Source organism: Prinia subflava, chromosome 4 (assembly GCF_021018805.1).
Source record: "Prinia subflava isolate CZ2003 ecotype Zambia chromosome 4, Cam_Psub_1.2, whole genome shotgun sequence".
NCBI classification, from domain to species: Eukaryota; Metazoa; Chordata; class Aves; order Passeriformes; family Cisticolidae; genus Prinia; species Prinia subflava.
This window is the reverse complement of record NC_086250.1, coordinates 42,002,229-42,074,317: the sequence shown is the minus strand read 5'-3', so window position 1 is coordinate 42,074,317 and position 72,089 is coordinate 42,002,229.

The window sequence follows — 72,089 nt, the reverse complement described above, 5'->3', positions numbered from 1 at the left end:
AGCAGTGGGTCATGCTGAGCCCACGCCAAGCCCGAAAACTCGGAGGCAAAGAAAAAGACGAAGACGTCAGGGGGACGAAACAGTTTCCCAAGCTCTAGAACAAGAGTAAAAGTCTCTGGCTGGTTTACAGCCATCATCTCAAGTGTAGGAAGTGTTGATGTTGCCACATAGCTATGGTCAGTTTTCCTTGGACCTTGCAGTGGGTTTCTACGTCCACATCCTATGTTGCATGCATTCTTTGAGAAAAAGTCAATTGCTCAATTTGTGTTTTCTAAGTTCTCTATCCTCAGGTTCTAGGATCCATGCTAAGAAGGCGGCCACTGAAAGTCTGCTGAGCTGCCTCAGGTGCATTGGACTGATCCTGAAACCTTGTGCATCCTGTGCCACCCTAGTGCCACCCATCAGAGAAGCCTCTTCAAGATCTGATTGACATGGACACGGACTGGCATCCTCTCCTTTCCTGTATGGCCTCTATAGAGACTTTGGATCCTGTGGAGCTGCTAGACAAGGACTGATTGGAGCAGTGTGATGCTGAGAGCCAGCGGACTGTTAATCATGGACTCAGACGAATTGTTTGCTATGGTTCAGTTTTATGTATGGTAGCCATTGTGACCTCTGTGGGGAAAGGGCACATTGTTTGGGGGTTGTGGTTTTGGGACAGAACTTTTGGGGTTCAGAATTTTCAATTGAGTGGTTAAATTTTTCTTGGAATGCTCCTGCCTTTTGCACCGTATATTCCCTTGTATCTTATAAAAATTTAAAAATATGAGGGTGTTGGTTGAATTATGTTAGACTATGCTCGAGATATTTTGAGCAGGTTATTGCAAGGGGTTCAGGGTGAAACCCTGGGTAGCAAAGGCAGAATCAGACCAACATGTAGCCCTCACACCGTTACCTAAATGAAGGTCGGTGAACTTTATACAGGTTTTTTTTCTTTCTTTTTTCCTGTCATAGAATTGTTCATTTTTCTTTTTTTGTTTTCTTTTTTAATATACTTAAAAGGGTGAGATGTTGCCATGAGTTTTTCCCGGTTTTGCTGAGCGTTCATATTAAAGGAGAAGTTCGTACCTTCTCACACTCTTTTAATGTAAACATCAGCTATGTTCTATAAACATAGCCATTGTTTTTACATTCCTTGCTGGGACAAACAAGACTGTGTGACAGTCCCCTCCACCAATGTGGTGTTGAGGTGGGAATTCCTTCCTCCAATCCACAGGCCTCATGGTAAAAGTATAAAAGTAGGTTTTTGTAAATAAACCGGGGCTTCTGCCCTGCTGCTGTTGTTGCACCCAGATCTGTGTCTCCAGCCTGTTTTCCTGGTTAGGCCTCCACGGTGATAATTATGCATGTACTTCTTTTATCTATAAAACAATGAAATTATAATTTTAGCATGTCAAGGTTCCAACATTACAGATACTAACAGCACTTTGCCATATCACAGAATCACAGAATACACTGAGTTGGAAAAAACCCACAAGAATCATCAAGTCCAACCCCTGGTCCTGCACAGGGCCATCTCCTAGTCACACCATGTACCCAAGGCTGTTGTCCAAATGCTTTTTGAACTGTATCAGGGTTGGTGTCGTGACCACATCCCTAGGGAGTCTGTGCTCAACCCCCGTATGTATATGAGAATATGATACTGCTGAAAATAATTTCTAATATTTAAAATTCAACAAACATCCACAATTCTTGGAAGGACCTCATTGCAATTCTTTTCTTTGAATCAGTTCTAGCTTCCATCTTAGCACTTCTTTGTTCAGTATCAGTTAGTGGAAGAAATAACTGTATTGTCTCCTTTCCCAAAAACTCTGGGGGAAGTGGCTCAGAAACTTCCAACTGTGTGTTGCATTCTTCCAAACTAACCCTTTCAGCAATGCAATGTTGCTCATAATTGAGTACTATTTAGTGCAATAATTCCATTGGGGATTGCTGATAATTATACCCCAGTATGATTTCCTCAAAGATACAAACCCTTGATAAATAGCTGAGGAGAAAAAATCAAGGGATTAAGTGTAATTATAGCAAAGTGGTTTGCTATTAAAATAATTGAATAAAAAGTAATTGGATTATGTGTGATCCTCAGCAGCTCCTAAAATTTAAACATTAATTAAATTATCATACTTCTAATTCAAAAATGGAGGGGTTGTGTATAAACTATTTTGACACTATCAGAGCAGTAGAAAGAAAATACAAAATATTTGTGCTGTGTGCAATGCTCACGGTTACTATTGACAGAAACAAAGGCCCATTTTGGTAATGCTGCACATCTTATTTTTCATTTACATTCTATTTAACTATTGCTCCCTGATGGAAAAATTCATGATAACTGACAAAATAATTTTTCTTAAAAAGTAAAAAATATAACATCCAATAAAATAATCTGATTACCTAATTTTGTCTGGAAGTTTTTCAAATGGAAATATATGTTATTTCATAGTAGGAATTACATTAATGTAATTTTCTACATTAATTATTTTATTGTAGAAAAATATTGTAGGAAAAAAAATAAAGTCTGGTTGCTTTCCTACATTATTAGACCTTGAATATACGATGTATAAAATAGTATTATTTTTAAATGTACCATTAATAAAATGTCTATATTTGTGATTCACTTTCCCCAATGAAATATTTCTTGGAGGAAAGAATAAACACTTTTTTAATGTTAAATTGACATGGAGGCTAGAAGATAAATACTTCATTTAAAAATTATCCCTTTAAACATAATTAAAAATATTTGTAATTTGAGATAAGATCAATTTTAAGCAAAAATCTATTTTCCCCTGTATGTATGGAAATAGATTAATAATGATAATAATAATAACATTATTGTATGATTAGTTAAAATAATCCAGCACAGTTGAAAAAAAATCTTAAAGAAAGATTTAACTTGACCATTCAGAGGAGCAAATATTTTGCGTCTATATCAAGTTGTCTGTATGTGTATGAGTACTGAGGGTTGCACACATCACAGTCATTCTTTAGGTGTTCATTATACCTTTGTGCCATTCTTTATGGCTACCCCTAAACGCCAAAGTGTGCATGCAGTGGGTCATTCTAAAAGGATCATAACTTCAGAAAATACTGTCTGCCTTTCATAAAGACTCAGGGTTTTTTACATTATGGATGCTGTATATTCTGATGTATAATCAATAAAGGCAAGGGTAAAAGGTGATATTGTAGATGACATTGTCTAGCACAATGAGACAGGGCCACTGAGGTAGTGTTGGGAAAAAGTAATAAAAGACACATTCAAAGAATTGTTCAAAATGACCTCTGTATCTGTGAAAGTCTCTAATGATACAATGAACTGTCTTGGCTGAAACAGTAAATAAAAATTGATGGAAGGTAAGACATAACTGGGAGTGGAGGCAATCAAGATTTTTGGATTAAATATTTTTTCAATGTCTCTGCCTTGTTCTGAGCAGAAAATGCTCTGTGAAGTGGACTCCTGGGGTTTCAACTGGAAGTGAGGCCGCTGAACCCAGTGGCTTTCAACAGGAGTCAGCTGCCTACCACTGAAAATAATTTTTATTAATCCAAAAGAAAACCTACTATATGCAAGACACTCAGGCTCACATTCCAAGTTCTTGTGAAGAGATAGCCAGTCCAACACACATCTATCAATCTATCATTTGCATCACATCTATTAGGTGAAATTAAAAAAATAATTAAATGTAAAATGTCATTTTAGGTCATGTAATGAATGCAAATGTTAAATGATAAACTGACCTTACTTGACCCATATTTCTTCTTTAAATGTCTCTTTGGCAATTTCAGCACTGTAAGTCCAGTATTCAGAACTCATCAGCAGGCTCAAAGAATCATCCACAGCAGTTGTCCTAAACAAGGGGGTTAGGGCACACCAAGCATGTATGCATGATGTGGTGTTCTAACAAGGTTAATTATACTGCCTTAACTGTTAGCCTGAATTATTCAGGCTAATTTAAATTCATCGCAAAAAATATTTTACAGATTAAAATCTGTATGATCACTGTTGAGATACTTCAGTGTCATCTTCACATGTCACCCCAAGTCCACCTGCCTCCTTCCAACACTTTGTTATAGGCTCTTGGTATCTGAGTGTTACTGGCAGGTAACACTGAAAGTGTGGAAGTGGAGATTGAGAACTATCAAAACCTTCATAAAAAACAGGTCATATAAAATATAGTTGAGATAACAAACAGTGATTAAAATCAAGAGAGACCCTAATAATAATAAACTGTGATGACCACATGCAATCAGTTCTGAGAAATGGAGCAGTTAAACTGATTTAAGAATCAATCAGGTTTACTACATAAGACATTAGATTTCTTATTGCATGATACATAGAAAGCTCATTTTATAGGAGTAGATGTTCCAAATTGAAGTAAAAAAAAAAAGGTTAATTTTCCTACATTATTTACCTGTTGTCTTTGGTCACATAATTGAGGGGAATCAATTTGGTCATTTTCTCTAGAGCCAAAGTTGTCTAACATTTCTAACACGGTCAATAAGATTTCAAAGTTTATGCCATACTCATATGGAAGTGCATATAATGAGACCCCCAAACTATCAAAAGCCCATTAAATCAACTTGTCAAGTGGACCTTCTGAGAATGTCACAAGAGTCCAACCGAGATATTATTAAAGAAATGCTTTACCTTTTCAGAAGCATATTTGAAATATAAGGTAAAACCCACTCAGGGTGTCTCAGAAACCAGAAGTTAGAATTAAGTATTAAGAATTAAGTATTACTTTGAAAATCAATTCAGGGATGAACCAAGAATAAAATCAACACACCTGGATAATTTTAAATTCTTACAGGTGTCAAACATCATTCATCAAAGTAATTTCCAAAAGTAGGTACTCCTGCAAGCTTTTTAGACACTCATCAAAGTACTTCAGGTTTAACTGTGTTGAACCCTTGGAAACTTTTTTGTCAGCTGTGTTTTGATGTTTATTAAACAATCTTCAAATACTATCCCATTCTATTAAAATTGTCATTAGAATCTGATGGAGGACATTTGATATCTAACCAATACTGATGATCATATTTGCCTCTAAAAATATTTCTTCCCTATCCTCTACAGTATTCTGTCTGTATGCTTGGGAGAAAGATTACACACACAGAAAACACACAGAAAAATTATATATTTAACCAGTGTCATATAGTGATGGTTAACTACATGAAATATTGTATCGAAGTACGAACACCAGTTGCCAGCTTCCATTTGGAAGTGTATTTTGTTTGGAAGAGAGTAAGTGGGCTTACGAAGAATAATGAATAAACTTTTCTGCGTTGTTTTGGAATTAAAATATGTAACAATACCACAGTTATAAAAGACATCTGAAAATGGGTTAGATTAGAAAATGAACAAGCAACTACAATAGATAATTCTGAATTCCCAAGTATATATTCTTCATGATAAACTATAAATATTTATATAATTTGCAGTACTTTATTTAGTTTATCAAATATTTTGATAATTTAGATAAGCTGACTTTAAGAACTGTGACCTTGCTGAGCTTATTCCCACCTTTACAGTTGAGTTATCACCTCTTGAAAAATGGCATTATAATGAAACTGCTGACACAACCTTTACTATAGCAATGCTACTGCAAGGAAATTTATAACAGGTAATCAAGCCTCTGGGATACCTCAGGTACTGTCATCTCTTGAAGCATTTCTTGGTACCAAAATGATCAAAAGAGTAACACTTAAGATGTTTATATTATTGTAATACCTTATCAAAGCAATGCTGGGAAGAACAATGAAGCAATTTAACTTGTAATATCTCGTTGTTGTTTCTTTTGGAAATACAAAATTATATAATCCTTCTTGAAAAGAAAAGGTAAGAATGGAACTAAGAAATCCTTGAAGACTACAATTATTATTATATTATTTTTTTATTTTATTATTTTATCATTTTATCATTTTATCATTTTATCATTTTATCATTTTATCATTTTATCATTTTATCATTTTATCATTTTATCATTTTATTATTTTATTCCCACCAAATGTGTCATGGCCTAACATACCAAACCACCAATAGGATCTTAAAAAAAAAAATCAGACATATATAATACTAAATTTTGGCTTAAAAGGAAATAAGTACCAGTGCAAAAAGGAGGAAAATGTTAACCACATGGTGATAGCCAAATATCTCAATTACTTCACAGACCAATATTTGGCATTGCAGGATCAGCACTTATGCAAGGTTCACGTTGTACTTGTTGATGAATTCTGAAGACATATCCTTACAGGCACATCCTTGTCACAGACACTCAGGTTGAATAATCTGAAGACACTGCTGAACTTCATGTAATATCCTGAAAGGTCCACAAAATTCAGCCTTGTGGTATGCTTCTTTGATTTTATAACAGATCTCTACAAACTACAATCAAGAAATACTATTGCATTTTCTGAAATGCTTTGTCTGTCACATATTCTGGGGTTTTGTATAAGGATGCAGCTTTTAAACTAGTTATGTTGTGTGTTTTGAGTGTGATGTGACAGTGTCTGCCTCATGAAGCTGCCAAGTATCAAGTAACTGTCATATAATTTATGAACTAAAACAGCACATTTCCATTTCTCATTACACAAACCTTATCAAATTCCTAACCCTGAAGTAGATCCTGAGGGAAAAACAAAACAAGAACTGCATAAAAGATAATTGTATGTAACTAGCATGGTTTTTTTTTTCTTAGATAAATCAATTTATAAAAAGTTGAAAGCCATCATATTAGCAAATAATAAACATTCACCATGGCTAGAAGGTAAGAAAACAATAAGAATGTCAATTGCAGAGAAATACAAATTGAAAACATTTTCTGAAAAATTTTCAACACAAGACACATGTGAAATCAGGGAACTGGCAAATATAGAGGTAAAAAATCTAAAGCTTTGCCCATTGGTATTCTGCCTGTTTAAAGATGAGATGAAGTGACTTTTTCAACTAATGTATTTCAAGATGTAGCTGAGAGATCACTTCAAAGTTAAAAGTTCAATAAGCAAAAGCAAGTTTTGTAACTGAAGAAACAAAAATGAGACTTCCTCTCATTTGTCACCATGATGAATGCTTCAGTTTGCATTTGGGAGAAACACTGCAGTAGATAAGTGTTATATTTGGGCTTTTGCAGTCCCTAGGGACATGTCGATATTCCCAGCCATTAAGAAAGAAAAGACAGAAGCCATCTCTGATCCAGAAATAATTTACAAAATGCTAGTTCACTAGAAACTCTCGTGCACTAATAGTTTCTAGAATGGTCATGTGGGGACCCATTCTGTTTCAGCTCAGAGCATGAATAACTCTAGCTAGCAACCTTCACACCCTATAGACATCCAGGGAGAGGGTGATTGACCTTGCACGATTTGCTGTTCACAGCCTTTTCTACAAGACTGGAAGAACAGATGACATTCTCTGTCCACAGAAGAGCTAAATGTGTGATGGTGAGAACAGCTTCAAGAGCATGGACTCTCCTTCTCGCAGAAAGAGATGATAGGGGGCCTCTGTAGACTGAAACACAGTTTGTGAAAGCAGCTCAGTTCTACGACCTGTTTCAGGAAAAGGTAATTCACAGAGGGTTCTTTGTTGTTTGGTTGTGGCTTGTTTTTTTGGGTTGTTCTTTTTTTTTTTTTTTTTGGGGGGGGGTGGTATTTTTACTTGGTTTATGTATTTATTTGTTTTTAATGTTCTCTCCTGCTCTATGTAAAGTAAAAAGCATCGTGAATACAAATAATGAGAACAGGTAAGTAAGCCACTACTGATGGTGGGTTTAGATAAGCAGCTACCCATTTGAAATTATGCTGCTGACAACTGGTTGAAGGATTACCTAAGAGTTTGCAAGGAGAATTCTTTTATGTCTAGGATTCTTGGTCTATACCACTACAAACAGAAGCACAACTGCAATCTTATTTCTGAGTCTTTGTCATTAATACAAACTTGTCAGTCCTGCTTCACCGTCCTTTCAAAGATTTGAGAATGTAGACAGAACAGTAGCCTACTGAGGAACATTTCTGACCTTCTGGATTGGGTAGAAGCTTGAAGCAATTTGACTTTTTTTCCTCATTTAGCAAACACCCTTGTGCAACAAAACATCAGCTTTATGAAAGAGGCCCTGAAATTTTAAGTGGATTTAGTCATTATTGCATGCATATTAAAATCTCTTTCTAGTTTTTGTTCAGTAACCCCAAGTTTTCATGGACCCTGACACAGGCAAGCAGAGAGGAAAGTTCCTGTCAAGTGAGAGGTAATGCAAGACCTTTCTGTCTGTCCACGCTTACTTTTTCTCTCTACCTCCTCAGACAAATTGACCTCAGGCATTAGAACCAGCAACTATTTTGTTTGCAGAGATGAGTCAGAGGAATTCTGTACAGACTGCCTGAAAGCAAGACTTGGCTCTTCTTCGTATAGTGAAGATGAATAAAAGGGAATAGTTCAGTGCCATTGTGGAGTTTCTAGTGCCTTTGTAAGAGTCTGAGAGTTTCCATGCCCTGAAAATGCTCAGGGGCTGAGAACTTCATGGATGACTCTGACCATCACACAGGGCACTAGCAGTCTCCATTTGAGTTACACTGAAAAGAATGAAAAAGAGTCATATTCATAACTTTTGTGAGCAAACTGGACTTGTTATTCACAATACAGTGATTTGACAGAATACATATAGCTTCCATATAGAAAAGGAGACCTAGTAATTATTCCTTCTGAATGGCTGCAGTCTTCTCTATAAAAAGGGAATGGAATGATGCAGATATAAACTGAGATATTTATGTGGTAACTATATGTGTCAAATGAACAAAATGTTAGGTACAAATGAAGAAAATTAATGTATGTGTATGTACAGATCAGTATTTTTTTCTCACTACACAGCAAAAATTTAATGATAATTTTATAATAGAAAAATATATACCTAATATATGAGTCCAAAGAGAACTAAGCAGAGCAAAGACTAAATATAAATAATAAAATGCTTTGCAGCAATAGCAGTAGGACAATAACCATAGATATGAATAGAAATATTTAAAATATAGAAGGTAAATATGAGGTTAGCTGAAAAAAATCAATCTTCATTATGTTATTCTGGACTCTGTGTCAAGAGTTTGACTACCTGTCTGTCTGTCACTCTCCTTCTTCAATAACTTCTGTTAACCCATTGAAAACAAATCCAAGAAAGGCATTTATATCCTGAAAGATATTAAAATCTCATACTTGTGTTTCACAGCACAGTCAATGAAATTAAGAGGGGTTTTTTTAAGCCTCCTGGTTGGTATAGCTAGTCAATAGAACAAGTCTTTTATTTGTTACTAGAGACTGAAGATTGTGTTCTTTTTAAATAGTCAACTGGGCAGGAAAAGAAAAGGTGTCTTCTCTGAAGGTTATGTGGTTCAACTGGAGAAGATCCCTCCTGGAAGAGATGGTTTTTTCCCTGTAAGCAGTGAAAACTGAGAACACACAAGCCAGAATTCTCCAGCACAGCCTGGACTAAAAGACTCCAAGGGCAGAGAGAAGACATATTATCTAACTAACACTAACAGAAAATTGATTTTTCAAAAATCCAAATGTGATTGCAAAATGGTTGCAATCATTTTCATGATCTTTTCAAGGATGTGGTAGGACAAGGAATGATTTTTTTTCCCAAAGCCTTACTACCTTATCTCAGCCTTTAAATTATGCTCATTCATAAGATTTTTCTCATATGGAATGTGTTAAATAAAATGATGTTAAATTAAATGTATTCTAACCTCTAACTCCTTTCAGTGTTCTCAGTATGTTCTAAAAAGGTAACTATGGTAGCAGTCAAATTAAAAACCCACAGAAAAATTGTCTGGAAGCTTTACAAACAATATATTTCACATTATTAGACCTAATGTTGCAGAAAGATTTGTCAACTAATTCCTGGCAGAACTGGCGTAACATCTGGAAAATTGTAAAAAGTCAGTTGGTTGCACACACACAGGTTGTAAATAATTATGATAGTAATCTTTCCTTCTAGAGATGTGTTCATTTCTGCCTCGGGATTATTAGAACTATCAACAAACAGGGAGAAAAACACCTCCACAAAATATGAAGGGAAATCACTCTGCCTGAAGTAGGTTTAACTAATAGCTCAGGTAGAAGAGTGTGGTTAGCTGTACATGCACTAGTTTGTTTGTACTTCAGAAACAAATTTCATTCCAAGTGTTTCAGTAAAATAATAACCAGCACGACTCTGTAGGGTCTTTTCAGTGCCTTTGACAAGGTGGCAAGACTGATAACAATTCACTTCACCCTGAAGAAAGTTCCCTGCCTGCAATTCCCTTCAGGCATCTCAGGGGAACTATAGGGCTTCCATTTGAAGGTTATCCAAAAGAACTGCCTCTGGATACAAGATATAAGGTTTTCACCAGCAGACACAATGGCAATATTTGAGTACATTTTGAATCTTTTTTTTTTTTTCAGATAAGGCAAAATATTGTTATGATAAGATCTGTAGCCATTTGTCTCAAGTTTTGAGTGCAATTTGTTGATCATCTAATAGCACATTCCATTCTTCTAGAACCCAACAGAATCTTTGTCACATTTTGCTTCAGAAATATTTTTACATGAGCCAGAGATAGACACTTTGAGTTATGTTTTGACCCAATCAACACAATCAATTTACAAGACTTTTACAACTCAAATTCTGCTTCTAATTCTCCTTTAATTGTGAATCAATTCTTCCTTCCAAGACACAGGATTTCACATAAGCTTTATTTCCAACAACATGCCCCTTGTTCATTCAGTCTCATGACCTGACATTGCCATTAGGCTGTCACCCTTTTTCTGCAGTTCCCTTTTTAACTCATGCCATTCAATGTATTGACATCACCCTTCACCCTTGGAATCACTTGCAAATTTCAGGGCTTGAACTTCTGAGCAAGTTACTACAGCTTAATTTTGTCTTATATTCAATAACTATTCATTTGTGCATCTTTTGCATGCAGCCCTGCAAGTTAAAGCATTTAAGAAGCTGTACTAGCAGTGTTGTTTTATCCATTTGCATTGTTAAATTGAGACACTTTACTCCCCGTTGTTAGGGATCTAAAACTGTATATATACATGTTCATTTTATGTACAATGCATTTTTAGCATAAAAAATGGATCAAGACTTTATCCTTTATTAATTTATTTGAATTAAGTACATAATGACCTTACGCATCTCATTTGAATGGTATCCTGTATCTCTCCTCCAGACTCCAGTTCAGGTTTTGAATCTTCAAGAACTCATTGCCATTTTCATTTTGAGAACCACAACTGCAATCTAACATTTCTGATTGCGGCATCTGTCTGTTGATTGTCTGAACCAGATCTAAAGAAGTAACCATAAATTTGACATCAGGACTTCTAGAAACATGAGATCAAGGATCGCTGTGTTAAGGATAGTATCATGATAATTCATGGTTGATCTGGCTTCTGTCCTACTATTGTCCATTCCTGTCTGTTCCATACAGTTTCCCAATAATACAGACTTATTTGTCAACCTCCCATATCTTTCTGCCAAATTTTAACTTGTAGAAAAACAAAGCCATTCCTTTTAACTCTTCCCACTCCTCAACTCTCACTAGCATTGTTATCCCTTTTCCTGTGTTATGCTAAAGAGGTTCCCTGCTGTGTCTCTGACAAGAAATAGGGCTTGATTAAATTTTAGATTAAATCATTTAGTGCATGGTTTCAATGTGCAACTTTGATTACATGCATCAGTGGTTAAAATACAAAAGAAAAAGACAACATACACTGTACTAGATAACTTAAAAGATTTTGCTTTCCATCTGACTGTGCATGCAACCATGATTTATAGGCAAGAACTCTATGCAAGGTAAATAATATCCATTTGAGAAGGGTCAGTCTTAAGTAGAAAACCACAGTTTCAAATCCTAAAATATGAGTTGAGCATCTTTATTTATGAGGCGTACTAAAATAACAATTCCATACTTTTTCATTGCTAAAACAATTGCACTGTTATGACAATGGAGAATTGCTATATAAATCCCACTTAAATCTCACATGATCCTTCTTGCAAGAGTACAAAAAAATCCTCTTTTCCTTTTAGGCCGAAGAAAAGTTCCCAAATCTACTTACACCTAAGAAATTTCAGCCCTATGACATAGCATGGAATGCAGGGTAAGTAATTTTTTTCTCTTGTCTCTGAATTTCTGGAAAGCAGATTACATTCTGCTTTGTCTCATGTTACCACTGAATTCATTCATGAAAATTACATTTTAAAACATTGATAATTAAGTCTAACTTTCAATATAGTATGCCTCTTAATTCCATGTCCATTTGAAGATTATTTAATAGGCCACTGTTTTGCAAGGTGCACAATAATTCTTCGCTTTGCTCTTGGGTTATGCATGCATTTTTTATATTCATGTCACTAACTACAGAACTCCATTCACATAACTGTATTTACAGGGGAACAAAGTCCTTAACGTTAATTAAATTTGCCACTTCTTGAGACTATTAATTAACTTGTGACCCACTTTGTGAATATCTGATGGCATTCATTGGTTTCCAAAAATAATAGACACATTATGCTTTGTGAGATTGGAATGAGGCATAAAATGTCATTACACAAGTTGTCCACTGTCATCTTATAATCAGAAGTATTTATGTGAAATATATTGTCTGAAAAATCAACACAAACCTTTTATTACCTCAAAAAGGTCATTAGGTGTCATTACCACTGTTATCTGGAAACAGGGTCATCATTAGCTTTCCATGTCTGGCAGCAGCTCTTTAGTTTAAATTTTTTCAAATGCTATGATTAGGACACTGTTCTAGGCAAAATTTATGTATTTCACACATTTCCCAAGTTCTGTCTGAGCAGATATTCCTTATTTTGGATTCAAAAAGGGTTTTTTGGTTAACAGGAATGAAGCACAAATGGAAGAGAAGAAAAAAAGAGGAAAAAAAGAGAAGGAAATTTTCATGCCATCCTATAATTATTATCTTGATTTGTATAGACTGTGGCTAGATCTGAATATAAAAAGATATTAAAAAAATTATATCTCCCAGTGTTGGTCATAAAATAATTCAATTTTTTCAGTATCTTAAAGCACCTCAACAGTTTATAGTTGTATTTCCAAAGGAACTGTTTTAAGATCTTAACTTGGAGCAAACCTGCAACTAACAGTTTATCCTCCATTGAATACATTGAAACAAAGACTTGCCTCTCAATCCTAGAGCTATAAATTATATTCTGATTTTAGAGAGTATCTTTGTATCTCTAAGGCTTTAGGCTTAGCTCATAGACATGCCTTATGAACCCTTTATCTAGAGGGCAGGAGCAAAGAGGTGTTACAGAGTGGTCATGGATGTACTGAAGATGACTGTGGAATAATTCAGTGATGGAAAAAATCATTGGATAGCCTTTGATAGTCAGGTCTTTTTGGTCTGATATTTTTAAAGAGGCACAAGAGGCACACAGCTGTGTCTTTTCTCCATATCCATTTCTCCACATGCTTGCCAACATTACCTTATGGAGATATTAGGAGATGATAATCTGGTTTTTACTACAAGAGAGCCTTTCCAATCCAGAGAGCAGAAAATATTTAAAATTAAAAAAAAAAAAAAAAAAAAAAAAAGTCAGAGCAGTGGCTGAGTGGCTGACCAGTGGCTTTTCTACCTGACAGAGTACAGATTTTACAGAGAATCTTACATAAATTAGTAGAGGAAAATATTATATAAATTTGTGATCTGGCCTTCTTGTGTTCTTCATTCCACCTGCTTCTTTTTAGAGGGCTTTTATCCCTTGAAGGTAATATCAGAATATACAATAAAATTATAATCAGCATATTTCAAGACATGGTTGTTGCACTGTGGCAGAAAGAGTGAAGTTTATACAAATCCATGAGTAGTAGATGACCATGGGTGCTAAATCTCAGCAGAAGTTGTTTTCTGAAAGATCTTACACTTCTTGTTCACTCTTCAGAATGACATTATCTCAGCTCAGAAAGCTTATCCAAGCTGCTAAAGGGTGTGACGCTCTTCAGATTTTAGGTCAGATGTGCTAACATGCCATGACATGCTACCTTTTATAAACCCAAAAAGGCTTCTCAAGTATTTGCCAGCAGATTAACAAGTTACTCTAGTGTGTGTCATCAAAATAATTCCCTTGCAACCACTAGAAAAATTTGTCTAAGCTTGAACAGAGAATCAAAGTATTGTATCTTAAATTCCAATTAATGCTGCATATCTGAAAAATTAAAAAGGTCCTAGTAGCAATATTTCACACAGCTCCATGACTATCACTGCATATAACAGTAGACATTTTCAAACCAATTTATGGGAGTCATAAAATTCTTTCATTTTCTTAGTAAACATGTAGATATGTCAAAGACAAGCTGTTACTTTAATAACTAAGAAATCTTTTATGAGAAAAATGGGAATTATTCAATATTCTTTTCATATAGATGTGTTCACATGAAATTATGTAGATCTATACCTTTCTACTTTTTCTATAACCCAAGTCTTATAGCAGATGTAATTCACCATTGCATTATGACAGTTCATAGTATTGCAATGTTTTGTAAACCAGTGTGTAATCTGTTCAGTCAGTGTCAAATCAGTATCACATCTGGCCTATCAGAGAAATTCTTATTTAGGGCCGTGTTTCATTGTAATGACAAGGCTCTTATATTCATCTTTAGTGACTGACATACCCTGACTGACATACCCTTGCCTGCATTGTGTGTATCCTGAAGCAGCTTGCAATATATAAGACAGAAAAGGCCCTAGGTGTCATTTAATGTAAAATGTACAGGTATTTTTGTATTTATTTTGTTACAAGCTGTAGAGCCATTAAAAAAAAAAAAAAAAGAGAGCGAGAGAGAGAAAAGAGAAATCAGCTAGCAGACTTTGCAACAGAGAAGCTTGGAATTATTCAATTTTTGTTATTCAGACAGGAAATTTATCTGTAAATTAAACTTGACAAGTTGTTTCACTAAATTTCTTGGGACTTTGCAACCTCTCTGGGAAATGTGCAGGCCTCCCCACTCAAAGGCCTGCTGTCTCCCTGCAAACCTATGTCCTTTGATGTCCCTTTGAGCCCTACTCTCCTTTCTCAACCTTTCTGTATGCAAAAAATGAAAACCTCTCTCAGCTAAGCCACTCCAAAGTCACAGAGAATGACTGAATAGTGTGATAACAGCAAACTCTTCCTCGTAGATGCATTGATAGAATAATGGAATTTTTTTTCTAATATTTCACATAAATGTTGCACATCTTCATATACCAGTGAAGTGACATTCACACTAAAAGAAATTTAGATTCTTGTGAATATAATAAATTATCTCCAAGTTATGTCCAAAACATGAATGAAACATTTTCAATATTAATTTTTCCTTTTAAAATATAGCAATTCTTTAAAGCCATTAATAAAAGCCATATTAACAAAATAAAATTAAACATCGAGTAAGTTTTCATATAAAGCAAAACCAGGAAAAATACAAGAATACTTGTAGTAGTTTTTCCCACAAAAAGCCTTTCCTTTTTTTACTCTCTCTAGCCACTCATGCAAAAGAGAAGGGATGTAAACCATTTTTTCCTATATTGTAGTACCCTTTACATCTAAACAGACAGAGAGTGCACAAACCCTTAATTTGCTTGGCAAAGTAGAAGAGAAAGAAGTATGATTGCAGCCAGTCTCTGTGTAGACACTGATAGCAAATTGAGAAAAAAATTGAACGGGCACAGAGATTGCTCTCACTGTTGAATGACTGCTCAAAGCAAGGCTGAGGTCCACTGGAGGAATGACAATAGGCCCTGTGGATTTGGTGTAGACTCCCAGCAAAGACATTTTGGGACTCTTGGCTCTAAAGAAAGAATTCCATAAATCCAAACACATCTGCCTTCCTTAAAATTAAGTACATCAACAATAATGAATTGTTTTGCCTCATGGATCCATAAATATATTCTGCAAAAATAGTAGTATTTTCAGATGTGCTACTTTATGGTGCTAATAATGTACTTAATGTGTCATGTGTACTATCTCCACAATTTTGATGGGAGCACAAGTCAAGAAATGTGGAAAGTAGGTATTCTATTTACAGTATATTTCTGCTTCCAACAAATTGTTATTTCCTGTCTCTTCAGGAAATAATGTTTGCCGCCACTTCAATGTGATGTTAAGAAGATATTTTTCCTTTCATCCTTTCCACATTCATCAACAGGTTTGGTTATTGCTTGAGGTTTTTCCCTTTTTTTGAGCCTACATTGAACAAAAACATATCTAATGCTGGTGATTAATAATGAGATACTGCATAGTGAAGCCTCTGCAAAGCAGGAAATTGCACAAACAAGCAGAATTATCTGTCACCACATGATAAGATTTAAGTGTAAGAAGCTTCTTGTCAAATACAATCGACAGAACGAGTAATAGATTAATCTTCATAGCAGTAAATGTAAGCAATAAACCATTGCCTTCTCCTACAATATAAAAGCCTCTCCTTTTAAACACTGTGATGAAGTGAAGTTAAATAAAATATGGTAGTGGGAGAACCAGTTATGTTTCTTCTTCACTCAGAACACCGTGAACTGTGTTAATATTTTTAGTGCTCACTTCCTGTCAAAATCAATTTAGTTTTGCTGTTGTTTGTATGAAAAGTTAACGTAGACAAAAATGAATCTAGCTACTTTCATGATTTCTGTAAGCTTACTAATGTTTCGAAATCTCTCTTTAATTCTGAGGCCTGTAAGTAGCTTTGGCAAAAATTACTTGGTAAATTTTTCATTTAAGCTATTTAAATATTTCTCTCTTTCTTCTCTGGTTTCAAATATATGATCTTACAATGGAAAAGTGCATAATACACTGAAATGTGAGTTTAGAAAATAATTAGATTTTTATTGTTTAAGAAACAGCTATTTTTATTTTGTTTCCATTCTAAAATGTAAGCAATGTTTTTCTTTACTTCTTCAGAAGAACAAAATGCCCCAGTATTTTATTAGGCCAAATAGTTCATTTGAAACTCAGAATAATAGTTCTTCAATTACTTGCATTACTTTTTGCATTACCACTTAAAACATGTAATTACTAAATAAATAAATAAAATTTTTGTCCTCTGATGTATTTAAAGAACCCTTGAGTGGTCATTTAGTGCATATTTTCTTAAGGTATCTTTGATACACACTTCAAAGGACACAGAAATGTCACGGAAGCACAAAAATGTACCTCAACGCCTTCTAATTTCATAAATATAATTTTTGTTATCTCAAAAGGTTTATTGATGACCTTGTATTACTTATATTATTTGTATCACTATTCTTTGATATTGCTGAAACATTTAATTGCAAATTTTTTGTACCACTGACAAAAAAAAGAATCAGCATACCGTAATTTAGATGCTACAGATTTGAGTTTTAGGAGACATTTTGTAGCCTGGTCTGTCATTTTGCACACCAGAATAACTGTATAAGAAATTCTTGATTTAGTATTTCAGGCAAGAAAAATAACTCCCGGCTCTGGCAAAATGCTTGCTTCTAATTGATCTTTGCAAAATGCAGGAAGTTGCCTAATTTAATTCTTCACTATTGCAGAATACTGTCATTTTGTAAGTAAGTATAAATAATGTATGAACTCAAACTGTTAAAGACACTGCAGTCTGAAGACTTGAGTGCCAGACTCATATTCTTGATAACTATTCACAACTTTTCTATGAATCTGCTGTGTGATGTTAAACAGCTACTTTCTTGTTTTCCTACTTCCTTTACATTAAATAAAAAAGGGCTGAGAAAACATCTACCTCCCTGAAGAAGAATTTTGAAATCCCTGACTATTGGTTTAAAAATTAACTTGAACAGAGCAGAAGAACTGGGGAATAATTCTTTAAAAGGACTTTACTGAACTTTATAGAAGCTGGCTAAACCTCTGGGCAAGCTTTATCACCTATGCAGGAGTCAGACCTGCCCTCCCAAGAATAGAGATTCTGAGTGATACAGGAAGAGCTGTATGAGCTCTAAATGGAACATCACAGAGACAGCACAGGAAGGTCCAGGTAAAAGGCTGGCATTACAACTGGAACAGAAATAAAATTGATGAGAACTCCTATCAGAATTTAATCTGAATGTGCCTTACATAGACTAGAAAGTATTCTTATAAAATTGTATCAGTATGAACATTTGGTAAACTATGTGTGCCATTGTATTTTAATGTTGATAGAGACATTTCTGGGAATATTTAAGGACCTTAAAAAAAGTAAGCAGAAATTTCACAATTATGAATTGTAATTGCAGATCATCAGATATTATCCATTCTATTTGCATGATAAAGCCCAAATAAAATAATTTATACAATAAACAGTATTACCTAACAACTTGACAAACTTCTAAAACCTTGTGAAGATTAATACTCATAAGTTTATTTACATGCTTAATTAATTTATTCCAAGCTTATATTTTTTTACAGCAGTATTGTTGTACAGTGTTGAATTCTATCTCCAACCATTGCTTCCAGCTAGTAGAGAACAATTACATTTGGGCTCGTTTTCCTATCGCTGCATCATATGCGTTTTCAGTCCCCTTTGCCACAGCAATTTGAAATGGTCTTCTGAAATTAACTTTGCACACTTTCTGAAGGTTCACTTTCTCAAGTTTTTAAACGTTTACCTGTCACATAAAGAGTTCAGGTGAGCTCTTATCAGTCCTTCCTGCAAAACTATTGATAATTTCACCAATATTTGCTTGGTAGCTCCTCATGCTACATTCTCCTTTTTAATGGCAGCCTTATAGTGACAATTATAATTAGTGACGATAATATTAGTCATCCTTCTGTATTATATTCTATTGATGTATCCACAGATACGTATTTTTCATTTCCAGGTTTTTTGGTTTAGAGATAGGTAATTTTTTTTTGTTTTTGAACCTATTTGTTCACAGGTACTTGATCTTGCACATTATATTCTTAAATCTTACCTGTTTCACAGGTTTTTCTGAGGTATTAGAGCTACAAAAAATATGTCAGCAAGATTTTACTTAGGAGTGGAATATATCCTGCTTGTTTCTTTATAACATCTCCAAAGAATCCCAGAAGACTTCTCAGGCTTTCAGTGAAAAAAATAAGTAAGTATTTGGTCTCTGAGGGACAGACTGTGATACATGCTTCCTTGCAAGCACTTTTGGAAATAGTGACTTAATAAGCCAGATAGAATTCTAGCAATTCAGAATGCCAGGGAAAAAAACAAAACAAAACAAAAAAACCACCACCAAAAAACCAACCAACCAACCAAACCAAACAAAAAAACCACAGAGACAAAACCCCCAAACCACTAACAAAAGCCAACAAACCAGCAAAAATCTCTCACGAACAAAAAACAAACCCACATACAAAATCAAAATAAACCAAAACCAAAGCACACATTCCACACATTTTGGTTCCAAGCTTCTAAGAATTTGTAACATTTTTAGTTTGAGACCAATGACAGTTTGTGTTCTTAGGAACTTGTGAGCAGCCTTCAGAGCTTTGGAAATGTAGAGATGTGTCCTAAAATGGAGAAAACGCTTATGTTATGTTGCTATATTTTATATAAATCTTCTGAGCATCCAAAAATCACCATAATCTCCATGTAAAACAGGTATTGTTTTGCATCCAATATACAATACCATTCACCCCTGTCAGGAACCGTATGGGAAATAATATCTTCTTGTTTCCACCTCTCCTTTCGTATACAGGAAAGAGGAATTAAGACCAGGTCCCACTTCCATTTTATAATACGCTTGCAATATTGTCCTAGCTTGCCAAGGCAAGAGTTTACCTGATTCTATTTCACATGTTCACCTTTCTGACTACTTCTGTATGTCATTTCAGGACGTTCTAAGGAACATACATTGTTTCCACTATGCTTTAACGTTCTTGTACATAAAGTTCATGTTTACAATGAAAGACAGCATAAAGAAAAGCCTCCCGGTTAAGCATGTTTCTGAATTTCTGCAATCTCTTTGATTTCTTTGATTATTTTTTACAAGTTGGCAATGCAAAGAGAAAGTCCTAAGTGTTCTTCACATTATCACTTAGATATTCTGACTTTCTCAATTCCAAATCCAGCATATTCTGCAAAGATACAGCACAACCCAAAAAGAAAGTGTGCATCTCTGAGAGTGCTTCCATCCTTTTACATAAACCTTGAATTTCCATCCATGCAAGAATGTGAAGTAATAATTTATTTTTTCTCAGAGAGTAAAAATTAGATAAAACAAACCTGCAGGGACAAATACCAAAGATTTCCTAATGGGGATAACCAATGTGAAGTAGACAGGTTTTTTATATTAATATAAGTAAATAAATAAATACTGGCTTGCCATGCCATGGGCAGATTTTAATACCTATTGTATTACCTTCCAATTCAAGAAAAACATCCTTTCTGGTATTCCACAAATGTGAGGTTCCTAAATTATATAGTTCACTTGTCCCTCAAGAAGCAACTGTTTCTGTCTTGGGATTTATGTATTAGAACCACTGAATTAGGAGAATCAAACTTTTTATGCTTTCCATGCATTTTCTTTCTAACCTGGACATCAAAACTCCCTTTTAATGCCTGTAAAAATATTCACTAACAAAGCAGAAGGAATTTATTCTCTCATAATGGAGATTACTGTGAAAATTGTGTCACTAAATATTTATTCCATATTTATAACCATTGAGAAGTTAATGATAAAAGATGTCAGGAAGAAGTTTGAGAAGAAAACAGAGGGAGGTGAAAGCCATTTTATTTGGTTCCTAACTGACTAATTTAGATTCCACAAATGAGCTACTGTAGACTACCTAAGGATATTTTTACCACATTCCATTGAAACTTAACAGGGATGTTCCTGAGTCAATGAAGCTTCAGTGGTTTCCTGGAATACCATACCAAATGAAATGTATGGAGCTGGCCACAACTAGCAGCAAGAGTAACTTGTGTGCATGTCAAGACACTTCATGGCTCTCATTGTGCAATAACAGTGAATAGTTGTTCTGCTTATAGGTTTGTGGCACTCTTTTTATTAAACCAGGTAATTAACTGAGTACCATCACTACTGGAACATATATTGAGAAAATCCCAAGGGAAAATAACTACTTGAGTTTCAGTGATTATAGTCCTTCAAGCTGTTTTTAAGTAAATTTGCAGCCATGAAGTTTTTGTCATGACCTTTTTCCCAGTTGCTATGGAATCAACAATTTTAAGCTTTGCAACAGAGAAATGACTGCATTTTATGCCATCATAGAGCTCAACTACATTCACATCTAACCACACCTGCTGAAAAATCTGAATTAGACTGCACAGAGTTCATAGGAAAATATGACAACTTAAACAGTAGTGGGGATGGATACATTTTGTGAAAATGGATTTCCTGACACACTGGGACATAAGCCATCAAATTGTTTAAGAAATTGCCAAAACAGATAAATGCTGAGCAATATATTAGATTTACACTGTGTAAGCTGAAGTGGCTATATATGAACAAATGAATTGTAACACTAGGGACCTTGTTCTGGGAACTCCTGGACATACCAGTGGCAGCATGTCTACACATATATTCACTACTGTAAGCCCTAAAGCATGCCTCAGAGAACTGTGATTGTTTGCCATTTCTTTTTCTGTTTCATTTCTGGTGAGACAGTAAAATAAAATTTGAAAGTGTACAAAATCTCACTCTAACAAATAAACAGAAAAATAAAGGATTTTCTTTATAGCAACAGGAAAAAATGTATGCGCAAGTCTGCAGTTATCAAAATCAAACCACTCCTTTCAGCATCTAGGAACACTGTAACCAGGAAGATTTTCAGCATAAAGCAAGAGCAAGCATGGAAACAGTTAATGTTCTTTCTGACTGTGAACATTTTTGCTACAGTCTTGTCACATCAGCTGGTAAGAGTAGTCAGGCTTTTGACTCAACAGGAATGCCATATGGGTCACAAGCTTCCAATCTCTCGCTATTTGAAATGTTTTCATTCCAGTAAAGGAAGTTTCCCGGAGGCTATCACGAATACAAACATGGACAGATTAGCCTCTCATATGCAAAATCACACTTTGATAGAAATAGGACAGTGTTTGGATCTGAAGTCTGCTGAATGGACTTAAATCTGTATTTACAACATCTAATATCATTAGTGACTTCATTGGTGAAAAAACAAATTACTAAAAAAAGTCAGAATAAACTTGTGAAAGAAAATAAAAAACAGAATAGCAAATTATAGAAACAAGAACAAATTGAAGCTGTATCTTCAGACACGGTTAGAGATTTTAACAATTTCTTTCTCATCTGTCAAAAGGGAATGTAAACTTATAGTCACTGACGACACCATCCCTTTAGTGAAACTTGCAGGAATGCTGCTGTACTATCCTACCACTAAGTGTTTTAGGAAAGGAGGCAGCTGAAAATAGATACATTAAATTCACCTGCTAGAGTCTGATTTTTTATATAAAAATGTCAAGATCTTGCACTACAGCCAAATGAATCCGTAGATTAGTGACATATAAATTGCCAGTTGCAAGTAATTGCAACATATTTTCCCATGATTTTTTTCTTTTTCTTCTTAAAATAGTGAACATACACATGATTTGTAAAGATCATAAAATAGCTTAATAGACTATCTCAAAATTTCTCCTCAAATCGTATTCTTTATAGAGTGATTTAATGTGACTTCTGGATTTGATTAGGTCAGAAAGGGTGTTACCACTGGGTTAGATAAAATATGCATAAGTGAGCCCTTTGTTTGCACTACCTCCTTACACCAGACAGACTCTGAAAGAATCATTACTCCTTTTGATAGCTCTCCAGCAGAGGTAACCCTTAAAAAAAAACAAACAGTGGAGAAATGCAAGGGCTGGTGCTCCTCTCTGTCAGAAAGGTTTCAGCACTGCCTTTTGCCTCTCTTCATAAAGAGAGGCCTGGAAAGAAGAGTTGGCATCACCCCTGTACACAACGAGATCGAGAGGGACCTGGAGACCAGAGAAGCCAGGTGCAGCAGCAAATATTTCTCTGCATCTGCAAAAAGAAAAATATTAACCAGCAAGGCTGTAAAAGAGACCTAAATTATAAGGAAATAAAGCAAAATATGGGAAAATATATGTCAGAATGAAGACGGAGTTGCCATATGTGAACTGCAGGCTTGTTTTATTTTTGACTAATTAGTGAAATGGTCTTTAGGAATTTCTAGTACACTTTCTAAGGAAAAAAATCCCAAACAAATGAACAAGACAGCCAAACTGAAAAACAAACAAAAAAAAAAGCCTCATAGTAAAGAGTATCCTGAGCAATGCTTGCAGAAAAATTATGCCAGTAATTTGCTTTAGGATTTTTTTTCTTCTCCAACCTGAGCATCTTTTTCTCCAGCACGTGGAAATGATATGCCAAAGGTCTAAAAAATATTTGAAATGTAATCTCAGTAGGGGGAACACTGAAATGGAATATATCTAGTTAAAAATTCTTACTGAAATAAACCAAATTTTTTTAATTATTATAATTTTTTTTTCATTTATTATGACATCCACATCTTAAAGCTGGAAGAGCCTTGCAGATATTAAGTTCCATGTGAATGACAAAGATAAAGAGGGGCCTTGGAAGATAGGCATGCCAAACATTGCTAATTGGTTTTATCTTAAAATAAACAGTATTCAAAAAACAGCAGAGAGCTGAATACCCCAGTATGTTCTCTGTGTATGTAGCTTTACGTGCATGTGTAAACTTATTCAGACACTAATATTAGTGGCTGGTCGCTGCTTCTACAAATCTTGAGCTGCAATTCCTTATTCACCTAACCTGAACATACAGTAACTATTGCAAACAGAAAAATAAAGAAAGGAGAATCCAAGAGAATCTTAGGAGGGCTTTCCACCATAAAAGCTAGACTGAAACCTAAGAAGCAAGAGGCTCTTAAGAAAGTCAAAAGGTATCACATGTACTGTCAATAAACTGCTTTTTCCTTACCAGCCAGTCTCAGGGGGTGATAGAGGTGAAAGGGTTTCAGAAAGAAGAAGCATTAATAAGTGTATAGGCACAAAAAAAGAAAAAACATATGGTGGAGAAATGAGAACAAAATCTACAGTTTAAAATAACACTCAAAGAAAACAGACAGCTGGGGAAAATAAAGAAAAACATAAATACAATATTCAAGAAGGAAAAGAAAACCCTCTAAAGGGAAAGATATTTGTATGCTGTTTAAAAAAAAAATCAGTTCAAGGCTGCCTATCCTTTTCAGAAGGTTATTGCAGGTATGGTATGCCAAGTCCTCTACCAAATGCTACCAGTTAAGCTGAATTACAAACTGATCAGACTAGGAAATCACTTATATCTGGGAGCTGAGATGAGACTCTAAATATGTCAAATACACATTATGAAAACACTTATTAAGGACTGGATGTGAAATACTATTTTTTTATAAATATAAAAAAAAGGTGGCCGGCATACTTCAAAATACTATGTCATTTCAAATAGTCCCTACCTGATTTGCAAATAGCAGCATCATTTTACATAAATTGACAAAGAAAATTCAAGCTGAAAAATTTTGTATTTAATGTTTAACACATATTATTTAGAGGGGGGGAAAATTATATGAATAAAGAAAAGAAATAGAGGAAAATGTGAGAAAGTTATCGAAGTCCAAATTCAGAGTCAATTTCCAGAATGCATATCTATGACATTTCCTGCTTTGTGGGACATAATGACTAAAATATAGCAAGAAATAATATGTATTTTCTTATACATAAAATAATCTGCTACCTTTCTTCAATTTTTTTTACAAGCATGGAGTACACTCTGTCTCAAAGTTCAGAAAATTTGTTTTGTCTAGTTATGACTGCTATGAGAAATAAAAGACTTTGAAAGTCACAGTCAGTGACCCGTAAACACTGAAAGATGTGTGGTAAGCTTCAAATGATGATAATTATTTGCCTTTTCCTTTGGCCAGGCAGTAGTAGCAGTGCTGATGATAAAAACTGGTATATCTAGTCTTGTTAGAGAGGTTCTGCTTTCTTTGAAATAGAAACTTGCCAGGCACTGGTACTTCAGATGCCAGGCAACACCTATTAGCAGACAGCACTCTGAAGCTGCAGGCTAGGTAGAATCAGAGTAAAGACTCCTATGATTGGCACTGTTAATGACTTTTTCCCTGAGTTCTTGTTCTGGCTAGTATTTACTGTTTTCCTGTGTCTTCTCTGGCCTTTTGCATGTTACACTCCATCACTGAACAAAAAGTTTGAATTGCAGAACACGACTTTTGATCTGACATTTTTCTCTAAAATTTCTTTATGAATCCATGGAATTCCTTTTTCTAATGAGCCTGCCAATCACACAAAAAATGTCTTGATATTGGACTAGAGATAATATATGAAGACTAAACTCCATACGAAAACAAGGAACTTACTTTTTTTCCTTTGCTTTTAATAAGCAACCACTTTGCTAAAATAAAAAGCCTAGAGATATTATTGCCTCTCTAGGAGTCAAGGTAAACAGTTAGTTTGTACTTGAATGTTACAGAACTCCTTCTGAAATTACTACAGTTATGTGTATTAAAAGTGGAGTATCATTAAAATTGGCTCTTCATTTTATCTACTTCTAGCCATGCATAGGTCTTCAGTCTAATCTTATTATCTAAGCAATTTGCAGAGTCAGTAGAAGTTAAACACAGAAGAGGAGTCCTGTGTAGGTGTCTTAAATAGGGTGGGGATAAATTAGCAGCTAGAAATGCCTCACTTTTTTGAATGACAAAAGCAAAATAAATTAAATAGCTTAACCAGACGCCAAATCTTAGACAACTAAAGTGAATCTCACACTGAATACCTACACTAAACAGGAAAAATTAAGTTGAGGAATCAATGTTTCTGTGACTAAATTTGCTTTAATTTAGTGAGGCTTTTTCCCTCTTTTACCTCCCTTAAAAGATGAAAAAAATCACTTTCATTATACTGTGCACCTTATGTTTCAACCATTGATTCTTATAACAATAATAAGGTTACAAGGGGAGTCTGTTTTGAGAATTATCTTTCTTTTTTTACTGAAAAAGTTGGATTCTGCCTTAGCCATGCAAACTCCTTTGTTACTCACTGATCTTATTCAAACATTAGGCAGGACTTTGCAAAAGCTCAGCATTACAGTTCAGAACTGCAGAGATAAGTCTGGAGCCTTTGAAGATTTAAAGACCCTTTGAAAATATGGTCTGGTGATTACTTTCCAGAGCCTACTGGGGTCACTGTAAATTTTTGCATGTTTTTCAAAAGCCACTGGATCAAATCACACCCACTCCACCTCCCATATCCATAACTATGCTTATTGCAAAAAAGGTATTGTAATATCAGATTTGAAGGAAAATTTAAATTGACCAAACAGAAATACTCATGTCCCCAGACTGCCTGTTTAAACTGAGAATATATGAGCTCCACCACGTTTCTATACTGAAACTGGCTTTGTTATTCTATGGTAGAAAGTGATATATGTTTAACATTCTGCAGATGTCTATGCAATGCTTATCTGCAGCCAGAATGAATAATTCTAAAAGGCTGATGTTTGAACACATACTACAGCAGCAGAATTAAAGGTGAAAGTTCAAGTGCTGCAATTTCAAACTATTGATCAATGGTAATTTTTGGCACCCCTGGGTTAGTGATGCTGGCATATGGCAAGCAAGCAAACCACGAAGGTTAAGTATGAATCATCAGTACAAACGAAACTCACCTTCTCCAGTTTTCTTAGATTTAAAAAAACTTTTGCTGTTTGATGGTCGTTCTCCTGCATGCTTCTGTGCACTGCAGCAAGGCATATCTTGTAGACCAGGTCTTCTGAGAACATCAAATTAGAGAGAATGTTGAGAAAGAAAGCTACTTGTCTGTTTTTACTGATTTGTCAGATAACCCAGAAAAAGAATTATTTACATATTACCACTACACTTCATTACATCAGGGATGGCTCAAATTTTCTCCCATTTATTCTTACACTTTCAAAATTGTCATAAAAAGATCTCTTTAACCTACAGTGGTTTTTTGCTTATTACACTAGAAATTGTAGAAAGAATACTGTTTCGCAATCTGCTCTACTTACCACGCCTTGTTTAACTAAACACAATTTGATTAATACTCGTTGAACAAGGATATTAAGTCTGTTATACTGAATGGTGGTGCTACGTCATTATTATTCAGGATTGGTTTTTTCACTAGGATCACACTTAGGAACACTCCACAAATTCCTATCCTTTTGAACAGCATATAAGATCTGCGTTGGGCTCATTGGTAAGAATTTCAAGCATAATCCTACTGTTTCCAAATATTAGGGGGGAAAAATATTTTCTTTTTTACATTACCTCTGTAATTTTATTACAAGTGCTAGTTTTATTCACTTTGTACTCTAATGATCTATATATAGACTAATACAGTTGTTGATCTGTATGAAAAGAAACAGGTATATCATTAATTTTGTAAGAACATAGCCTGTAATAAAGCGTTGTAAAAGCTAGTAACTGGCCATAAATTTTATACTTGATTTACACAATTCCAGGACTGTGATTTGCCAGACTTTCCCTGCCTGCAACTTTGTTTTATTTGGTTTACCTGTAACTGCAGTTTCTCTGAATGAGCAGATGTCTATGGCTCATTTCTATAACTTTTGTTTATCTTTGTATTGTTGAATTTTAGAATAATAATATAATTTTTATTCACATAGCAGAACAAGCAGTTATTTCACACATTGTGAGGTATTTTTGATTCTCAAATGGTATTCTAGCATAGATAAATACAGACCTGGACATCAGGAGACTCAAGAAGAGGAGACAGAGGGTGGAGCACTGAGAAGTGCAGACACAGGATAGTAAGAGATGGGCACAGTTTGGCATAAAAGCTTGTGGCTAAACAATGCCTTGATAAAAGCTGAAGACATTACCTTACTATTATCATTACCAAAAAAGTAATAAGACATACATACACCAGTTACATGATTTAGTTTTGTCTTAGGTTGCCATGCAAGATGTAACCAAAAGTATGTATTCTATTACCATCTATAAAACCGGGTGGGGCAGTGTTGTTTGTCTCTTCCACAACCCATCCTCCCTCCAGGGGATATCTGCTGTTAATGGGCCATTGAGGCTCACTGCATGAAAGATAAAATTAAAACACCCCATTGTGAGATGCTCCACCCAGTGGGAGGAGCCAAGCACTCCTACCTGGATAAAAATCTGAGAGTCAGAACACCAAGGCAGGCTATTTCTGATGGATTTCCAGAGGAAGTCTGGACCCATCTCACCACTGCTGGACCTTCAGAGGAAAACTGCACCCTTCTATGGGATCATTTCTCAACAGAACCACTCTGTCACTCCAGGAGGACTTAACTGGACTGCTACCAACAGCGTGTCAGGTTGTATTCTGACTCTGTCAGTGTTTTCTTTTTGTTTGTTTGTTTGCTTGCTTTTTCTGTACTACTACATTTTCATTTTCCTAGTAAAGGACTGTTATTCTTATTCCCATGTCTTTGCCTGAGATGCCCTTAATTTCAAAATTATAATAATTTGGAGGGCGGGTGTTTACATTCTGCATTTCAAGGGAGGCTCCTGTTTTCCTTAGCAGACACCTGTCTTTCCAAACCAAGACAGGAAGTTTCTAGGAGGTTAATTTCACCTTAGATACATCTCAGTGATGATTTGATCATTTCTTCACTTGTTTTACAATCATCATGCTATAGAGGAAAGATATTCTGTCACAACATAAACATCCAAATATAATTAGAAATTTAAAATACCTTAAAACATATATTAAGTGGCTTTATTTCAGAGTCCCAAATGGAAATGGGAAGTCTTCCTTTTACCTCAAAAAGAAACATGTATAGCTTATGATTACAAAGTAACAGAAGTGAGTTTAATATGTGTCTAAAAGAATTTTCAGCTAAAATTTATATTTCATATCCCCTCTGGAAGTTTTAGAGCAGCTGGGGGAACTTTATTCTGGTTCTACTTTAAGAAATTTCATGTGGCATCAGCAGTTATTGACTACAGCTACAAATGAAAGTTGGGATAAAAAACACTGTGAATGGCCAATTAAAATAATGTTTTTCCTTTATGTAGTTCCATCAGAGAGTAGAGGGAGGGGGTAAAAAGGTCAAGGGGAAAGTAAATCTTTTTTCAAATACACAAACAGATACATCTTATACAGTTTCTGTGTTTTAAGTAAAGTAACACCAATAGTAGCAAAAAAGTAGAGTTTTACTGGATAAAAGTCACAGTTTTTCATGTAATGGGGTAAGAATGGATGTAGTCAAAGCCCAAATTTTCAAAAATTTTTAAGAACCACTGCATTCATCATAATTACATGACTCTTGAAGTCTCTGGTGTCTCATGTGCAGTGCCTTAGTAGTGTTCTTTTCCACATGACAATATTGGGATTTCTCATATATATACTTTTAGTCTGAATTTCCTTAATTTACAAGCTCAGTTTGAGTATAATCAGACTATCTCTGTGGTACATTTACCTAATGAGTATGATGACATAGCTTTGAGGTTGTACAGCTCTATCCAGAAAAATAAAAATAAAATACATTAAAATAAAATACAAAAAAAAAAATCAAAATATTTAAAAGACTGTATCCTTTCCAGAATTCCAGCTACACCTAACATAACTCATTCAGTAACCTTTACCATAGGCATACAGGAGAAGTAAATTGGAAGTTATTTTTAATCTCTGTGGAGTTATTTAGTATAATTTTCTCCCAGCTCTTGAGAGAAAGTTCCTAGGAATTTCCTTTTTCTGCTTTAACTCTTTTGCCTCTTGAAGGCAGAATTTACTTTTCTTTTTCCTTTCATTAAAATCTTTATCCTTCAGGGATTCAGCATCACAATTTTCTTCACTTTGAATGCCTTCAACACTATATTTTAAAACTGAGCAGAGGACATGGATTGAGGAAATGTTTCCTCCTGCATCACCTCCTGCAGAAGTGTACAATGAGGATGACAATAAATCCAGAAGGTTCTTCTGCCAAAAGAGGCCCAGGTCCATTGAAATCTAGAGTCACATACACTTTCTCCCTTCTTGTCATTCAGTTACTTGATTCATGCAATGTAGAACAAAATGACCTGTGACAATTTGTTCCACTCCTGCAAGCCTAAAGGTTAGCATGTAGTAAAAAAAAAAAAACAAACAAAAAAAAAAAAAACCCAAGAAATTAATTCCCACATGTCCCTACTGTGGACATGTGTTCTAGCTCAAAATTATACCACTAAAGAAGATGTAGTCAATTATGTGCAAGCAGCAATTTAGGGATCTAGGTGGAAGCCTCCAGTAGATAGCTTAACTGATGCAAGTCCATTTTTCCCACTCTACTGGCTTTAGTTTGAGAATTCTACTTTCACACCTGGCTAACTACATGAGGTCCTGCTCACTGCAATGCATGCATCCTTAAATTTTTACACACAGTGCTACCTGAACAGAATTCTAGTTGCTTGAAACACTTCTTCAAAAATCACACAATGCTTTAGCAGAACCTTGAAAATATTGGCTAACAGACTGACCAAAGCTAAAAGTAACTGCTTCTTAGACTCAATTCTTGAAAGTCTGCTTTCCCATTTTTCTATGATCTTCTCCCATAGCTACAAAGAAATAGATTAAACACATGAATAGTGAGCAAAGATATCAACAATCATCTCACATTGTGTAGGATGACTGTTGAACCATAAGTTTTATTGCAATTGATATAAAGCCTCTCCTATTGTCCTGCAGTGAACCGAACAGTTGTGTCGAAAAACCCATTTCCAGTGTTTTTCATCCTTTCACTAGGAAACAGCCTAAAGCAAATTTTCTCTTCCATCTCTGTCCAAAGCATAGCTCTCACTCCTCCTACACATTTGGAAGCCCATATACAACACAACTGTCATATTCTTCAGAAATTAAAGCAGGCACTCAGTAAGCACAGAATATAATCTGGAATATTTTCATCCCATTCTTGTTTAAAGTATCCTGGAAGATTTTGGTTTCAAAGGAAAAAAAAAAATAAAAAAAAAGGGAAAAAATTAAAAATAATTGAGAAAAAAGGAGGACAGGGAGCAAAGAAGGAAAAAAAAAATCAGCACCCCCATTTTTCTTTCCGGTGAACCAAAAAGGAGTACAATAGGCGTATTTCTGTCTGCTGTACTTTAAAATCATCTAGAAACTGAATGTTTTATAATATAAGGTGACTCCCTAGCCCTAGTTGATGAATGACTATAATTTTCCGTTGGACATCCTGAATCATCCAACTTGCCACAGCAAGGAAGCTCTCTTAACTCTGAATTGAAGCTATAATTCTGAAACGTAAGAGTCCACTGTGGAAGGGTAACACACTGGTAATGAATCCTTGACATTCAAGCACTGTTGAGGAAAAAAAAAAAAAAAAAAACCAAAAACCAAATGCTCTTTATTTACAGAGAAAAGGATTCTGAGTGAGCTTAGTCATTTTAATGCTGGGCATAAAACCCTAATTGGGGTCCAAAAGAAGATTTACAACAGGCCAAAGCAGGATGAAGGATTAGGCAGTACCAGAGACCTCAAACATAAGAGCATTATCAAGGATAGAGAACTCTAAACAGGTCAGATATGATGACCTACATTAATGACATGGAAGTAGGTTTATTTGGCTTAAAATTCAGCAAGAAAATTTTCACGTTCTTACTTCTCTATAAATAGGAATTTGAAAGAAAGAGGCTGAAACAAAGGGATCATTAGTTATTAAAGTGATATCATCAAAATCTGACTTCTCAGGATGAAAAGGTAGTTAATATTTTGTGTATTAAAGACTGCAAAGCTCTAGCATCAGCAAAGCAAAATAATGTTGAAAAACCAGTATTATTCCTAAGTGAAACTTGTTTTGGAGATCACAGTGAGACATACAGTTGGTAAATTAGTAAGTAGACTAATGTCTGACAGGCAACGAGAAAAATGGCAATATTCGTAAGATGGAAAAAATGGTGAAGACTAGTGGTGCACTAAAGGTGACAAGTGCAAATGTGTAATCAAGATAATCTTGTGAGAGGAGAGATGTATGGCATAGTTAGGTCACTTGACTATCTCATTGAAGATGTGAGGTTTTTTGCTGGAGCAAGCAGACTAAATCTTCTATTCCTTGACATCTGCTGAAGGCTCTGTGGATATGAAATATGCAGGACAAGTATCAAAATCTTTCACCGCTTCAGTTCCTACCTCTGCAATAAAAAAATGCTGTTTCGTTTACCTCTTCTCAAAGCTGTAAGTGTACGTGTGACCAGGTGTGTGTCTCTGAGATTTATGCTCATGTTTGTTGCTGGTTGGACCTTCAAACAAGAATGTAGCAGCTACACCCCTTAGCCTGGTGAGAAACCTCCAATTCACAGAGCAGTGGGCTGGGCTCCAGCAGCCAGACAGGATTGTTTTGAGCCAGAGCAGGTGGAGATATTTCCTATAAAATTGCATGGGAAATCCCAAGTCGACTCAAGTCAGTGACACAGATGTTATCACATGGCTTGAGCCAGGATTTTACTATTCATATGCACTAACCTCACACATTTTCCATTAACTGAAGAATCTTGAAATCCACACAGAATTAATAGAGAATAAAAAAAATCCTGATTTAAGTGGATGCGAGTTATTTTTCACCTGTATTAGGACTGTGGTTTTTTTGACTACTAGCCATCTGGTCAGCTGTCTATTAATTCACTAAATAAATGCCAACTTCGGTTTGGTAAGTAGTGAATGCCCCAAGATCCTGGCAAGCGAGTCACACTTGGCAGATTTTCATACTTGTCAAGCCCAAATCAGGCGAATGAGAAAACAAACACCAAGCCTGCTTTTTCCCAAGTACCAACCAGACTTTGAGGAGACACAAGGTATTATTATAAATTATGAGCCCTTATCTAGCATGCGCAAAATACAGTTGCAGCTAAAGATATATGGTTGGACTGGCAAATACTCATTCAATTTTCATCTGAGGGCAGGGAGAAAACCCTATTTTCCTAAGTGTCAATAACCTCATAGCTAACTCTATAAATAAGCACCAAATGGATTTTATGGGATAGTTCGATTTCCATTAGATTCCATCTTGAAGTATTAGTGATGTCTCATTCTCTTATATTTTCCTTCCAGCAAATGGCTGCTACTCAGAAATGTAGACTTGTGCGAGTGCTGCACTTTAAATGAAAAATTAACTGAAGGTGAAACCCTAACAGGAGTTTTCAGCTTTTAGGTGACATTCAAAGCTGCAAAGCATTCCAGCAAGGATCATTTTAACTTCACTGCTGGAACAGGGACTAAAACTGTTTCCTGAAAATAGCACTACAAAGCATTTTAAATAATAACTTGACCCTATTACTTCTGTAAATTTGCCAGGACATAATTTGATTAACCTACAAAAATCCCAGCACTATTCATGTCTATTGGAAAGATACAGGATTAAAAAATAGGCTAACAATTCTCAAAGTGGATCTGTGCAATTTCTGCTACAACCATCAATCTTAATAGATGATCTTTAAGGAAAGAAAAACATTGAAAATCTACATGAAGACACACTAAACATGACCTTTAACATGGTCTTCTATTAATTACATTTAAAAAATATGTATATTAAATGGAGAAAAGGTGTTTCCATAATTTTATTTACATCTTTATTTCAAAGGTGATATGCAGTATGCAATCCAACTTATTGCAAAAGAAAACCATTATATGCAATACTGAGCAGTTTCTCAGTATATACTGGTTTACATGTAAAAAATTAAAATATGGATTCTGTGTACTTCCAGTGAAGTACTTTAATGGCTTAACTACTATAACTACAGAAGATCCCTGCATGCATTACTGTCCAGCTAATTTATTTGAATATTTCACAGTAGGTAAATCCAGAACAAATAGTTAGCACCTTCAAGACCCGGACACAGCCTTTCCACATCTCTCATGGATTACCATTTAGATAAAATTGTGATTTTACACTGAAAGTGGTTGTGTAAAAAATGCAATACTTTCACCTTTTGTTTCAGACTGAGCAGAACAACATGATTCATCTTTTACATCTCAAGTCTGCGAGCAATGCTGTGAAGAGGAACACTATTTTCTTTATTTATTTTATTATTTCCCTTTCTGGTTTTTTGTTTCCACTATAAACAATATTTTTTGGTGTATTTCAATGGTAATTTAGATCCTACACAAATGTTGTTCCAGAGCCTTCATATCTTGAGTCCCCGGAACAGCTAATGTTATCACATGGAAAAATATCAGCAATATGAAATTTTCTAATTTTTTTTTCCCAGATCAGTCTTCCCTGGTTGGAAACAGTTTACATATATCAAAATACAGAAACTGAAAAAAGTATATGGAATTTTCACTGACTACATACGTAGTCAGTGAAACATATGTCAATGTACATATGTACTACATCTGTACGTACACAAAGACATATGGAAATTTGCTGACAGAAACTGTTTTTCTGTTCATGATGCTTAAGTTTTGCTTCATTTGGGAAAAAAAAACAAACAATTGCTGTGTCCAAAATATTTCATTCAGAGACTGATGCTTCTTAAATGGATTAATTCATTCTATACAGGTAGTGGATGAAGACCATATTGGAATAATTCAAGGGAAATTAATATTAGAAACCTAACATTGGAAAGATAAAAAAAACTAGTCTTAGGTATATAATAAAATATTTCATCATTTCTTATAAAATACATTTTAGTTGGTTGGCATCAAGCTGTCACACAGGTGCTTGGACACCAGCATTCACAGGTTTAATTTCCAGTTATAAATCCCTGTCTGTTGAATTTTGGTGCAGATGACAAAGAACTCCTCCAGTGGCCAGGTAAGAAATGTACAGTCATTTGGGTTTGGGGTGTTGAGTTTTCTTTTGGTTCATTGGTTGCTTTTCGTTTTAATGGGGTTTGGGGGGTGGTTAATTGTCATTTCTTTTACATATATTTCTAGGTGTTAGTTTTCCTGTACAGGGTGTGTATAAGTTTCATGTAATAAGATCTCAGAGTCATAGAATTTTCATTTTTTATTTTTATTTTTCTCTCTCAGTACTAAAGTACGATGCATGTCACATATGCCAAAACTAGTGAACATAACTAGATCAAAACATGAGTCACTGCATTAATAGCTTGCTTCCAGGCATTGCAGTAGTATCTTGGAAATTCAAATGCATGCAATCAACCCTACCAACAGTCAAAACGTGTTTCCAGTCTTAAACTGTGTTACTGTGATACTGCACAGTTACAAGAGTCTTGAACACAGATTAGAAATGAGAAATCCGAAAACTGCTTTTCCATATTTTATTAACAAATCTACAGTACTCGACACAAAAACCTGCTGTGCCCTACCTTGTGTGTACAAAAATAAACCCTGCTGTATTTACCCGTGACATTCCACATTCATGCTGGAATGAGAACAATATTTGACTCTTTAAGGAGACAGAGCTGGGTAGCTGCAGTGACAGATTGAGCCCTGTCCACACTCTGGCTTGCCCTAATTTGGGTTGGTGAGGTCAGGAGTGGCCACCTGCAGACCACCAGAGATCCGGGTCCAGGCGGCGGTAACGCAGGGCCATTGCTCCTTCCAGCAGCAGCAAGCTGCGCTGGAGAAGGGAAAGATGCTGATGTAAAAGGTGCCAAGGATCAGAGCAAAAAAAGAGAGGAACTTTCAGGATGTCTCCAACAGACCTCTTCCCCTAGAAGTGACAGAGACTGGAAAGACCTGGAACACCTTGTGGCAGCATCTTTTAAAGGGGGGGGGAGGGGGGGCTGGAATAAGGGGCGGCTACAAAACATTGACCAATCAGAGAAGGGCAGAGGAGGAGACAGAGGAGCAATCCATCAACCAACATCCAATAACAGAGCTCAAGGGGAGGGTACAGTTCAAACAAGCCAATGGGGGACTGGACTCAATGGAACTTTTGGAACTTGGGGCAAGCACAGCCATTGACTGGCATAAGGGTAACCATGGTGATGCACAGATGATTGGTTAAAAGGAAGATTGGCATAGAGGATTCTGGAAGCATGGAAGGGAGTTCAGGGTGATTGACAATAGGAGAGGGGTGGGGAGGATTCTGGGTGAAACCATTCTTAACTCCAAGGGGGAAACAAGGGCAAACCATCTAAGAATAGTCAACAACAACAATAATAATAAAAAACGCACCGCCACAATGCACTTATTCCAGAATAAGTCAAAGTTATGCTGCTTACAGTTTTTTCATACTTGCACATGATGATTTTTAAGCTCCTCTGTGTGCTGGGTCTGCCTTGTGCAGAGCCAGTCTCCCCCCGCGGCCCTCACAGTGCAGTGCATGTGTGGCTGGACAGTGCTGGTAACACCCAGCCAGTGCTCTGGCTACAGCGGGGCAGCACGCACACAGCGTCCGCCCAGTCCTTCCAGTAGGAGGGGTGGCCAAAATCCTGGGAGGGGACATAACAGACCCGAACTGACCAAAGGAATACTCCATATTATGTGACATCTGCTCAGATATAAAAGGCGAGAGAAAGAGGAGGAAGGTGGGGGGTTGCATTCATCATTTACAACATTTACCTTCTGGAGTAACCACTTGTGGTAAAGTCCAGTTTCCAAGGAAGCAGCCAAATATCTCTTGCTAATGGGAAGCATAGAATAAATCTGACTTTTTTTCCTTTTGCTTGCACTCACATGACCTTCACTTTTGCTTTTGTAAGCTGCCTTTATCTAGATCTGCAAGGGGTTATCTCCATCTTATTTTCTCTCTTCTCTCTTCTCTCCCACCTGCATCCTGCTGAGGGGAGTGATAGAATGGCCTGGTGGACACCTGGCATACAGCCAAGGTCAACCCACCACAGTCTTAAAAATCCATCAACATTTGATTACGGTGGGATCTTCCCAAATTTGAAAATACTACTTCCTGTTAGTGAAAGCAAAGAGATACAAATGAGATACATTCAACTGAGGATATTTCTTACTGTATTCTGTTAAATGTTTATTTTTGTTTCAACGCCATTTGAATAAAATTTTAAAGGTTCACTGTGGCTGAAGTGAAATGATTTATATTTTTATCCTGAAAAAGAAATTTGAAATTCCCCTGTCCTAGGTAACAGTAAAAACAGTTTATAGAAAACTAAAATTAGATAAAGAACAAAGTCTGAAAAATCGTTTTGCAAAAAAAATTCCAAAACCAAGTCTAATAAACCTGACTCTTGTATGAATATATTTTAATCAAATTGGCAAAAAGCTATTGTGAAAGCAAATGGATGTTGAATTTCAGGGCTAATACCTGATTCATAATCATAGGAAATTTCAAGATTTGCTGCATAAACATATTCAAAGTTTCAAGGATCATGGGACTGAAAAGTGAGACCAAAGCAATCTTGACGAAAATGAAAAGTTCATGAGGTAAAAAGAGCTCCTTTCTCAGTATTTTATTGGAAGATAATGTACCCAGTAGGTAACAATGTGCATCCCTCATTGCTATGGATATCTATCAGCAATTTTTCACAAAGATTGAAGTAAGAGAATAATGAAATTGCTAATGCACAAAAGTGCATTTATATATTTAATGTGTATAAGTCTTTAATGTTCATATTGATACACTAGTGTAATAATATTATTTATTTCTTTTAAATTATTTGTTAAACTTCTTTACTGATTGACTCCACTATTTACTATGAAAAGGTTAATCGTTACAGATTATCTCTTCTGCTTAGTTCTGGATTGTCTCTTCCTCTCTCTTGCAACTGTTTTGATACATCAAATTGTATTTTACAAATAGATTTAATAATCTGATCCAAACATATTCCCAATTTAAACTCATGATGGCAAAGCACTGTGTATACATGATCAGCTGTATTCCTCACCATTTAGTCTGTGAGAGCATACAGCTATCATATTCATAAGCATTCACAGTCAATGGCTTTGAATATGCAAGCAACACTAAACTGAGTAATTTATATTTCAGTTTTCTGAAACACAGAGGAAAAAAATATGTGAAAACTTAAAATCTGTGGGATAATAGGAGTAGATATCTGATAGAATGCTTTTTCTATAAGTTAGATACTATATGGTATGACCAAAATTTGGGATCTTCTCTGTTTCCACATTGTATTGGAGAATTTATGGTATTTACAGAGATGAGGTATTTCCATTTGTTTTTATTATGTGCCTGTTCCTTAATGTTATTCATTTTTTAGTGTAAATTAGACTAAACTACATAGCTCCCTGGGTTATACTAGTCATCAGAAACCTACTCATGAAAAATCCATTTGCAATGCATTTAACTCTGCAGTAGAAATTTTATGCTGTTGTCACATGCTTTCTCAGCTGCTCTGTTAGCACAAGGAAGATGAATTTATTTTAAAGTTTTTATTTGGGTTTTAGGTGTCTTTCGTTTAAATTCAAAAGAGACTGGACTTTCAGCAGACCTGAAAGTGGTAGAAACCAAGCACGGCCCAGCTTCAGGAGCTAATGCCAATAAGTATCAGTGAGACACTGCAGGCTACATTGGCCAGTGCTGTCTTACAAGAGGGAATGTCCTTGTTAAGAGTAAAAAAGAGTAAAAGAAAATGCATGAAGAGCAGAAGGCAGCCTTTTGTACAGTCTTCAAGTTTCCTTTTTTTTTTCCCTAAACTATCACAGCAAACTCAATTTTTAAAAGTATCATGCTGTGCTACATGTGTGACTGCATTAGTACTGAAGCCCTCATCCTTTGGAAATACCGGTTGAAAAACCACTCCATGTAGGTCAGGCAATATTGAAATTAAATTGATAAAAATTTTTGTTTGTTCACATCACAGAATCAGGACAGAGTTCAGGATATTTGGTGATCTCTGATCCATGAACAACCAAGAAGAGATAGCAGGCAGCAATCTGTAAGTTCACACAGACCTGTCACAAGCTTGGGTGGTGGCTGTCTGTGCTGTCCATGATGCAGATTAGTGCTGTTTCCCCATTGATTTTGGGAGAGTGCATTCACTCAAGAGTAATTTAAGAACAAAACTCTGTAGCTTTCCTTTTGAAGCCAGTAGCGTTTCTTGTCTTTTGCACATTACCTTTTCTGGAAAAAAACATTTTTTTATAAATTATCCTGTTACTTTAATAGTTTCCATTTACATTCTGAATTTTCATTGTCTCAGTTACCCGATCCCATTTCAATGGTGAAATTTGGGGGCCCCACAGCTATTTTAATGTGATGCCTTTCATGCCATAATTGATGCTTTCAGAGGACTCTCAAACTCTCAACAGACATCAGCTAAAATGTTAAGAGTGCCTCAAAGTCCCTCTGGTACTATATTTTATAACCATGAAAGAAATGTCATTATTGTAAATTCTCAGCCTTTGTCTGAAAATCTTGTACTGGTTCCCTTGAGCATTGGTTCAGTTAATTAATTCAAACAATTTCCCCTCTAATCTCTAAAACATTTTCATATTTAAGACAATAAATGGAACACTTAAGGGGCCCATTAGTTGTTGGTCATTAATATGCCATGGAATTAAAGGAATTATTGCTGGCCTTCGGTGACATGAATAATTTTCATATGGTTTGGACCCATACAAGGTTAAAATTATGACCGCTCAGTGCTCTAAGCAAATGAATATAATGAAATCCTTTGCTTCCTACTCTTTTGCCTTTCTTGAAACCTAATTCGATTCTTAACCACATGATTTATGCCAATTTTGGAATGATATTATTTAATGATAACCTTAAAATTAGTAATTAATTTAGCAATGGATTGATTACATTTCTCTTGAACCAGTTCATAAGGTTAATGCAATAGGAGTCTGATGGGTCTGGTCACATTGACAGTAATTGGTTATTATGTTACATGTTAAGATAAGGAGTCAGCAGTTGAGAACGCTCATGGGATTTGCAGCGGACAGAGCTCTATGTTTGCAAACCTCTTTTCCTGCCTTCAAACATTTGTTTTAAATTCATAACAGAATTATTTTTGACCTTCAGGGTGATATTTCATAATGCTTAGTTCTAACTAATGTACAATAGCACATTATAGCAATGTAGAAAATAATTCTCTTACAGGAAGATCAGTAAAGCCACTACAGTCCTCTTAGTGCTTGAATGTGATATTCCAGTGCAACTGTCAAAATAACATGCTCAGTTATTGACACTATCTTATGTTCAGATTAAAAAAATTATACTTAAGTCCAAAATATATAATAATATCTTTTGTCATTATTGAATGGAAAATTTTTCTTTCATTTTAAATTTTATTATTCATAATTATATAATCATGAATAAATGATTTGTGACCAATAAGTTGCACTGATCAGCTTCTATCAAAGACTAAACTGAAGGACACAGTATGACTGAAATATTTGAGTGCTTATTATCTCATTTTATGAATAACATACCTATTGATAATTTTATGTCAAGTGACAGCACATAGTTTAACTTATGTTTTCGAGATTACAGAATATTGAGATGATAATAGATAAGCATAATACAGTTGAATCAAATATATTAACCAAGACTCTTTTAATTCAGTTTCCCTTTGAAGCTAAATCCTTAGAAAGCTTTTACAACTTATGAATTGATTTACCACACTCATTGAGACTTTTAAAGAACTCTTTAAAGATATAACAACTTACAAGTATGAATGAAAGAAATGCAGAGTACACAGTCCTATCTTAATGATTATATAAGCCTAGTTTATCATAGCTAAACTTTCATAGTTCCAAAGAAAAAATGAAGATTTCCACTTCCAAATTTCTAAAATATTCAACATAAATTGTTCAAGTTATTGCAACATGGAAAAATATTAAAATCCTGGTTTAAAGACTGTGTAAATCAAAATACATAGTTATGTATGTATTGACACCAAATACATAGTTATGAGAGACAAGCCCCTAAGAAAAGTCTGCAGTCATGTTGACAGAAATTAAAGGAAAGGGTATATGAAAATATTACATGTCATATATCTCAAAGTACATCTTCTGAAGGTCATGTTTTCATAAATTAGATTAGGCACTGTCAGTTATTTCTGTTTCTGAGGCATAGCATCAGTCACATTTTGTTAGAAAATGTGCTACAAAATGACTTGACATGACGCACTGGAAGACACAGCACTTCAACCAGGAAATTTAGAAATAGTATTTGAGCATTTTCCACTTGTCTGAGTGACCAAACACCTAACACTGACTGCCAATACTTACTTAAAGTTGGTCCCATGTCTTCCAGTGTTGAGAGTTCAGGAATTTTGGTCTGATTTTTACTGTCAGAGATATGTGAGGGAAATTGCATGATAACTGCTTTGGAACAGTGCTTTCCTGTAAGCCACAGCCAGGCCCCATTCTGCTAAAACCTTATTGCTGCACAAAATTGCAAATACATTTAAGATTAGTGGCTTAGGTACGTATTTGGATTTTTTCCCTTCTCCTTTTCTATTAAAGTTGTTCTGTGACTGAATACTGACTACTGGTGAGCACGTGTAGAAGTGGGTAGGGGAATTTTAATTTCCTTGAAATAGAAATTGCATCATAGTTGAAGACGAAAGCCACAGTTCAATTCTTCCAGAAATATCCCCAAGAGGATCTGAACTTCACTGCTTGCTTCCATCATGAGCAGCTGGCATGAAATGAACAAATGTAATATTACTGTGAAACACGGAGGAAAAAAAAAAAAGTCTATCATGAAAAAATTCAGACTAGAATGGGATCACGTACCGATTTAAAGTACATTTTTCAGGCACGTATATAAAATCATATGCATAAATATAGGATATGATTTATTACCCAATATGGGAATGCAAACGAAAAAGTTCTGTTATATAATAAATACAATTGATCTGTATATGTTATCTATCATTCTATCTTTATATAGACAAATTTTCATACTATTTCTACCACTAGGACTTTTGAGAAAAATATTTAAGCACTTTAAATAAATTTGACACCATTTTAAGTAAAATTACACTCATATTTTCACACTTATTTATTGAGGCCTGACAGCATGACACGACACTTCCAGCCTCTTGACTTCATGTCTGAAAATCCTAGCACCATTGAACAACAACAAAAAAAAACAGATTAAAAGGGCTATCTTAAGGAAAAAGAGGTTTCTATAACCTACCTTAAAGTATGCTATTGCTTTTCCTTAGATCAGGATTTTATTCTAAGTGCATAGATCTCTCACTATGCTCCAGAATATTAATACTCTTGTGAAAGTAAATGTATTCTCATCCTTAGATCTTTTAATCCCTACAGTATTACATTTTATTTCTTGGCTTATGCCCCATGCTTTTCTGTAAAGGCATTAAGTAGAATTAGCAACCTCAGATCATATTTGCTGATCCAGAAGGTCAGAGCCAAAATGTGGCAAAAAACCCCTACTGCTTCTTCTTAGCAGTGTTTCAAAGGAATCTGTTATTATTAATTTTCTGAGACTGCAGATAACTGATAATCACAAATATTTTCCTTTCTCTTCCTCTGTCTCTTCTCTTATCTACTGGATGTTAATTTGGGGGGTTTCTAAAATTGTAGGATTTCTAAGACTGGTGCAAATGCTAGTGCACATGAGTTATCCTAGACTTTCAAATGAAGCTGAATGTAGAAAATTTGGGCTAAATACCATAAAAAAATACCACAATGTCAGAAGCAGAAGACATCCTTTCAAAGGGAGAGTCATAATCCCTATTACAGGATCATTTATTTTGCACTGGACAACATGCACAAGAATACAGAAACAATTCTGAGTTGGGACAATAGAGAGAGGCACTATTGCAGTGCTTTCAACTCAAGTACCAAGTGATGGACACCAGTGCTGGACAAATACACAGTGATGGATAAATCCTGTCAAAATTTTAAAAGCATAAATTGCGTCTTCATAGCTACTTCCAGGATGAAGTTGAGGTTATATATATATTCATGCTGTAAACTAGAGTCAATCTTTTGGACAAAGCCTTAAAACTAATTTTTATTTTTCCATTTCAGCTTTTGTACTTACCAATCCAGGTTCTTTCAATCTGTTTTGTTTGCTGCCTTTACAACTTCCTGTCAAGCTTTCTGCATAACAAGCACTCAGTCATACACAATCTTCCTGTATTCCCATGACATTTCAAAATTAACCTTCTGCAAGACACTTGTCTAATTTTAAGGAAGATTGTCAGCTTCTGTTAAGGTTAAATGGGGAAGAGTAAAATTGCATGTTTGTTCACCTATACTGATAACCAACATAATGAATTCCATAGGGAGATATAACAGACAGCAAACTGATAGTGATAAGAAGAATAGAAGGAATCTATCCACTGAAGTGCTGCTTTGGCCTGTCAGGAGACATGGCTCAATCTGGCTAGGTGTTAGCCAAGGCCACCAGAAGCAGCTATCTGTCCTGCAGCTGCTGAAGGTAAGGTCAGTACTGCTGCTATAGCATCAGCCAGTAGACCACAGAGGAGATGGGGAAAAGAGGAAAACACTTGTGAAGAGAAGATCAGTGTCATCCAAGGGATTTTGGCTCTGAAATCAAACATAGTCATTGGCTCTCTTGCCTGTATGACCCCACAGCTTCAGAGCTGTGCTTTCTCCAGCTCCTTTTTAACTGTGCTCCAACAAGGAAGGCTGTTCCATAGCCAACTACTCACACAGGTAAAGAGATGAAGTCACTTCAAATCTTTTGGATTGACCCTATTTGGACCTGTGGGCAGAAAGATATCCCTGGATTAATTTTCTGTTTCTTTATTGTAAATTTTCTGGGTTTTATTTAAAATAATAGAACAAGTTAATTTAAATGGAAATGAAGTCAGACTCACGTGTGTTTATGCTAACCCCCCTTGTCCCCATCACTGTGATTTTTAAATGACCCAAAAAGCCTTATGATATCTTTCAAGTAGAAAAGCAAGATGTGTTATGAACCTAGGTTGGGATCAAAGGTCATAACTGGGAAAAAATCCTTGAGATATGTATCTTATTACTGTCTAATTACTAGTTCTATTTGAAGAAATTTTCTTATGTGCTTTTTATTAGTTCCTGTTGCTTTGCAAGAGAACCCACACTGTGCCTCATGTAAGTATTAGTCAACAGTACCAAAGATTTCTTGCATAATCTAAACAAAGGAGGAAAGAACTATTATTTACAATTCAGCAGCTCTGAATGTGCTTTTGCAGGACAACAGAAAAGAAATTTTTGGCCTGAGGTCTTTCGTCCATAAATGTCAACAGCTACTGTCCAACTGAGAAGTTGTTTGTTTTTTTTTTTTTAGCAACAGTTTCAAACATCTTTTTACAGTGAAACTGTTTACTCAATTTATGTGTAAGAAATTGAGCCTTTCCCCTTCAGTGAGCATGTGCTCTCACTCATGGTCTCTGTTTCTGTTTTATCATGTTGACTATAGTTAAATAGTTCTTTAATTTGCCCAGTAGTCCTGATAGCAACTAACAAATACCCAGGTCTAAATTATAAAGGAGAAAGAACGCTCATCCTCACCTTTGGAAGTTCAGCAACACTCACCGTTTTTATTTTGCATCTCAGATTAATTGCTGGCATTTCTTCAAGTTTCTACTTTTTAATAAATGTCTGCTTCATGCATAGATTTTGCTATCACACAAAAAAAAAATCTGTATATGGGAGCTTTGCACCTGGACTACAGCTATTTTTTCAACATTAGAATCATAATTAACGTTATTTATTACCATTATTAATTTTCTTTACTTCTATTTTCATGTGCTTTAGTGTATAAACTCTCTAAGCTCAATGCTTTTTTACCGAGTTATCTATATACTCATTTACATTGTGCCTTAGATACTGCATTCATGGTTTCTTGTCACTTGCATTGCCCCTATCATAAAAGGCCTGTTTTGGTCCAGAAATGGTCTTAAATCATCAGGGATTTTTGTGTGAATCCTTCACTCACATTGCAAGTATTTTCTTTCAGACTTACAGAAGTATTACTGTGATAGCATTTTGCTGATATGCAGAGGGCAGTATATTATTCCATTTCCTTAATCTAAGACTCAAACACCTGCAATTAACTGTAATTACTTAGTTCCCTCATTCCTTTCCTTCCTTCCTTTAAAAATTCAGCTTGTGGTCAGTTGTTCTCCTAAGTCCACTGTGCATCTTTAAATTTATTTCACCACTTTCTTTATAGAACAAAATGAGGTTTGTGAATATCAAGGTTAAATTATTGTGTATTAGTTTCTTCATTCTTTTTCCTATCTCTTTGTTTTAACATGTCGCTGCCTTACATAATTTTCCACCTCTGTATCATCGTATGTGGTGGTACATTGTATCTCTCTGCTAGCACTCTCCCTTTACAGCAAAGATTCCTCTCAGGCATCTCTACACATCATTAGGGTTTTTTTGTCTTTGGTGATTACATCTGCCATTCCAGCTTCTGTATCTTTTCTTACAATCTAGAAAGCACTTTACACTAATTCTTGTGTTTTCTTCTGCATCCATAAATAGAAACTACATATACACTTCTTATGAAACTGTCTTGCATTTTTCAATAGCAAACTTAAATAGCCCCAGTGTTTTTATGCATATTAGAAAGTGAGTAGGATAACAGTTTGGCAAGCCAAGACCTCCTGTTGTTTTAATCTACAATTCACTGTTAGATCATGTAGACATTATTCATGGAGCAAAACTCGAAGAGGACTCCTGCTTCTCTGGATGCATATCTTGATTTCAAAATTGTGGGTTGCCATTAAGGTAGTCATATCCCACCACACATCTCTGCAAGAGGTTCAATTCTCTAATCCCTAACTATAACATTAAGTAGCTTAGTCCCAGAAATACATAGAAAAACACGAATTTTATGCCATCCCACCTACTGGAATATACTGTCCTCAGTAAATTCCTCCTTTCACTTCCCATTGACCAGCATTTATGGATTTCTCTTCAGGTTGCAGTTTTTTGTGAATTGCCCTTTCAGAGAAATACCTCCTTCATGGCACCCCACAGGTACTTTTTGCAGAAAAGCACATTGCAGTCAAGCATCACAACACTTCTGTGCGTTTACCCCACCATGCCATAATTTTTATCCAGACACAAGCTCTCTGGAAGACAAAAAAGGCTAAAATTTTCCTTCCTGTAGAGATTATGAATACACATGTCAAAGGGTCACATGTCATAAAATATTCTCATTGTCTGTACTACATAAGACCACTGCATCTGTATAATACTGAAGCATAATAATGTGAGTTCTTAAGGAGATAAATTATGTCAAAGTTTGTTTTTCTTGAGAAATGATATTACATCTTTCTTTGCCTAAGGGAATTCAAGATAAACCAGAGAAATGAAGGATTGATGAACTTAGTGATAAGACAATGCAAAATGTTTACTACTTTTTAATTTATTTTTATTATTATTGTTATTGTAATTTATTATTGTTATTATTTATTTACTTTTAAAAAATTATTTGACTAAACATGTATATTTCGTGATAGGATGGTTCAGTCTTCAAAGAAGTATTTTCGCTTGCTGATTCCTCTAAGGCTACTCATTTATTCAAGTTAAAATGACAGCTCAAATTCTATCATCTAAGTAACTGCAAAAGGAGGAGATAACATTGCACTTTCACAAGGATTAACTGCCAGTTGTCCAGTAATATTTATTTGCTTTTCTTCAGGGAATCTTTAAAATTGACCTTTCCTCATAAAACAAAATAATAGATATGAGAAATAAGCTTTATGATGGCATCACAACAGTGCATTCCACATTCTGTGAACATATTTTTTTCTTGTAATGTAGTAATTCAATCAATTTATAAATTTAAAAGGAACAAGATCCATTAGATTTGGAGGAAAAGAGGAAAAGTGGAGCACAAATTATAATTACTGGAGTATGTCTGTACTTGTGAATCAGACTGCCCAATGTACATTTGTAAATTTAGATACAGCTGTATTACACATAAAAAGCATCTGATATTTCTGAGAGTATAGCTCAAGGCTACATGGCAAACGTAGCTCTTGGCAAAGTACTGAATAAAATGCCAACAACATGTGTAGCATAAGGTGAGAAAACTGGTCTGAAATATGTGTTGCAATCTAATTTATGTGATGATTCATTTTTCAAGAACAAGGGCAATGGCCAACTATAGAACCTCAATCTTTACAGCACCTATACATCAGTGCATATACAGAGATACTGACACACTTCCTTTTATGCTCAACTGAAAATAAACATAATATCCTATATATGGCAAAGCAGAACATCAGTGAAGATAGATTTTTACCTACAACTGTTGCAAGGAAAGTCTGTCATTTATAATGAAACTGTTGTATTGATAATCAATCACTGAAAACTTCTGGATAAGTGGATCTAAAGAGTACACTAAACTGATTTGAGAGGACATTTTGGTGGTTTAACCATTCTCTACATGTGCAATTGTAATAGTGTTACAATTCCTCTACCATCCTTATCAAATTAAGTGGCAGAAAATCATGGTCAGTATCTTTTTCTGAGGACCAGGAACAAGTAACCATTCTGCACTCATTCTTTCAACATTAAAGAACTGACTCGGTCATCATAGATGGCTTCAGCCATCAAACTTCTCTAATTTTTTTCAGACTTTCTGTCTGAAACAAAGGATTTGGTTGAAGTATGAAGTCCTACTTAATACCATATAGGAAATAAGATAAAAAATATATTTGTGAAAATCTAGTGTGGAGACATCAGTTTGAATATAGCACCAGTGCACAGGCACTAAAATGTGCAGAAGTTTATTTTTATAAATGCACTGGTTACAAATTACTACATTTTTCAAACTATAGGTAGGACCATTGCCCATTACCCTGTCCTGGCCATTATGCTACTTACTACACCAGATCCTTCTGTATGCCTTCTCCTTCCTACCCCACCATGGTCTGAGATCTGATTTGAGCAGAATCCACTCAAAAATATTTAGGTTCTAGTATGTCATTTTTTGCCACAGTCACCTCAGTTTCAGAAAGTTTCTTCTGTAAAGCCCTCAGCAGAAACCTCTGGTAAGAGAACATACCTCATATCCAAGGCACCTTTCAACTAACTACCACCAGTAAGCTAAGGAAATTCATTCAGAAATTTTTATTTGTACCACAAGGCATGTGGTACAAATATGGAAATATGGAAATATGTCCCTGAAGAAAATAGGTATGGCTCCTACATTAGGGAACATATACTTAGGAATATCCCTCTGAAACACCGGAAATAAGTGCTTACATTATCAAGCACACCAATCTAGACATTTTAGATAATGAACATCTGCAAAAAAGCCCATACTTAAGGCAACAGTGTCAGAGTTTTTTTACAATATAAAAGTAGTTAATTTGAAGCTTCACAGAAAAACCTAAAGTAAAAATCTTGGAAGCTGTTTTAAAAAACAATTTTTGTACTTAGGTCATAAAGATAGAATTTAGGTCATAAAGATGGAAAAGGTTAATGTAATTAAAATCATTTTCACTTTTATCAAAAAAGCTTGAAGTAAGCTAAAGTAATGATTTCCACACCATGTTGCTTATAAATCTATGGAGAAAAGTTTTCATATAAAAGTTGTTAAAGTAATTCTGACTAGAGTTACGGTTCAGCACTTATACTAACTGTGAGCATTGCTCCAAGTATATAAATTACTCCATAAACTTGGTCTCTTTTTTTTTTTTTTGCATATATGTTATAATTGCATGACAAGGATATTTTGTAGTAAAATAAAAAAGTATATGCTTCTCCTTAAAAGGACCAGTTATAGCAACTCAAAAGGGTAAAGGCCAATCATAAAACATCCTCTCTATAATATTCTGGATCTCAGTTCCAGTTGGCAGAAGTGAAACTAAAGGCAATAACACATCTTAAATGCTGGACCCAAAACCCTTTACCTCTGCAATTATTCACAGAAGTCAATAACGTTAGAGAGTACTCATCAGAGTACATCAGGGTGAGTAAAGGTTCACAGTCTGCCCTGCATAAGAAGGTGATTGTCCCCTCTTAAGGAATATGAATGACCCATTTAATTAATCCTAGTTGTACCATGAGAAAATGGTGGTGTTATATACTAGGAAAACGTTTATGTTCAGGTCAGGATCAAGACCCAATGGCTTTGCACTTAATAGTATATCTCTCTCCAGATTTTGCTGAGCACAAAAATATATAAAGATGTATATTTCTCTAGCTGAACAGGTACTTCCTTACGGTAACAAAGAGGAGTTTTCTGTGCAAAGGCATGTCTCCAGCACAAAGTGACTGAAGTGTGTGTTTCCAGCACAGAGAACATTTGATTCCAGGTGATAAGAATCCCCCCTCTTCACTAAATTATCCAAGAAGAAATATGAGCCTGATTTCATCATCATAATTCAGTTAATTAATGAAAAAAAAATCTTTACTCAATCTTTTTAAATTCATTTTTATGTTAGTAAAGTGCCCCTGAGCTTTCTCCTACATTGCTACTGTAGCTCATTCTTCTAATGCTTTCCTAAGCATAGATTATGCTTCTTGTTAGTGTTAACATCCTGTGATAACAAGAAAAAATAAGAATATAGAGAGAACAAGTGGTATCAGTAGACAAGAGTAATATATGCTGGAATGAATATAGCATTTACATTCCTCAGAATAGTATGGAACACTAAAGGGTATCATACTGTCTACGCTTTAGGACACTGTGAATCAAATAACTTTCAAGCGCACTACTGAAAGATAAGGTTTACTAAGCTGTGCCAGTTCGGCTGGCACATGAATGTTTCTAGAGTGAAAAGCAACTTTTAGTGCAGCAACTATGCTGTGTAGTCTCATGAATCCAGTCCAAATGTAAAACAGAAATCATTTACCCAAACATGGTTTTGTAATTATGGTCTAAAAAGCTTTCAAAACTTCACAGAATTCTGTATGTTAAGAAGGTCACAACATGAAATTGTTCCCTAGTGAAAAACTGGTTTTTAAAAAAAATCTTTCCTTAACAATTCCTTTGTTTAAGCCATTTCTATTTCTGTCTCTAAGGAGGAAGAATTGCAGAGAATCCAAATCAGCAGTGTTAAAAATTTGAATCCATCTTAGGTACCTGCATTCCCACTGAAATCACTATGTGGTGTCACAAACGATACAATTGGCTGTAGTGCTTCACAAAATGAACTTGCTCATTTTGCTCAAATAAAATGGATGTTCATGCCCATTCTTCTCAAATTCTCACTCCAAAATTTACTTCTCAATTAGAAGGACCTAGTGAGGAAGAAACAAATTAAAGCAATCAAGGAAAACGACTGAACCCCATTACTTTCTTATGCTTGCAATTTCCCATGTCGCAAAGAGCCATTTCCCAAATACAAATATATACCAAATACCAAAGCATTCATATATATCCTGGCGAATCTATCATCTCTTGCACTCAAAGAATCATCAAATTACAGAAATGTTTATGAAATGTTTATGAAACCCGTGCAAATTCAAACAGGGATTGGTGTACACATAGGTTTCTGTCTATAAAATATTTTACATTCTAAACATCCCAAAGAGGGCCACGTAGCATAAGACTTACACACATTTAATGAAAAAAAGCAAAAAAAAAAACCTACGCAAACCAACCAAACAACAAAAAAAACCACACTCCAACAAAGCCAACAAATCCCCAATTGGGATAAAGCCTATTATCAGCTGGCAAAAATTTTCCAGATGACTGATGGTGAGGTGTCCTGTGTGCCAAAACTCTGTCCCCTACAAATCTGCTCCCTGTGTTAAATGGCCTCTATTGTCAGTTTCTTTCAGTTACTTTCCCCATAAGTGAATTTCAGCTGGTAACAAGGAAAAATGTCCTTTTTTTCTTTATGAAGCTGATGGTATCTTTAGTACAATTGCGCACAGCTGCTGGGGAAGAGCGATGCTTTGCCAAGTGCATCCCATGATGTCTTGTTTCCCTCTTTTTGTGCATTGTTTCCTTTCCATTCTCTTTGCAATAAAAAGAAAAGAGAAATCACCAAAATTGAATAGAGAAAACTTGTTCTCATTTTTTGCTTATGGAGCGAGAGAATGAGCCCACTACTGAGAATGGATGGCTACAGACACAGCTTTCATTAGAAGAGCCTTTCTAGCAAAGAGAATGACAATAAGGCACACAAACTACAAACTTTTTAATATCAAGCCAGATGAGGATGGTCAGGAGATTATGGCATTGCAATATACTTCAAAGGAGACTATAGGCAATAGCAGACTGCAGACATGGCCGGTTTGCTGTCACGTTAGGATATATGTTTCCTAAAGTCAAAAACTGAAATAATTTGGACATTGATGCAACCAGAAGAGAGGCTCAGGACTAGCTTTTGAACCTTTGAATAAAGAAAGAGAAGGTGGCAATGGTAGTAATGAAGATGGATAGCTACAATAACCTTGGCTAAGTCAACGTTTCCTATAAAACCATCTTTCCCTTTGCAAAATCACTTCTGGTTTCTTTTATGAGTTTAGCTTCCCCAGTCCACTTGTCTGTGCCAGCTCTCCATCTTTGATAACATCATTTTATACTTTCATTTGTTTATGAGGGAATAATATGTGTCATTAGTTTTGTTCCTAATATTGTCCTCTTATCAAAAGCAAGCAATAAATTAAAAAAAAAAGAAAAATCCAACCCACATTACATTAAATTTGCTATAACAGGCCATGTACATTCGTGTTTTTAAAAAGGGAGTTGAGAAGCTTCAGTACATAGACTACAGACTAGCACTACTACAATATTTTCTCAAGCCTAGAGATGCTCTTGCAAATGTACTCCAAGCCATTATGAGCACAAAAGAAATTTAAAGTTTCCTCCTAATAGAGACATGTATGATACCTACATCTTCTTTTAAATAAATGACTGACTGATAGGACTAAAAGTAGAGGTAAAAATAAAATTTGAAATTAAGAAATTTTTTAAATTTGCAAATTTACACATCAAATATTTTAAGAAACATCCCAAGAAATGTGTGTTTCATAGTCACAAGAAGCATGGGTTTTGTACTCTGCTCTTTCCAAGAAACTCAGTGATAAGAAAATGTCTCTCAATCCCCCAGGTGTTAAAAGCTCCAACTTTTCTTATTTTGTTTGAGAAAAATTAAATTAAGTTTCTTCTTTTGGAGGCTTGTGCTATTTACTTCAGCAAGTACTGAAATTATTAACAAGTATATAAATACTTATAAGGACGTGTGAGTCGATGCAGCAGCCAGAACAACCATGAACCAAATGCAAAGAATAAATATATTTCATAACCTCATTAACCTGAGGATCCTGAGGCAATATCTGTGTTGAGACACAAAACTGGGAACACTGGAACTTTCAGACTCAGTATTTTCTTCTCAGGAGCTGTTACAGCGCTGTGTTTTGGAATCAGAATAAGAATGGCATTGTTAACACATTGATGCTTTGGTTTCTTGCTAGGTTGTGTTTATCCTAAATCAAGGACTTTTTCTTGTCTCATGCTCTGCCAGTGAGGAAGTACACAATGGAAAATGCGAGTGAGCACAGCTGAGACAGGTGACCCGAACTGACCAAAGGAATATTCCACACCATAGAAGGTCATGCTCTGTATATAAACTGGGGGGACTTACCCACAAAGGGCAGCTGCTCTTGGTTCAGGAAGGGAAGTCTGGCACTGGTCAGTGGGTGGTGTGCAATTGCATTGAGCATCACTGTTTTTTTCCCCTCTTCATTACCATTGCCATTATAATTTACCACTATTATTTTATTTTACCTTATTTTCAATCATTAAACTGTTCTTATTTCAGCATACAAGTTTCCCTCCCCATTCCACCAGGGTAGCAGGCTAAGGGTAGGGTGGAGGGAGCAGCTGCCTGAGGCTTCATTTCCAGTTAAGCGTAAAGCAATGACACATCTTGTCATACATGGAAACTAAAACTGACTGGGCTCTACCTCTGTAGAACAAGCAAGTGCAAACCTGGAAGTGGGGTTTCTGTATCTGTTCTCTTTTGCACCCATATATGTGTATGATCACCCAGGTGTGCACAGACACACAGAAAAAGAGTCCTAGTGGTAGTTGTGATATCATGCAAGTAGATTTCACATTTCATTAAACACAGAAGAGAGATATACTGAAACTTTGAATTACATACGGTTTTTGTTTTCTTTTTAGTAAGTCAGAAGTACACAGTCATTTTTATATATTGAATATTTGAAATAAATGACAAAACTATTCCCTTAGGCACACTCAGAAAATATAAGCATGATTATATACAAAAGAATGTGATCTATTGGCCTCCTGTGTGCTTCCCAAAAGGAGCATATTTAATTACTTGAATGAACCATTAAGTAATTAAGAAAGAAATCCTGTGATTGTACTTAAGCATTATTTCCCTTTAAAATACTCTATATTAGTTGCTTTGAAGCTGAATTCTCACATTCTTCTCTTGTATAATTTCCAGCAATCTAGTACATTTGTTCAAAAACCTATTAATGTCTTTAACCAAAGACTTCTTCACAGTCTGCTAAAGCTTTGGGAAGTTTTCAAATAAAAGACATATCTATTTCAGGGAAATACAGAAAGAATACTTTCAAACAGGAAACAACAGCTAGCCTAAGAGAAAATGGATTTTTAATGTCCATAATTCACAGATAGAAACTGTATTATGCAGTGACTGCTGGAAAGGCTTACATGGATGTTAAATCATTGTAATAGTTGTACATACAACTGTTCCAAGAGATATAAAAGTGGTGCTTTAAAATACAGCTTCCTCCTATTGCAAGTCTCTAGTCTAAACAGCTGCCACTTTGACATCCACATTCACTCTTCTCCATAGGGTTTTGAAGATGATGGTAGAATAATCAACAGTCACTTCTTCTCAGTATAAAAATGGCTGACAAAGGGTGACTAGTGCCTCCTAGAATATGGTCAGTATTTTCATAGAATGAAAAAAGATTTTCTACAACACTTGTAAATGATACATCCTTCTACTGCCTGAAAGATAGCCATCATAAATGTTGATGCTCCTTCTATCTCTGAATGCCCCTCATCTGGTACAGGTACCAGCACCACGGTCCAAAGGCTCCCAGGCTGGTAGGTGACAGACTGGAATGCAACTGCTTGGACAAAACCCCCTCCCTTCCCTCAAAGCATGTTTCAGACACATCACATCATTGCTTTTATCTTTTTCTACAATTTGAAATGGAAATTAATATCTTTCTTTATGATATTCTACAGGTAGAATCCCTCTGTTAAGTATGATGAAAATAAGATGTGAAATATAAACCCAAACCATCTCTGTCTTGATTAATTGTTCCCTTTTCGTCTTCCACACTTGGTAAGGACAGTGCACCTAGCCCTTATTGCCTGGGCTTTTTCCTGTTAATATTCATTTCAGGATATTTTCACTTGAGCAGGAAAACAAACGTGCAAAATGTCATGGAAATTATTAACCCTATAAAATAGGAGTTTTATTAATAGTGATATATTTTTTTCCAGATAATCATGGCCTTCCAAGTCTTTCCAGTAGTAGGAAAAAGGAAAGCTTAGCCACAGCAGTGACCAGATATTGATGACAGCCATTAGTCCAGCATAAGTCAGAAACACTGATAATATCTCCAGGGGAATGTAGCATCTTGTGAAAGTGGATACAGCCACACATAGAATTACAGGATGGATATTGTCATATCAGCAAAATTGCAGCTATCTGCTCCTGGCTCTTCATGTTCTTGTGCCAGAGTTAGGAAGCCTGGCTTGTAATACCAGCAGTATGAGGGGGACATTCTGTCAGGGCTTGCTGGGAGATCTGTGCCAGGGGCAGTGCTCGCTGCTCCTGTGGAAGAGCTATGCATCCCTTCCCGTACACCATGAAGTTCTTTTTGATGCAAGAACAGTTTGCATTTTACAATTATATTTTAAAATATTACTTAATTTAATTACCTAAATAACACAATAACCACATTCTTCAACATCCCTTTCAACCAGAGATTTATTTCTTAAAATTTAAAGAAAGCATCTAATTTTTAAATTCTCCCTTTACTCCCTTCTTCACAAAATAATCCTTAAATTCCCTAATAAATCACCTGCTGCTGCAAAAACTCCAGACATTGACTCAGGCTTGATTGTTCCTGTTCTTGTTTTGGATTTTTTTTTTCTTCCCTTGCTTAATGGAGGATGGAAGACTTAATTATTTGAATTAATTTTATATTCAAGCTTGATATAATTTTATCACTGTCACAGGAGCTCAGATTAATGTTTAAAGGACTCCTTATAGCCTTATTATGTACTGAATCGTGAAACACATCGATATTTTCACATATCTGTCTCCTTTGAAGAAAAAGAATGCTGCAGGCCTTCCCTGCTCACGGTTTATTCACTGTTACAAAAATTGCTGTTTTGGCATGTCAATTTATATTTTCTCTGTAGAATGAGAAATATAAAAATCCAAGACTGTGGTCTGAAACTGTCATAAGACCATCTCCTATTTGATAGTAATTTGTTAATGCTTGGTCTCATACCTCCACAGCTACTACTTCTCTGGCTCAGAACCCATTCCCAGCTACATGACAAGTGACCTCTAGTTTCAGCATATCTTCCTCTTTCAAACAGAGTAAGACTGCTTGGCGAAACGTCATTCTTTCACTACCAACACTCTTGCTTGATTAAAAAGTAGGAAATGTTAGACATCATAACAGGCTTCCTGTCACTTTTGAATTTTGTCTCCTTTAGCCTGAAATTCAGAACTCTATTTTTGACCTCTGCTGCATATCCATTGCGACTGCCAACGCTGGATTTTTTGGCAGCCCTTATCCACACTTAATGAAGTACAGTGATCTTCACCTCATCTACTGTGATAACTGCTTTATGGAATCCAGGAACAGTTCCTCATCATTGAATTTCTCACTAGATTCCTTTGCTGCATTTACTGTTTTATTTCTCCTGCACTGAAGGACAAAGTGTCTGTGAAGGACTCAGCTTTAGCTGCTTTATTCAAACGTCGGAGTGTAGCTCCATTGTATTCATTTTCCCACTCTGCAGGATCAGGAGGATTCTTTATTCCAACATTCTGTCACTCTATTCCTCTCCATTCCAGCTGTGCCTTTTCTTTATATTCTCTGATGAGTTGATACATGTTGCAGCAGCACTTTTGTTAGAGGGTAGAAATGAGCTGAGACACAGACTTCTTGTTTTTCACAGCATGAAAAGGGTCCTGCTTCATTCCTCTTTACAGATCAGCCACCCTGATTCCAACTCTTCACTGACTCTGGCTGCAGAAACCTCCTGCTGTAGGTTTCCCTTGCAGCCTCTGGCTGCTGGTTATTTCCTGCTAGACTCTGACTGCAGGTATCAGTTTGCGGACTCTGACTGCAGCTTTTACCCAGCTAGACTGTGACTGCAGGTTCCAACAACAGGCTCTGACTGCAGACCCAGAATTACCTCACAGCAGTGATTTCTCTCTTTCTCTCTCTTTCTCTCTCTTTCTCTCTCTTTCTCTCTCTTTCTCTCTCTTTCTCTCTCTTTCTCTCTCTTTCTCTCTCTTTCTCTCTCTTCTCTCTCTCTCTCTCTCTCTCTCTCTCTCTCTCTCTCTCTCTCTCTCTCTCTCTCTCTCTCTCTCTCTCTCTCTCTCTCTCTCTCTCTCTCTCCACAAGATCCTTCTTCATGATCCCCCTTACCAGCCAACCCACTCCCTTTTATCACACTTAACTTTATTGGTGTGACTCATCAGGGCTGAGGCTGTATTGGGTAATTAATACAGCTGTTACTTATCAGGGGCAAGTAACAGGGGCAGTATCACCTGTATTCCCTTCTCCTACAGATACATAGTTCATTACTCAGTGATTACTGTACACCATTTCCTGTACGGTACACTTTATTTTCATATATATTAGAAATATTTCTTTTATAAGAAAACAAGTGAAGGAAAAAAAGGATCAGACAAGACGACAATCTTAGACAACATTTGAGCTTCAACAGATTTCAAAATAAAATGTATTGTTGAGATTTTTGTGCCAATATTATAATTATTGTCAAAGCCGTGTTAGTCTCTACAAAAGCACGAGATGATTCCAAGAAATAATTTCTATCTGTTTTGTATTCTCCAGTAGAGTCTGCTGAGTACGTTGCTCCTGATGAGCATCACGTGTCGGCATGAGCTGCATCAAGAACACTGAGAGGCATCTACATCTGTTCAGCACACCTGATCAGAGCTCCCCTGCGCCAATGGCACTGCCAACATAAGGCAGAACAAAAATCAGATTTTAGGAAACACATACACTTAGGTATTCTTACTTTGTGTCCAAAAATATTACAGCAAATATACAGTAGGTTTGTATTTATTAGATCTATGGTCTAATGAACAAATTGACATATGAGGTTATTTGTATTGTTATTTTAAAGATTTCAGAGGACAATTGCTGCATATCCACATAGTACTCATTCATGGAATACAGACTTTCATGAATTCATTTAGGAAAAATGCATATTGTTCACTATCTAAATATTCTATAGCTAAAATTAGATGGTAAATTTTTAAAAGCTATACTTTTACTTTAAACAGTTAGTTGTGACTACCTAGAAATATAAGGCAATATTTGTTACACTAGTTATATAAATCAGAGATTTATAAATTCTAAACATCTTAATATTCACATTTCTATCTCAGAATTTTTAATGCCTAATATTCTAAGTATCTGAAAAATTACTTTTTGTTATGTAGATGGTAAGGTCTGTTCCCCAAGGACCTAAAACTGAATTATTCAGTGCTCTCTGACAATACTCAAGACAAATTAAATAAAATCAAAATTAATCCTGATGACTTTCTCCTTATATTCACACTTTAAAATAATAAGCCCTGACAAAAGGACATTATCATCTCATATGGCCCAATTAGGGAAACTAAAGGCTTGAGGCCATATTATTTGCTATGGTAATTTCACATTGAACTACATTGGAATGATCTACCAGAAGTCTGGCTATGTTCCCAGCCTTAAAATTTATGCACAGGGATTTTATAGCCTGAGAATAAAAAAGGACTTTGGTGAAGAAAAAAAAAAAATAGGTGTTTCAGAAATAGTTAATAGCAGAATTGTGGAGGAGAGCTGTCACATTTAGCACACAGAATAATAGGACACACAATGTGCTCTATTTTCTTACAAGTTTAGTGACAGATCTGGTATAAGGAAGTCCAGACATTTCCAAGGTGACAGCAAGCCAATAATCTCCTGGGATTAAACTGGACATATTTTTGTGTACCCATTTTTGTTCTGATGTTATTTATAATACTTTTTAAAAATCTTTATCTTTACTGGAATTTTATCCAGTTCATAACTTATGAAAAATTACAAAATTTACATGGGATAAGTACAAAAGAACAGTTTATTGTTTCAGATCTAATCTGTAGAAAGATATCTGTGACTGGCATTAATCAATCAAAGCACAATATTACAAGGCTCTGTCAACAATACACTTCAAAACACTTAGTCATATATTTGAATATCAAGTCTTTTTATTGATCTTATGTTTTCTAAATATTTATCAATAGAAACCATAAGGTAAGAGGCACATATAACTTTTTATGCTTTAGACAATTTGAAGGATATGGCCAACTGTCGGTTTTGTTTTGAAATAATTTTTCCATTCCTTTTAATCACAGATGAAAAAGATATGAACATTTGCTCATGTCCCTCTATTCACATATTTTACCATTTTTAGTAAAATGAATATATAACTTTATATATAAGTATAACTTTAGTTTTAGAGAATTTGCAATGAAGAAGTGAAACCAAACTGGAATTATAAACCCTTATGTATCAGAAATATCAGACATTCTCATAATGTGTGTATAACGAATTAATGCTATAAGTCAGACAGAAAACCTGAAACAATGAAGTGCACACGGTGTTTCTTTAGATATTATGGTTTAAAGGGTGAAAGAAATGTCGTCTTTATTAGTGATTCTTTTTTTTCTTGCATGTTTATATCTTAAAACCATCTTGGTGAATGCTGACAACATATTCTATTATTTGTTGCTAATCCTGATATAGCATCTTGATGATATTAAGTACCATATAAAATCATAAATACACTTTCCTCCACAGAGTCTACAACATAGGCAAAAAAAAAAAGAAAAGTGAAAATAAAGGAGACATCACAAAATAACACTAAATTTGCTCCATTTTATCTCTAACATATATGATTACAGAGATTACAATTTTTCCAGAATTCTGAGTCAAATTTCTGTGTATCTGCAGGAAACCAATTGTCGGTATGGAACTAAAATACTCTTAACCCGAAACTGCTATCTGCATCAATAAGGAACCCTGTGGCAGTGTGTTAATTTAATCGGTTAGGCTTTCTATACTTTTGTACTTGTTGGGTTCCCTGTATCCCACCCCTCGATTGTTCCTTTGTTTAACTCACATGACTCTGGCACCTGCCATGCGGCACACGGTTAGCTGCCTGTCATTTCTCCCGCCTTTGTAAACCCCTCCTATTTTTCCCCTGATTAGTCCAAGCGATGTTCTATTACACCTGTATCCCCTGGCAACCTGCCCCGGTTGGCTGGCAGCGGCTGGCCACCCCCTTTGTCCCCCCTCCAAATCCTTTGGACAAAAACCCCCCGCACCCCTCTCCCCCCGAGCAGTTTCGGGCTGAGGAGGTGTTTGCAATAAACCCTCTGTTCTTCTGAAATTGTTTCCTCCTTTCTTTCCACTGCCCGTCGAATCTCCATCGCTCGCATAAGCCTCTGCCAGGCAAAGAACCCATGGGAGTCAGTACTGCTTGCGAGCTTGCAGACTGACCCCCTAACACTCTGTCGCTGTGTCTGGGCCAGCGGTGACAGAGCCCGTTGGCTCTCTGTGAGCACACCGACGGAGGTGTGGCGCCCACCGTCTGGCACTGGAAAGGGGCTTTCAGCGCCTTTACGGAGCCCACGGGCAGGATTGGTGCGTCTCAGCAAGGAGCTGAGCTCACCTGAAATAATCCCTGGACGTCACATCGGCCCGGGTTTGAGCGCCCTCCGCGAGGGATCGCTCCCCGGGGAAGAGGAGGGCAGCCGTCTCCGCCGCGTCCCGGAAGACGGTCCTTCTCCGGCGGTGGATCTTCTGGAGCAGCTTTGAAGCACCACGCCAGGGGTTCGTAAGTAAGCAGACCCCCCTAGTCCGCGGGGCGCGTCAGTGGGAACGGCGTTTCCCTTTCTGGCAGCCTGTGGGGGACAGCACCCCCCTGGCTGAGGTCGCGCGGCCCCTGGGATTTGGGTTTTTTGGCCCCTGTCCCGGGCTCACCCCCCCCGGCGGTTTTTCGTTCCCTCGGTTTGATTTAAAGCTTTTATTTTTGTGCACAAGAAATGAACGAGGGTGAGCCGGAGGTCACTCTCTCTGCTGCGCCTGTCACCTACCGCAGAACACGTGGTGGTGACACACCAAAACCCAATTGGCATGCTTTTTCCCAAAGCATCATTCGGGATTTATGCAAGGCGCACAAGGAATATGGCAGGGAGAGTCCCTACTTCCGTGGCCTCCTCACTGCTGATCTCGCAGGTGTCCATGTTGTTCCAGCAGACCTTCGGCAGCTTTTCTCTTGCCTGATGAATGGCACAGAGTTTAAGCTCTGGGATGCAGCATTTAAACAGGCCCTGCGAGAGGCAATGCCTCAGTTGCCCTTTCCAGCCATCGATGAAGAGGGCAATCCCCTCTCTCTTGAGCTGCTTGCTGGTGAAGGTTCCTATGTTTCCCCTGAGTCCCAGGCAGCCCTAATACCCTCAGCAGTCCTTTCAATTATAAAAAATATAGCCTGCAAGGCTTTCTTTTGTTTGCAGCCAGACACACCATCACCACCCTATACCACCATTAGGCAGGGACCTTCTGAATCATTTGTTGCCTTTGTAGAGCGGCTCACCAGAGCAGTGGAAGTTCAAGTTAAAACAGAAAGTGCACGGGAAGGTATTATAGGGGAGCTTGTTTTCGTTAATGCTAACGACCTGTGTAAACAGGCAATTTTGAGTCTTCCCCCAGATCTGCCCCGCACTCTCCAGTCCATGCTCCAGGTGTGCCAGATGAAGGTGCCCTTCCTTGCCCGGAGGAACCCACCACCACCCTCCCAGGCAACCTTTCCGCCCAAGGCTGTGCGTGCTGCAGAATCATCCCAACAGCCTCGACATCGTCCGCCTCGGCGGCGACCCTCCTTCGGCAATTGCCCTGGTCGCTGCTGCTTCTGCAAGGAGGAAGGACACTGGACTGCCAACTGCCCTAAGAAACCTTTACTACAGCGGACTCAAAATACATCTCCAGGAACACCGGTGCCTTCCCAGGCACAGCAAAAAAACTGAAAGGGGAGCGCGGGTCCACCCAGCGCGACGACCCCAATCGGGTGGACGGGGCAGGGAACTCCAAAGGGGGTCAATTGGATGGACATTCTACACCAGACTCAAGAACACCTGAACATGATATAGCAAAACCTATTCTCACCACCTCTTCCTTTTTTGAACCCTACAGGTTGCATCTCACCAGACCATTGTACCTGACGGATAGGGACTTCCATTTTGTGACCATAGACCCAAAGAAGTTACATCAGTGGCCAATGACCGGCGAAGGTAAGTTCATCGTCGTCGGTGATTGCAAATACACTCCGCAGGAGATTGAGGTAGTCCCGGGGACACTTCACAATAACCCCAGGGCCCTCATTCTCTGGCTGCGCTGCACTCATCCGCCCACATTTTTACCCGAGGGCCAGGTCATCGCACAAGCAATTCCTTATGGTGACCCAGAACATCTTACCTTTACTGTAAATGCTGTACATCACATTTCCACCCGTAAGCCCTTGGTGCGATGTACACTCACTGTGGGAGATGAATCGGTAGATAAAGATCTTGTTTTTGACACGGGGGCAGATGTCACGCTCATTCCGTCCGCGGAATGGCCGTTGCACTGGCCCCTGGAGGACGTGGACGGGCAGATCCAAGGTGTAGGAGGGTTCCAATCCGCAAAACAGTCGAAAAACGTGGTAAAAATTACGGGGCCAAAAGGACAATTGGCTGCCATCCGTCCTTTTGTTTTAGATTACAAGGAACCCCTGCTTGGAAGAGACCTCATGGCTCAGTGGGGGGTCACAATCGAAATTCCCGACCCCTCGCAAAATTTTCAGGCAGCGGCTGCTGAGAAGCACCCAACCCTCAAACTGAATTGGACGACAGATAAACCAGTCTGGGTTGAGCAGTGGCCGCTAACAAAAGAGAAATTACAGGCGCTTGAGGAGCTCGTGGAGGAGCAATTAGCTAAAGGTCACATCGTGGAGACCAACTCTCCATGGAACTCGCCCGTTTTTGTCATTCAAAAGAGTGACAAAAAACGATGGCGCCTCCTCCACGACCTCCGCCAAATTAACGAAGTAATTGAAGATATGGGGTCTCTCCAGCCTGGGATGCCTTCCCCAACCATGCTGCCACGAAATTGGAATCTGGCTGTAATTGACATAAAAGATTGCTTTTTCCAAATTCCTCTACACCCGGATGATGCCCCGCGTTTTGCATTCTCGGTTCCTTCCACCAACCGGGCGGCCCCAAGGAAGAGGTACCACTGGAGAGTGCTCCCGCAAGGGTTGAAAGCCTCCCCGGTGATGTGTCAGCAGTACGTCTCTTCCTTGCTGTCCCCTGTGCGCGCAGCCACGGAGGGGGTTGTCATCCACCACTATATGGATGACATCCTTGTTTGCACGCCGACTGAAGATGAACTTACGCGAGCGCTTGACCTTGTAACCAATTCGTTAGTTGCTGCAGGGTTCGAGCTGCAAAAAGATAAGATCCAAATGATGCCACCCTGGAAGTACCTGGGCCTGGAGATTGGTAAGAGGACCATTGTGCCTCAAAAATTGGAAATTCGGACAAATGTCCGTACCCTTGCGGACGCCCATCAGCTTTGCGGTGCCTTGAATTGGGTAAGGCCCTGGCTAGGTCTGACCACCGAGGATCTAGCCCCTCTTTTCAATTTATTGAAAGGGGGAGGGGAGCTCAGTTCTCCTAGGGTGCTTACCGCAGAGGCAAAAGCAGCGTTGGAGAAGGTCCAGCAGGCAATGACATCACGACAGGCACAGAGATGCGATCCCGAGCTTCCCTTTCGGTTCATCATTCTGGGTAAGCTGCCACATCTACATGGGATCATTTTTCAATGGGACACGGGTGCAAAAACATCAGCACACAACACCAAGGGCCAAGGCAGAAAGGACCCTCTTCTTATTATAGAGTGGGTCTTTCTCAGCCACCATCGGCCCAAAAGAATGACACAGCCACAAGAGCTTATGGCTGAGCTCGTCCGCAAAGCAAGAACGCGGATGAAAGATTTGGCAGGGTGCGACTTCGAATGTATTCACGTGCCAATTGGATTGTCAACAGGCCAAATGACCAAACCCATGTTGGAACACCTGCTTCAGGAAAATGAAGCACTTCAATTCGCTCTAGATTCCTTTACGGGCCAAATTTCAATTCATCGGCCGGCCCACAAACTATTTAATTTGGACGTAACATTTAAATTGGCTTTAAAGAGTGTCCAGAGCAGGAGACCTCTCGATGCGATGACAGTTTTTACTGACGCGTCCGGGAGTTCTCATAAGTCAGTAATGACTTGGGAGGACCCTGAAACTCGGCAGTGGGAGGCAGATATTAAAGTAGTTGAGGGTTCACCTCAAATAGCCGAGTTGGCCGCTGTCGTCAGAGCACTTGAGAGATTCTCTGGACCTCTCAACATTGTAACCGACTCCGCATACGTAGCGGGGGTGGTATCTAGAGCAGATCAGGCAATTTTACAGGAGGTGTCCAACACAGCTCTGTATGAGCAGCTCTCGAAATTGGTCAAAATTGTCTCCCACCGAGAGCAACCGTTTTATGTGATGCATACCAGGTCGCACACTGAATTGCCTGGGTTTATTGCTGAGGGTAACAGGAGGGCTGACGCTCTTGCTGCCCCTGTAGCGATAGCCCCGTTGCCTGACGTTTTTGAGCAGGCCAAGCTCAGCCATCAGCTGTTCCATCAGAACGCGCCTATCTTAGCTAGACGTTTTAACCTCACACGTCAACAAGCTAAGGCGATCGTCGGCTCGTGTCCTTCCTGTCAGTCCCACGCTGTGCCTACCCTGCATGCCGGAGTCAACCCTCGTGGGTTGGAGAGCTGTGAACTCTGGCAGACAGATGTCACCCACATTCCATCATTTGGGAGACTGAAGTACGTTCACGTCTCCGTCGATACCTTCTCTGGCGCTGTCTATGCCTCTGCGCACGCAGGTGAGAGGGCCCAACATGTTATCCAACACTTTGTTCAGGCCTTCTCATTCATGGGCATCCCCAAGGGGATCAAAACAGACAACGGCCCTGCGTACAAATCCAAGGAATTTGCTGGCTTCCTGCAGCAATGGGGAGTGGAGCACAAGACAGGCATCCCCCACTCCCCCACAGGCCAAGCAATCGTAGAGAGGACACACCAAGAGATCAAGAGGGTCCTTAAACAACAGCAACAGGTATTAAAGGTGGAACCGCCGGCAATCAGATTGGCCCGAGCCCTTTATGTCATCAATTTTCTAAATTGTTCCTTTGAAAATCCCAATCCGCCCATTACCACACACTTTGGGTGCAACAAGGAGTGGCAGTTCGACCCCAAGCCCCCGGTGCTGGTGAGATCGCCTGAGTCAGGGAAGGTGGAGGGTCCGTTTGACCTGGTGACGTGGGGGTGTGGATACGCCTGTGTCCTCACGCCTACCGGGATCAAATGGATACCTGCCAAATGGGTAAAACCATTCATTAAAAGGAAGAGGGAGTGTGACGACAGCGTCCCGCAGGTGGCTTCGGCGGCATTCCGCCGTCGAAGGCGAGTCTCCTCCAGACCCTCTCTTCCCATCCTGTGGGAATGGGACCATGACCTGTCCTTTACCTATTTCTGTGACCCAAATTAATAATTTTTGGCCCCCCAGTTTTGTTTTTCAGACCCGGACCCAAGATGCTAAGCCTCCCGACCGTGCTCTTTACATTCTTAAAGGTTGGGGTTTATCTGGATGGGCCAGGTCCATTTTAAAAACATGTCTGTTGATTTTGTTGATTATTTTAATTGTTTGTCTTGCTTTCGGACTAATCAGGAGATCGTTAATTAAGTTAGTTTTAAGTTCCACATCTACCCCCTCTCCGGCTGCTGCTCGGGTCGCTAAGGCCACGGCTCCTGAAGACGAGCTGAAGGAGCTTGAAAAGGAGATTGAAGAAGAAAGTGACGGCGAAAGCCTCGCAGACGATTAGTGGCCAGCTCAACCACCTCGATTCGCCAAATGTTACCTGGACTCTGAGCATCTGCCGGACCCCCCTCACTTCTGTTCTTTTAGTAAAAAGAAAACGGGGAGATGTGGCAGTGTGTTAATTTAATCGGTTAGGCTTTCTATACTTTTGTACTTGTTGGGTTCCCTGTATCCCACCCCTCGATTGTTCCTTTGTTTAACTCACATGACTCTGGCACCTGCCATGCGGCACACGGTTAGCTGCCTGTCATTTCTCCCGCCTTTGTAAATCCCTCCTATTTTTCCCCTGATTAGTCCAAGCGATGTTCTATTACACCTGTATCCCCTGGCAACCTGCCCCGGTTGGCTGGCAGTGGCTGGCCACCCCCTTTGTCCCCCCTCCAAATCCTTTGGACAAAAACCCCCCGCACCCCTCTCCCCCCGAGCAGTTTCGGGCTGAGGAGGTGTTTGCAATAAACCCTCTGTTCGTCTGAAATTGTTTCCTCCTTTCTTTCCACTGCCCGTCGAATCTCCATCGCTCGCATAAGCCTCTGCCAGGCAAAGAACCCACGGGAGTCAGTACTGCTTGCGAGCTTGCAGACTGACCCCATAACACTCTGTCGCTGTGTCTGGGCCAGCGGTGACAGAGCCCGTTGGCTCTCTGTGAGCACACCGACGGAGAACCCAGTAGGTTAATAAGAGATTTGTATTCTGTGATTTGTGTTTTGTCCTCACTAAAATTCTAAAATGGAGAACAGTCACAAATTTTTCTTGATAGAATCAATTTATATCATTTTATATCTCATACCATAACTTCAACAATGAGAGCAGTAAAAGACAGCTATTTAAGGAACCTTAGCAATCTGATACAGAGGAACAGTTAAAAAAAGTAGTTGTTTAATTAGCTTGTGTTAAAATAATTAAATCAAATTAAAATAGTAATATAAAGTTAGTTTGAGTTTATAAATAAAGTTTCTCTTTTATTTTTTCTTAAGCAACAGTGGTAAAAGTTCAAAATGTATCAAGTTAGAAGCTGAGGACTCAAGCTACTCAAGGACAGCTCAATGTTAATAAAAAGATATTTATGCCTGATGGCATTTTTTGTCTTTCCAGGACATATATTAGAGAAAAAAAGTATTTCCAAATGCATATAGAAATCAGGAAAAACAAATTTATAGATTGTTCCTTAGACTACCTAAATGACTGTTGTCACTACTGAGTATGGATGCCATGAAAGTAACGAGATTGACTCTCGGCGAAGGGTAAAAATGAGAGCAATCTTTATTTTCCAAATTCTCCTTTTCTACAGTACTTTGATACAATTCATATGATTGGTCATCAGAGCCTACACCTCTCTGTAAACATCTTTGTCAGTAAACACGTTGGAAAAACACCACCTGCTGATGGTTTTTCACTTCCCAAGGATTGTTATAGCTCCTCCTTTATTTTTCCCGGGCCACTTTCTCAGGCCTGTGTGAAAGTGGTGTGTGAATGATTTCACACAGACACTGCGGCTGCCTGATACCGACAATTCAGACTGTGAAGACAAAAAATAGAAACCAGGCTCAATTCCTCCTTCACTATTATGCCTTAACAGTTTAATTCACCATTAGCTTTCTACAGTTTTGTGATTTTAACAATAGCACTAAGAGTAGTGCTAGTAATAGCACTAGCAGAAATTGCAACCTTCTAGTCCTGTTCACATACTAGGATTTTAATAGTTTGCACTTTATGTATATAATGTCAGATGATTCCTGTGCCTTAAATCTTCATGTGCTATACAGTCCTTTGTCAACTGCTCTCTAAGGAACCAGATCTTCTCCAGACTGATCATATTTAATATACAAATAATATTACAAGCACATCTTCTGTACACATTTAAGAATTCATTTTGTTTGGGTTTTAAAATGCACTTCTATTATACTCCTCTAATTTAGCAGTGGGCTGAGGAGAATATCACAAGATAGTCCTTCCACCCACCACTGGCTTACCACTAATTAAGGATCATTCTATGTAGTACAAACTCTACAGTCAAACCTCATGCCTTGAGAAATAGACAGACCTTGCCAAGTTTTGCCTTTCTTTAGTAAGTGATTTGCATACAAAAACATAGCAGTAAACTCTGAATTTGGCTGCTGTTACTGAACATTGCAAACAATGAAATTAATTGATGGATGAACACCTGTCAGAGTCAATACATTTAAAAAATGTATGGCCAAAGTCTACATAAGACATCTTAAACACTCTAAAAGATCCCAAAAACAGGAAAGAGGAGAAGGCTTTATGGAATACTAATTTCATGAAAAATGTAGACTAAAATTGTTTTAAAATAATCATCTCACAGATCGCCTGTAGCCATCTTCATCATCTTATGGGATCCATAAAGGGCAACCTTTGTTTAATAGCAACATCTGACATTTATTGCTATGCCTCAGATAGACAGTGTCCCTTTTAATTTATGAAGTCATAAGAGCACCATATCTCTTTTTGGGAAAACAATATATGGTAACTGGGTTTGTTTTTCAAATATCAAAATAATGTTTAAGCCACATCAAAGTAGCTGCATAGCAACTGTCACAGGGGATTTTTATGTAATAAAAATACTTTTTGGTATAACATATCTGAATTGGACAAGAATAAAGTACTCTGGAAAATAAATCCACGTGATAAAAGAATGTAATCAAAGTTTTCATAAAGGCAAAAACCCAATTGCTGTATTGATTCTGCTGGTGCTTTTTAGAGTCAGTTGTAGCTAAGCTGTGGGACTCCAGATGGACTCTCATCAGATAGTTCTTTGCATGGGTTTCCATCAGAGAATTTTTTCAAAGCAATATTTCATCTAGTGTTTTAATACAATTTCAAAAGTTCATGCATTCAAAGTTATACACAGGCTTACAACTGCCTTAAAAGTCGTAAGATTTTATAAAATAGTAACTTTTCCATTTGATTTACGCTATGATCTCTGCATTCTTTGGGTTTATTGAAATACTGTTTTCACTATTTCCAGGGAAGGAATCTTTTCTCCAAATTAATATATTTTTCAAGATTTCTAAATAGTCTCATTCTTACATTAAATTATTAAGAAGTGGCAATACTGAATGGATAGTAGCACCTGTTGAACCTCCAGCAGGGTATTAAAACTTGCACAGAACTGTTAGCAGACCTGGTCTTGATCCTGCCATGAATGTCACACACAAGGAATGTTTGGTAGATGTAGATGTAAATGTGATCACTTTGCATATAACACTAAGTGGTCTTCAGCAGCAGTCCTTGTTTTGCTTCTGCCTTGGGGCACCCCTGCTGCTACAGGCATGCAAGAGGCTCCCAGTAACCTCATCCTTCCCAGCAAGTTACTCTACATTATGTTAATAAGTGTATTTAATTTTACAAAATAGGGATTATTCTCATTGTCTCTTTCACAGCATTTTCACAGCCCATACTTTATTTGTGTAGGTTTAAGCTTATGTACTTGATGCAATTGTACCAGGAATGTGAAGTGTCAAGTATTCTAGCTTGGAATTTTTGTCCTCCATTCTGGTCTTGTAATGAGGTCTTGAAGAGGAAACCACTGTGAACAAACACTATGTCTTTAGTTTTGGTTCTCCAGAATTCAGAAATAAACTGAAATTAGCATGAATCCTTTGTTAGTAACAATTTCAAATTGTGCAAGGTCTCAGGTGAAATTTCTGAGTATCCAAGCCCAGACAATCAGATCCATTTGAGCTTCCTCAGCACTCTGCCCCAATGGCGACTTCATAGAGACAGGCAACCTTGATCCAGTTGTCCAGAAACAGAATTTTAATAATGCAAAAATAATAAACAATAAGGCATCCACTATATTTGCAGCAAACTGTAAAAAGGCAGTAACAAGGGGTAAAAAGCATGAGGCCAGGCTCAGACAGGGGTAGTTATACATTTGGGAGTGGGGAGGAGTTAAGATGGGGTCTGAGGGAAAGGTCCACTGGGGAGAACAATTAGGAATATTAATGTTTCTGCACCAAAAATTAACCAATGGTAACACAAAGAACTAGGAACTTTCTGGTAATTATTTGCATCACTTAGAAAGGGGTTTCCCAAGGCATTAGTCCAGGGTTTTCTTCTTTCCCAGGGAAATCATTCTCTACTCTCATGCCAAAACAACTTTGTTCATCAGCCTCAGCAAGATCAGCACTGTAATGGGAACACAGCCCGTAGATTACCTTGACTTTGCTGTGAGCAGAGAGAGCACCAGCCTTCGCCCATGCAAGCCTGATAGACACCATCAGTCGTGTCTTCTTTAAGCAATGCACAGAGGTGAATATAGCATGAAGTGGCTCTGAGAGTTGGGAGATGACTGAATGTAGAAAATGCAAAGAGTCACACAGACACAGGCAGGCACCAAAGCACAATAGAGCTGTGGTATTTGGGTTCACTTCTGTGTATATTTCACATAATGTATCTGTATGCATTTTTGACTCATGTTCTATTCTAATCTAGATGCTTTAAGTCAATCATAAAACTAGGTGCAGATAGAATGCTATATATTAAACAGAACTAAATTAGGAATGTAACTTTAGCTTAGTGACTACCTCAAAAAATACAAGTTCAAGAACAGAAAATATCACCTCATTTTATCTGATATTAATAAATGTAGAGAATGTTTTCATGCTTTTCACTCCATAAGAGTTCAAGGTCTCAGTGTGTACTTAATCTAATTATCACTTCTGCAGATCACATTCATGGGCATAAGTGACATAGTTGTTTATCTTCTGATTTTTCCAAAGTCACCATAATTCTTTCTGGCATATATATGCCAATATTACCCCACTCAATGACCAGCTGTCTCAAAACTCCTTTAGGTAAATCTCTGTGTTATCTCTATACCTGTTTATTGTCACAGTGGTTACAGTATAACAATATCCTCCATGCATGGGACAGACTGCATGAGCACACCTCAGCAATTTGCTTTTCTTTGTGGTTAATCTATGTAGTTCACCAAACTTTTCATTAGGTTCCATACCGCCTCCTACCTCATCACCCCCTTAACCAACCAATCATTTGAATGAGGCAAAATGTATTTCCTGGAAATATCTTTCAAATTTCTTTATACCTTCTGCCTCCTCTCTCTTTCAGGCTCAGTCATATTGCCTTGGAATACAACTTTCTAAAATACCCTGATATCTTTGGTATATACCCTTACTATGGCATTCATTACTGCAAAAGTATCCACCGCTCATATCAGATATGAAAATGGTTCACAATTCAAAATGAAAAGGACTGCTGCCAAGCTTTGGTAGGATTCACAGTATACTTACACTGCTATAGCCCAAATCACTTAAAAGCCTGTGAACCAGAGGTTTTGCTTGTTTGTTTTTCTTTTCATTTTTTTTATCCAGATGCTAACTTGAAGCCAGGAGAAAGAGGCTAAGTTATGAACATGTGCTGCAACAGACAACAGTCTGAAGATGCTAATCTTATATTGCACGACTGCAAAATCATAAGCAACGAGAAAAGAAAAAAAAACATAATCAAACAAAAAAAATTAAAATTACCAAGAAATTATATATTAACTTTACATTTAATGTATGGATTAGTATTTAACATTTCAGTTAAAATTTTTAAAAAGCATCAGCAGAACTGTGGATCCAAAACATTACCCTTGCTCCTGTCTACATCCACACTTGCACACACTACACTCCTGGCCAGTCTGGATGCTGGATTCCACACATGTGATATTTTAAGGAAAGAAACAGCTCTGTCATTATAGAGTGTTTCCTTCTCTTCTTCCTTGAAAAGGTCAGTAATGACAGGTCATCCCCCAATTGCATAGTCTATTTCCCCTCTTGACCTTTTCAGAGGCAGAATCCATGCAAAACTTCTGAAATACCATGTAAGCTTGAAGAAGGGGTTAGAATAGGTTTGGAAGAAAGTGCTGGTTATCAAAGTCTTTCAAGTGAAACATCATTGTGAGACAAAGGCAATTATAAAAACCTTTTCAGTGAAGTTTACTCTCTTTTAATACACAGTAGATTTCCTTTTAAACATTTGAGTCAGATTCTCAATATATGTAAATCATCACAGAAACAGTTAGAGCAGCAGATTTATTTCAATTTTCCTTTTTGTTTCTTTTATATCTAATTATTTTGTACAAGCAAACATTTTTAACACTGTTTTTAAATTAATGTTAATGATAGGAGAGGAAGCAAGAACACCTCAACTGGAAGGAAATGGCATATCAGCATATGATTTACACAAGCAGTGTTAATGACAGAGTAGAAAATAAAAAGTATTAATTAAATCTAGGAAGGGAGTTCTGAAGTTACTGTAACTTTAGACTTAGTCCAAAGGCAAGTAGTCATCCTGAGAATATTGACAAATAAATAAAAGGGTCAGAAGTATGGAAAGAGAACTTATTGTTTAGCCCATTTCTTATAATTCCTTAGTATTCCTTAATAGAGAAGCCAGAAAATGATAGATTCAGATGAAATGAAAGGAATCAAAATGTATTGTAAGGTTGCTATATAGACACAGAGAACCCAGCCTGTATTATTATGCACATCATATAGCTTATAAAGGCAAATATTCTTTTTTTTCCTCATGTACACAAGGAAAGAACAAGGAGCCCTGATTTCCTGCTTAACTCCTGCTCTTTTTATTAATTATAGAGTATTTTTTTTTCTGTGTAAGAAAAGGGTAAGCAGGGTGAAGAGAGAAATATTCCTAATTTGTAAAGAGATAATAGAATTTAAATCACCTCCAGTGCAGAATATCACCTTCTGGTCAATAATGTCACCTATTTTGGCAAAGGCATCTAGCTATTATCATCCCAGACAAGATATCATTTGTCTGATGGACTTTTTTTTTTTAATAAACTGGAAGGTACATGTTTGGCTAACAATATACAGATGAACTTTATAAAAAATTAATTAAAATTAGTGTCATTGAGTCAGAAAAAAAAAAGTCAAATTTAACTAACAGTGGATGCAACAGAACTATCTAAATGTCAGCAACTGTTCAGAGCAACATGATCAGTGCATCAGAATTGCATAAAAATTATTTCAATATACATGCAAAACTGGTGAGATTACAGACACTCCTAAAAGCAAGGAAGGAATGA